Source organism: Atractosteus spatula, assembly GCF_055471065.1.
Source record: "Atractosteus spatula isolate fAtrSpa1 chromosome 10 unlocalized genomic scaffold, fAtrSpa1.hap1 SUPER_10_unloc_6, whole genome shotgun sequence".
Lineage (NCBI taxonomy): Eukaryota > Metazoa > Chordata > Actinopteri > Semionotiformes > Lepisosteidae > Atractosteus > Atractosteus spatula.
In genome coordinates, this window is record NW_028296626.1 from 18,092 (window position 1) to 90,180 (window position 72,089).

The 72,089-nt window shown below is 40.1% G+C and overlaps 13 non-coding genes across 13 annotated transcripts; 2 read left to right on the plus strand and 11 right to left on the minus strand.

Moving 5' to 3' along the window:
- Window positions 1–12,743: 12,743 nt before the first annotated feature.
- trnaw-cca (transfer RNA tryptophan (anticodon CCA)) lies at window positions 12,744–12,815 on the minus strand. Its single transcript has one exon. It is a non-coding gene; the product is annotated as a tRNA-Trp (tRNA).
- A 1,423-nt stretch (window positions 12,816–14,238) lies between these two features.
- Window positions 14,239–14,312, minus strand: trnan-guu (transfer RNA asparagine (anticodon GUU)). Its single transcript has one exon. It is a non-coding gene; the product is annotated as a tRNA-Asn (tRNA).
- Window positions 14,313–15,913: 1,601 nt separating this feature from the next.
- On the minus strand, window positions 15,914–15,985 carry trnal-caa (transfer RNA leucine (anticodon CAA)). Its single transcript has one exon. It is a non-coding gene; the product is annotated as a tRNA-Leu (tRNA).
- A 2,442-nt stretch (window positions 15,986–18,427) lies between these two features.
- trnal-uaa (transfer RNA leucine (anticodon UAA)) lies at window positions 18,428–18,510 on the minus strand. The gene has a single exon. It is a non-coding gene; the product is annotated as a tRNA-Leu (tRNA).
- A 3,527-nt stretch (window positions 18,511–22,037) lies between these two features.
- trnay-gua (transfer RNA tyrosine (anticodon GUA)) lies at window positions 22,038–22,125 on the minus strand. Its single transcript is given in 2 exon segments — window positions 22,038–22,073; window positions 22,089–22,125. It is a non-coding gene; the product is annotated as a tRNA-Tyr (tRNA).
- Window positions 22,126–27,961: 5,836 nt separating this feature from the next.
- Window positions 27,962–28,043, minus strand: trnas-gcu (transfer RNA serine (anticodon GCU)). The gene has a single exon. It is a non-coding gene; the product is annotated as a tRNA-Ser (tRNA).
- A 7,935-nt stretch (window positions 28,044–35,978) lies between these two features.
- Window positions 35,979–36,050, minus strand: trnaw-cca (transfer RNA tryptophan (anticodon CCA)). The gene has a single exon. It is a non-coding gene; the product is annotated as a tRNA-Trp (tRNA).
- A 2,469-nt stretch (window positions 36,051–38,519) lies between these two features.
- Window positions 38,520–38,602, minus strand: trnal-uaa (transfer RNA leucine (anticodon UAA)). The gene has a single exon. It is a non-coding gene; the product is annotated as a tRNA-Leu (tRNA).
- A 3,496-nt stretch (window positions 38,603–42,098) lies between these two features.
- Window positions 42,099–42,186, minus strand: trnay-gua (transfer RNA tyrosine (anticodon GUA)). Its single transcript is given in 2 exon segments — window positions 42,099–42,134; window positions 42,150–42,186. It is a non-coding gene; the product is annotated as a tRNA-Tyr (tRNA).
- A 10,480-nt stretch (window positions 42,187–52,666) lies between these two features.
- On the plus strand, window positions 52,667–52,740 carry trnat-agu (transfer RNA threonine (anticodon AGU)). Its single transcript has one exon. It is a non-coding gene; the product is annotated as a tRNA-Thr (tRNA).
- Window positions 52,741–56,509: 3,769 nt separating this feature from the next.
- On the minus strand, window positions 56,510–56,620 carry trnal-caa (transfer RNA leucine (anticodon CAA)). Its single transcript has 2 exons — window positions 56,583–56,620; window positions 56,510–56,555 (listed from the first exon to the last, which is right to left on the minus strand). It is a non-coding gene; the product is annotated as a tRNA-Leu (tRNA).
- A 1,294-nt stretch (window positions 56,621–57,914) lies between these two features.
- On the plus strand, window positions 57,915–57,997 carry trnal-uaa (transfer RNA leucine (anticodon UAA)). Its single transcript has one exon. It is a non-coding gene; the product is annotated as a tRNA-Leu (tRNA).
- A 10,033-nt stretch (window positions 57,998–68,030) lies between these two features.
- On the minus strand, window positions 68,031–68,102 carry trnaa-cgc (transfer RNA alanine (anticodon CGC)). Its single transcript has one exon. It is a non-coding gene; the product is annotated as a tRNA-Ala (tRNA).
- Between the last annotated feature and the right edge of the window lie 3,987 nt (window positions 68,103–72,089).

The window sequence follows — 72,089 nt, forward strand, 5'->3', positions numbered from 1 at the left end:
GTGCCGTTGAAAGTAGCATTTCTGCTACATTAATAATATTTTCTTGGAATAGAGAAGTTGTCAATTTTAAAACATATTTGAATCGAAATGTGGTTTTGAGTTAGATATTGGCGTGTTCATGTAATTAGTCTGTGTTTGTCATTACTATATATATATATTGCCATGTTACTAGAACTTGTAGCTGAAGTTTACTAGTTGTGTTTTTATGATGATTAGCCATATGTTGATAACAATATTGTATATAATGTATAATTTGAACTACATATTTTCCTGGTGTGAATAATTGTATATTTTCAGAATAAATTTCTAAACCAAATCATTGGCTTGATTTACTAGTTTCTACCCCTATAACATCTATCTTTGATGTATAATAGACCTTTAACCATATATGTATAATAGTCCTCTAAAGTTATCCGTATAATAGAACTCCAACCATTTATGTATAATGAACATATAATCATAGATGTCTAATTGACCTATAGCGAAATACGTATATTAGAATTTCATTCTAGAGGAATTATGGACCACATTTATACAGTACGTCTAAGATATGAGTTTCATAGACGTATATTCTACATCATTTGCCCATTGGGATGTCCCGATTTTAATTGAACAAAGCTAGATACACATTTTCTAATGCAGCCTTCATTACAAGACAGTTTATTTCTCGAAAGCATGTTATGTAAAAAAGAGAAAAACAAAAATATATGGATGACAATCTTTTAAAGCTGAAGATTTTACTTATGAGAAATTGTCATCTTATGTATCTAAACGCTTTTCAACCGCTGGTTTTAGAACTTTGCTGTGCTTCCTGCATCATTTTCAGTGTTATAAACTGGGTGTAGAGGGAGCCATCACTGTGTAGAGCAGTTGATAGGCTGGAGCTGTTCAGACTACTCTTGTTATTTCTCAAATGCTTCCATTGTTTTTCTTTCACGCTAGGACGCGAGTCTGTACATGTGTTTGGTTTTCGTTTCTCTGATTCTCATTGAAGATTTGGGAATTAACGACGAAAGAATCAGTTGCCTCGGAAGGCAGAAGCTTTGGTTCTCAATGATCTTGAAGAAACGCCCATGTAGAGTAGCATGTGATGATTTGTACTACAAAACACCAAGTGCTTAATGTGACGTCTGCGTTTACCATTGAAACTTTTCATCTCGGGTGAAAAAGCAGTTGTGTTGAATAGCTCCCCTCAGCAAAAGCATGCTGGAGTCGACGAATGGAAACCATCCTCTGCTATGAGCATTTTGCGCATGATTGATAAGTACACCATCAGTTTAATGAAGTGCATTGAAACTGATTTTTTCTCTCATGTGTGCAAACTTCACACTTATGGTGCTCTTTAATCTTTACAAATATGCAGATGCCCAAATGTATCTTTGGATGTTCTGAGATCCTTGATAGTTTCCTCAAATTCTTCAAATGAACATCCATATCAAAGCAATTATGTTTATATATATATATTCCAGATGTGGTACATATAAAAAATATCAACATACATTTGTACAGTGCTCATTTAATAAAAATTGTCAAGTTCTCTAACAAATCTGTTTTCTAATTTTAAAATATTTTTGCTAAGGATACAACAGGTGTATAAATAAATTATCCCGAAAGCCAGTTGAAGATAAAATTCCACACGTGAAAATGGTTTTCTTGGACATTGACGTAGGTACTTAACTCTTTACTTGTTGTAGTTCCACACGAGTAAAACACATTTCCTCCAAAGTTCAAAAGGGTTTGCAAAGAAATCCCATCAATTTTTAGCAGAGATTATGTTTACATCGTAACAATCTGAGCTTGAACCACTAGCCCTTTGTTTAACAGCTGCACAGGGACACATTTTTTCACCATTCATACGTTTGTAGTTAAAGAAAATAAAATACTAGCATATTCCTGCCAGCTGGCAGTATTTCTTCTGCACTGACGAAGAATAATCAAGAACTTTATTTAATCTTTCGCAGGCTATAATTTCCAGAAAAGGAAGTGAATACTTGTATTAAGCTAAATCAAGCCGACGGAGATGCACTGCTGTTGTTTTTCTGCACTTTTCGTTAAAAGGAGAAAGAATCACTGACATTTTTTTTGCAGTATTTTTTCTGTCCTCATAAGCAAGATTTGTATTTTATCTTCCAGAAGTTGTATGAATTTCTTGAAGTTTGGAAACAGCTTCTTCTAGAAAGGAAATGAACACTTGCTTCAAAGTAAATCAAGACATATCTCTCTCGCTGTGTGTGCTCTTATCTGTCCATCTCTCTCTTCTCTCACTCTGACAGTCTGTGCAGAGTCTCTGAAGGGGATGTAACACCACTTGGCAAAGAAGAAAAATTCTGAGGCAGAATAAAAAATCATTATTCTCTTCTCAGTCAGATTCACAGTTTAGACTCACACTCAGACTGAAGTTCAACTCCATACTGCTCTCTATCCTCACAATCCAGAACAAGAGTACATTCAGACAATCAGTGCTGCTACATGAATAATATCAGAACAGCCTGGACTCAGGTCACATCTCCCCCTTTTCTCCTTCCTCACAGCCTCTTAGAGACAGAGAAGAGCTCCTGGTTCTCCTCTTCGTGAACAGGGCTCAGGGGTCACTGATCTGGCAGCTGTGGGCTCTGTTCCAGGTCAGAAGCAACAAGTTTCTATTAACCCTTTCCAGGACTTCCAGCCCTTCAGTATTACTTTCTTTACTGTATTTCAGCCTCCAAAGATGTTTTTTATAAACGTTTTATAACACAAGTGAGTGTGGAATTATCTTAGTATTTATGTAATTAACACCAGTAGTGACACTGTGATCAGTATATTGATTATCAGTAGCCAATGGTCTGAAGGTCATGTCTACAATAGTGACCAGTTGACCAGTCTGTAGCTCTGAGCAGTGGGACTCAGATCAAACAGAAGACCTGTCTGTGTGTGATTCCACACCAGACCTGGGATTCAGCATCTCCCACACGTCTCTCAGAGTCTTATAAATATACAGTTAAACAGAGTCTAATAACATTTATACAGTTAATTAAATCATCAAACCCGCAGAGGAATTGAGAGATCAGGAGTCTGAAGATTACACTGAAGATTCGTGTAAAACCCTTAAAAGCGCTTATTTCAGGGACTCATGCTTGTTCTCTACTGCTCCACATGGGTACGCTTTGTAACGCATTAATCTGCGAAGTCAACTATTTTTTTCTGTTTAATGAATATCTTTCCTAGGTCCGTCACTCTCCTTTTCCAACTGTGATGATTCGCTTCTCTTCACAGCCCGGTGTTTTCTTTTTTTATTTGGAGATGTTATATCTTTAAGAAAAGCCCTCCGGGCTCCGGACAGGAGTCTCCTCCAGCGGAGACGCTCTGCTCTGTCAGAAACAGGGCTGTGATGTCACAGACACTAACAGGATCGCCGGGATCAGAGAGCAAGACCGCGGGAGGTGCGCGGAGAGCACGCAGGAGAGTTATTGATCACTTATCTATCGACAACCAATTAATTCAACTGAAGAACCGTAGAAAAATCGATTAACTTCACCGATTGGTGAGTATTGATTCTTTTCTCAACCCTGTTTGAATATCTAGAAAACACTCAATAAAGACTATATCAATCAATTACCATAATGCGTTTAGTGTTAATAATGTTCAATCCAAAATTAAACAATGATTATTCATATTATTATTTAGGCAACTGTATCCTAGAGCTAGAAAATTATATTCCAAGTTGATAAATGTATGTAACAGTTTAAATGAATTTTTCCAATGTTTATAAATCATAAGAATGGTAACCACGGCGACAGGCGCCCTGTTGCATTTGTCACAGAGAGCGGTGTGACGTCACAGGCAGCAACTAATACTAATACCAGTGTCTTCATGTTAATATTAATCAGAGTACAACTGGTAGTTTTAATGTTAGTGTTCAAGTGAGTATTAATGACAATAACGCTACTTTTAATGTTCATTTTCATGTTAATATTAATTATAACTAAAGTGTTACGGTTAGAGTATTAACACCAGTAGTAATGTTAATTTTAATAATATCATTCCTGTTATCATTAGTAGTTTGTGTCAGTGTTAGTGATAGTGTTACTGTTGTAATATTAGTAGAATCAATTTGTGCTAGTTATCATGTATATGTAGATAAGTGTGTTTGTGGTATCTGTGTGTGTGTTGTCTGTTCATGTGTGGGCTGTGTGTCTGTGAGTGTCTGTGAGCTTGTTGTGTCTGTTAGTGTGTGGGGTCTCTGAGTGTGTGGTGTCTATAAGTGTGTGTCTGTACGTATGTGTAATGTCTATTTGTTTCTGTGAATGCATGCCTGTGAATGTGTGTGTATGGTGTGTGTCTGTGAGTGTGTGGTGTCTCAGTATGTAGTTTTATATTTGTAAGTGTATGTGTGGGTATGTCTGTCAGTGTGTGTAGTGTCTATGTGTCTATGTGAGTATTAATGATGATAGGATTACTGATAGTTTTAGTATGAATGCTAGTATTCATGTTAATATTAGTGAGAGAATATCTGGTAGTTTTACTAATAATATAAGTAAACATGTAAGAGTTTGTGATGATAGATACTTTTAATTTTAGTTGTAATGGTAGTATTCATGTAAATATTAGTGATAATTATACTGTTAGTGTCAGAGTATCATCATCATGTTAGTTTTCATGACAGTATTACTGTAATTATAAGTATTATTAGTCTAGTAGTAGATTTTGTCAGTGTTAGTAACAATGATAGTGTAAGTTTTGGTGATGGTGTTATTGTTGTAATATTAGCAGTATCTGCATTAGTGTTAGTTATAGTGCATCTGTACCTAAGAGTGTATGCGGTGTCTATTTGTGTATATAGTGCTAATTTGTGTGTCTGTGAATGTGTGTGAGTAAGTGTGTGGGTGTGTATCTGTGAGTGTGTGAGTGTGTGTATAATGTGTGTTGTGTCTGTGAGAGTGTGTTGTGTCTGTGGGTGTAAATGTGTGTGAGTGTGTAGGTATATATCTGTCAGTGTGTGTAAATGAGTGTGGGCCCCACTGGTGTGTTTGACAGAAGTGACCCATCAACAGGTGTTGAGGTCCAGCGTAGCTTGTGAATTGAAACACGGTCTAGAGTCCAGACCAACATCCACTGTGCACAGCTGTGTATGTACCATACACTGATCGATTGCACCACTGGACCTCTGTAAGCCAGGCTCCTACACAGATTGTAAAACTGGCACAAACGTAGGGTGAAACACAGGGTTTTGGCTGTGGACATCTCAACATGGGGGAAAGGGACAGTAAAATAGTAAGGAAAATACAAAAGAAGAAACTGAAATATATGTGCTCACTGTAAAGTAGGAAGAGGTGGTCAGACAAGCAAAACAGCTTTGCAGATAATGCGTAGCGACATTATTTTGTGTCAATCAGCTCACAGATTTCACTTCATGTGCCTTAAGCTGTAATTTGTATGATTGTTGAATGAGATTCTTCACAAGCCTGCTCAATTGCCAGTGGAGAGCTTCACGACACACACCTTCATGAAGACTCTCTTTAAGATGATTACACCTTTCATTGTCATGTTGCCTTCTTTGCATACAGTAGTAGCACCAACACCAAGAGAAAGGATGAGAAATGGCTTTTATCAAGTGATTGCAGTGTTTGTTTGACTGAGGATCCTTGTGTGCTGAACTGTGTAGTGCAGTAAAAGAGAAGGTTTGTGTCATTCAAGACTGTAACAGAACAGAACAATACAATTACAATGCTTTTATGAGCGTAAATATTAGTGGTACATCACAGTTCACAGTATAATGCTGAAAACCTTCTCTACATTTTTGACTGATGTATTTAAAAGGCAAGAAATACTATCATTATTTAATTGAGCTCCTCTAAATGTTGTAGACTGATGATAAAATGTATAGAATTAGGTGACAATATTGGAATTCATTCAAATGCACAAGATTTGTCACTGGACACTGCGTCACAGAGGCTGATCTCTTCTCCCTCATTATGCAGGTTTACCCACTCATGAAGAACTGTCCTCCAGAGATAGTCAGCTGCCATTACTGACTCAGACATGATGTTCGTGTACATATTATACCTTAATTGTACCTGGCACTGCATTTCAATAATTTGATCAAAATGTCTAATGAACAAACAATAATCAAATATTTCTTTCCTTCTTTTAGTAGATAAAGTCTTTGTCCAAAAATGAAGCATTTGTTCCTTTCCTCTCCTACCAGCCTTTATAAGTCACCCAGTTTTCTCTGAGCCAACAGTGTGAAGTATGAGGCAGTCAAGGCTAACACAGCCGAGCGCTCTAAAGAGCTGGATTAAAGCTCCAGTCTCTTTGGGGGCGTTGAGTTGGATTCCCACTGCTGCCAAATATCTCCAACTATCTCTGTGTCAAGAAGAACTTGTTTTTTTCTTGTTACATCCCTGTGGTTTCAACCAATTTCAGACCAATTAATTTAAACAACCATGCTGTTCTTATGGCACGGCAAAAAAAAAATAACATGACACCGTCTTTAAAACACACATTTGCTGCAGGGGGAACAGGAGAACTCAGTCTTATAGTGTAATGTCATTTTCTCATGCTTGTTTTTAGATGATTGTGATCGAATCTATGATCAGATCTATGACCCTTTATAAAGGTAGCACACATATAACGTGCCACGTTTTCAGAGAATTGAGTTAAATACAGGTCAGAAGAAAGTGACAAAATGTCCGCTAGGCAGTTCAGCAATTTCATCGGTGTTCTCTGTTGTTTAGGTGTAGAGTGCCAGCCGTTACAACCAGGAACCACACAGTTTCAGGCGTCAAAAAGACTTCCCCAAAACGCTGATTCTCTCCTTGCTCCGATGATGGCATCCACACATTTCCTGCAACAAAGCCGGGATACGGTCTTCAACAACACAATTGAAAAGCTTGTTTAGAGAACCACACAGTGTCAGGAATCAAAAAGACTCCCCTAAACCCTGATCCTCTCCTTCCTACAATGATGGCATCCAGACAATTCCTGCAACAAAGCCAAAAAAACGAGTGAAAAGAATACTCCCTACTCCTGCAATCTTTCGCAACGAAGGACCGTGTGTGGTCTGTGTTAAATACACTGTTCATCATTTATAATAATCATAAACCTTATTTTATATAGCTCCTTTAAAGGTGGTTTCTCAAAGTACTTTACAGAATGATAACAACAATAAAATAAAAAAAAATACACAAGATAAGCAGGATGAGGATATACAGTTAGAGGAGACAGTAGATGGTGATACTAAGTACAGTAGAAGCAGAGGGGTAAGGAACAGTTAAATAAAGGTTCTTCTAAAGAAGAAGGTTTTGAGTCTGGATTTGAAGGAGCTTAGAGAAGGTGACTCTCTGATATGCTTGGGGAGAGAGTTCCAGAGCTATGGGGCATAACGGGAGAAGACCCTATCACCCAGGGAGTGTTGACGGGCTTGGGGGACATATAGGAGACCAAAATTAAAAGAGCAAAGATTGCAAGGTGGGGAGTTGGGCAATAACAGCTCAGAAAGGTACTGAGGTGCCAAGCCATGCGGAGCCTTATAGGTGAGCATGAGGATTTTGATGTCAACACAAAACTTGACAGGCAGCCAGTGCAAGGACTACAGGATAGGAATAATGTGATCACTGATCAGGCATAGTGCTAATTTCTCCATTGTGGCCGCTGGTTCATTTTCGACTGTCGGCTATTAATAAGTCCTCTATTTGACTTGATCAACACCAATCCCCAGAGATTAAATCAGTGAAAGATTTATTTGACAGTCTGTCCTGAGCTAAGTCTTTCAAGATAGTCTTTGTCAGCTGAACATCAAGGCAGAAAAAAGCTTTAATTTGTCTTCTCAACAGAAATGCTCATTGGTCCCTTCAGCTTTATGCTGGCAACAACAGCTGCCGAGAGTCAGTGCAAACCATAGTGTGCCATCAGTTCCACTTAATATTGCTTTTGGCTACACCACAGAGAAAATATAATATCATGCCAGCAGCAAGGACTCGCTCGTGTGTACAGAACTCTTCCATTGTGCTCAGCCTCTTGATGTGGAATTGGGAGTCCAACGGTTCTGTACACCTTCTCACATGCCTCAATTCATCTCTGATCTCTATAGGAGACTCAATACCCACTTCTGAAACTCTGAAATCATTCACATTTTGTATCAGCATTTGAAAGGAATTAGGTGAGGATTTTCTTACACTATTGTTATATTAGCATTACTGTAGTGTTGCTAATGTGCTACATGCAATTTATAATCCTAAAATTTTAAAATTCCCACATTTGTAGTTGATTTTGTGTGATCTTCACCTTCACACTATTTTATGTGCCATTTATTGCTTATTAACGTACTATTTTTAACCAAAATAATATTAAGTAAGACCTGTATGTATTCAAATAGTATTATTATTATTTATACTTACTTGTCAAAAGAGGACTTCTGAGATTTTTGCAGATTTCTTCTTCGTTGAAAAACGTGAAAGTATTTAACCAAAATGGCGACTAACGAATATCAGCAATGCATTGTGGTATATAACCGGAAAAGTTACTGTGTTTCCAATGTCAATTATATATGCGTTTATTAATGTTGTCGATATTACAGTTGCAATTTAACATTGATAATACATCGCAGCAATGTGCTCCCTGCTGTGTGCTGATGTGCAACTTTAACGCATGCAGTTAGTAAGGAAACGGTCACTGTTGTAAGGTATTATATATAATGACATTATGGAATAGGATGGGGACAGGCCTGGCGTCACGGGGGGAGGGAGGAGTGTCGCCCCCTCAGTTCTGGACAAAAGGATTTTTGAACACTTTCTCTCACTTAACCTGCACCCTAAAAAAAAGTTGTACTTTGTCAATGGTCAGATAACACTAATTGACACTAACAGTCACTCGGACTGTTTGATGTGAAGGAGGGCTATCCGTCCAGGAACGGCACATATCAGTGTCATTATTGGGTGTCAACATTACGATCCTGTTTGCTCAGCTGGACCGATTCCTTGCAGTAGTTTATCCTTATACTTAAAATTCTTATATAACTAGACTAGTTATAGCAGTCTGTGCTTTCTGTTGGTTTTACAACAGTGTTGACGGAACTGTTGTTCCGTCTTTATTACAGAGATGAAGACAAATTTCAGCGGCCAAGTTCGTTGCAATCGACCCATTGTAGATACTGATCAGCCTCAAGAAAAAAACATCACTTGTGCCTTTAAAAAAAAAAAAGAAAAACAGAGTTGTAGGTATTGAGGTTATTTCAGGTAGAATATAAGAACTAAAGTTAACTAATCCCACAGTAATGCGTGGGGTCCTATCAATAGAAAAAAAATAGTTGTAACCCGAAAACACAACAACCACAACACGAGAAGTCTTCCGGAAACCTAGGTAAATCCCTGTAGAAGTCTAACAGCTATAAAAACAAACAAATGAAACAACTTAAAAAGATCGCAGGGTCCAACCCCGTCCATTCCTATTTCGTTTGCCAAGATTTACTTTATCTATATCGTCAATTGTCTTGCAATGTAGAAATCTCTGTAATAAGAAGAAAAGAACTATCAGTAGTAGTTAATAATCCTTCGACAAAGAAACGGGTGCATTCAAAACACCAGCCTCCACTGCTTGTTAGGATGGCTGAGTGGTCTTAGGTGCCAGACTCAAGGACTCAATCATGTGTAGTGACAGTTTTATGTTATTCACAACACGGATTTCCATTCATGTTTATTAAGATCTGTAATTTGTATGTTGATTGTATGAGAACAGTTTCTTCAAAAGTCCTGTCAATTAACAGTGGAGACCTAGCCGACGTATGTCTTCATGAAAACGCTCTTTAAGGCGATTACAAATGTCTTGAACAAATCTGTGTCATATTTTTAAAATAGTTTAGCTCAAGATGCAACGGGAGTATAAATGAATTCTCCCGCCCTCCATTCCAAGATAAAACTGCATGTGTGAATCTTATTTTACGTGAAGTTGATGATGTTGGTCACTATTGGAAATTGCCCAGTGATATTGACTCAGGTACTCAGTTGTTACGTGCTGTAATTCGATACATGCAAAGCATTTGCATTCCCTCCAATTATCAATAAAGTCAATAATGTATTAAGCATTACATGCCACTTCTTCCCTAGATGATGTTCATGTTGGATCAGTGAGAAAGGCATGCCAGGTTGTACTTTAACCAGCACCTTACTATCATTTTAGTCCCAACCTGACTGCACTAAGCAATTGTACCACAGAGACTCAAATGGGTCGGTTTTCTCCATTTACGGTTTTTGGGAAAAAAATCATCTGCATTTTTAAGCAAGATTGTATTTCAAATTTCACAAATTGTAAGTATTTCTGGAAAAACGCTGTTGCAGAAAGAAACTGAGTAGACGGGAATAGCCCAGTCAGTAGAATATCGAACTTTTCTTCTCAGGGTCACTATTCAGGCGGCTGATATTCTTGCAACTACTTATTCCATGCTGAAATGAGCAGGAAACAACGTTTCAGCAGTGGAGCCTTCTTTGGGTGTGATATAGAATAAACCTTTACTTGTTTCTTTCAAATGAATTTAAACCTCATCTCCAGTACCTAAACTCGTCAGTTGCCTTCAGTAGCTAAAGACACAGTGCATACTGCTCCAGGTGAGGTTTGAACTCACAACCTCGGCATAGCTCCGCTGGGTACTGCCATACTGTATGTGGTGTACAGGTACAAGTTCACTACGTGTTGTAGATTCCAGGTTTGGTACCAGCAGAACCAGCAAACACATCAACTGATCTCAACGTGATTTGAACACACAAAGCTCTAATTTGAGTCAGAGTCGCTACCATTGCACTACGAAGTCACTCACAAGATTTGCTTTTAACTCCCCCAAAGAGAAAAATCAGTGTCCCTGAAAAATATTTTTTTCATTCTCTCCTGTGAGGAGCGCCGCTCTTCCAACGAGGGTCTCTTTCCATGGGTGAATATGGTTGTCTGGGGAGTTGCGGTGTTTATCACTATTGGACTTCCCCAGTCTTAAGTGCTGTTGTTGGACACGGGCAAAAGACTCGCATTTTCGGCAAATATAAAGAGGGTTAAGGTTTCGGCTTTAGCGGAGCCGGTGTTTACATTGACAATAATAAGAAGATCGTCCCTGGGTGGGCTCGAACCACCAACCTTTCAGTTAACAGCCGAACGCGCTCGCCGATTGCGTCACAGAGACTGACAAGAGAAGCTTTTCTCCATTCGCACCTTTCCGGTCAAAAAATAAACATTGCTTGCATTTTCTTGCCAGTCGGCAATATTCCTTCTGCTCTGATAGCCAAGAATTAAATTTCATTTTTCACAAGCTGTATGAATTTCTTGAAAAACAAGTTGTTGCAGAAAGGAAATGCATTCATGCATTAAACTAAATCAAGCCCTATGCGGTTGTCCAAAATGGTACTTTCTGCACAAAAAGACAGGAAGAAAGGCACAGCTGGGATGTGGAGCCAGGATCTCCAAATAAAGAGACAGGTACTTAAAGCAACTAAGCTACGGCGCCAGCAGAATTCTCCTCTTTTACAGCCGCTTGGACACACCGCTCTGAGCCATCTGCATTCAGTAAGCACTGAGTCTGCTGGCTGAGCAAGCTGCCTCCTTTACATGCAACAGAAGCCCCGACTGTAAGAGAAACGAAGAGACATGGCTTTTATTGGGCACTTTTCATGTCCAATGCGCTTGACATCTCCCAAGGGCGGCAGAGTTCATTTACGACACTTTTCCTTTCTTTCTTCTTTCTGCACTCTTTGATGAAACAAAGCGAGAAATCATGTAAGGGAAAATGACTTTTTTCATGGAGAAAACATGCACCAGGAAATGTTGTGTTTAGAAGACGTGAGTTAACATGAAAAGTGACCTAATTTACAGGAGCAAATGCTCGCCTAGCAAGATCTGCTTTACTACAAGAGAGAAGTAGAGTGAAAGACGTGATCATTTCACGCCGTTGTGGAACAAAACGCTTTTTTCTTGGAATTCTAAATCAATTAGAAATTCAGAGCGACACATAAAGGCTTTGTCTGCTTAAAAGTGATGATTTTTAAAAACTGATAAAAATGTAGAAAACACGTTTCTCACGTAGAAATTTAAGATGGGGGTGGGGTATTACTAGTAGCGGCGCTGAACTCACCATGAACATCACCAATTCATTTACGTGACGGGCTAGTGGTTTAATGGATAACGCGTCTGATTTCGGTTTATTAGATTGTCGATTCGACTTCTACCGGGGTTGTGTGATTTAAATCAGGCTCCTCAGAAATAGATGTCCGTTATGTAAAAGAACCGCACCTGAAAGCAAACGTTGGGTCTGGGTTCCTTTCTTTCCTGCATGAAATAGCAAATCGTTACAAAAAAACACCAACTAATGTCCAATAGCGTTAGTCATTTAAGTAAACATGAATATACTGTAAGGTCTTGGTACATGGGAGTGGATTTCAACTACAATTAAAAAAGAGCAAATTATAATTACAGGCTTCAGACACTTTTTCATACAACAGTGACCAAACACTCCCTACCTTTCAGGTTTGCTTGAACCTGTAACAAGAAGGAGGTCTGAAACTTCCATTCTCTGATGTTACTGTCTCTAAAACCGGACGTGATGTTTCGCGGATGTGCAGTGTGCCTTTTCTCTTGCCGTGTTCAAGATGCTTCGCTGCATAAGCTCCTGACTGGGTGTTCCGTACTGTGCTGTTACTTTGTTGAAATTACCCGTGCGGTGTACAGATAAAACCCGACTGCGTGGTGTAAGTTCCGGGTTTGGCACCAGCAGCACCTGCAGACTCATCAGCTGACCTCGATGTGATTTGAACACGCAACCTTCTGACCTGGAGTCAGACGCGCTACCGTTGCGCCACGAGGTCACGCACCTCTAGTGCTTTTAATTCCCCCAAAGAGAACAATCAGCGTCCCTGGAAAAGTTTTTTTTCATTCTCTCCTGTGAGGAGCGCCGCTCTTCCAATGAGGGTCTCTTCTTCCCAGACCACAGATTATTCTTTCCGCCCGGCTCTCTCACAGAGAGCAGGCACACCGTCTCCACTGATGTGTTTACTACATCTATAGATCTGACCCCCTACAGCCACGATATTCCTGGACAGGATATTTACCACCAGCCTCGTGAACTTCTCATCTTGACCTCTCCCAGGAGGAGCACAATTAACACAGAATCCACTCTCCATTTAGCAAATAACACAAAACACTGTTTACCTGTCAAGACAGAAAACCAGGCTGCTCCAGGTGTGGCTTGAACTCACAACCTCGGTATGACTCCACTGCTCATGTCATTGGACATGGCCTGAACCAGGAAAGAGATTGGAAATCGAGACGTCATGGCGTTGTTTTAAAACTTACCTACTCTTTCAATTTTTTCGGTCAAATCTTTTATCTGGGAGTACTTTCAGTTGATGTTAATCCTTGTCCCTATGCACGATTCTGGGCCATGGTGCATCTTGAATAATGTTCTTATAGGCTTCAGTTTGGAAAAGTGCGCTCTTCAGAAGCTACCGAAAACGCTAATGGTTACATAACACTTAAGCAAAAGCAACGTTCGGGTTTGAAAACTAATATTACTTGCTATGAATACAAACACTGTTACAGGAGGCGTGTTAGGGCTATTTTAGCTTAGATCATCAATTCATCTGACATTTCTTCTCCATCTATATCAACAGCGTAATCGCTACTGAGCTATAAAGGCAGCTCCTGGCAATACAATCTTCTTTAGAAAACATTTTTAAAACTGTTTCCACGACCACACGTAAAGTAAAAGATACCGATTGCACGCAACTAATAAATTCTCTTTTCCAGGGACGTTGTAGCTAGATGCAAATTACAATCGAAAATGTATCAGCTTTAAAATTTTCTTTTGGATCCACAGGACGATCAGCACGAGACTCAAAATATGCCTGTGTTTGATTGTACAGCATAGATTGTACAGCATTTATGTTAAAATGAAGGTAAATATATCAAAATATCAACATCCAACTTCACAGTGCTAACGTAACAATGCTTGTCAAATTCTCAAACAAATCCGCGTTGTATTTCTAAACTATTTTAGCAGAGGACGCATCAGGAGTATAAATGATATCTCCCGCCAGCCCTTCAAAGATACTTTTCCATGGGTGAATATGGTTGTCTGGGGAGTTGCGGTGTTGGTCACTATTGGACTTCCCCGGTCTCAAGTGTTGTTGTTGGACACGGGCAAAAGACTCGCATATCCGGCAAATATAAAGAGGGTTAAGGTTTCGGCTTTAGCGGAGCCAGTGTTCACATTGACAATAATAAGAAGACCGTCCCTGGGTGGGTTCGAACCACCAACCTTTCAGTTAACAGCCGAACGCGCTCGCCGATTGCGCCACAGAGACTGACGAGAGAGGCTTCTCTCCATTCGCACCTTTCCGGTCAAAAAATAAACATTGCTTGCATTTTCTTGCCAGTCGGCAATATTCCTTCTGCTCTGATAGCCAAGAATTAAATTTCATTTTTCACAAGCTGTATGAATTTCTTGAAAAACAAGTTGTTGCAGAAAGGAAATGCATTCATGCATTAAACTAAATCAAGCCCTATGCGGTTGTCCAAAATGGTACTTTCTGCACGAAAAGACAGGAAGAAAGGCACAGCCGGGATGTGGAGCCAGGATCTCCAGTTAAAGAGACAGGTACTTAAGCAACTGAGCTACGGCGCCAGCAGAATTCTCCTCTTTTACAGCCGCTTGGACACACCGCTCTGAGCCATCTGCGTTCAGTAAGCACTGAGTCTGCTGGCTGAGCAAGCTGCCTCCTTTACACGCAACAGGAGCCCCGACTGTAAGAGAAACGAAGAGAAATGGCTTTTATTGGGCACTTTTCATGTCCAATGCGCTTGACATCTCCCAAGGGCGGCAGAGTTCATTTACGACACTTTTCCTTTCTTTCTTCTTTCTGCACTCTTTGATGAAACAAAGCGAGAAATCATGTAAGGGAAAATGACTTTTTTTCATGGAGAAAACATGCACCAGGAAATGCTGTGTTTAGAAGACGTGAGTTAACATGAAAAGTGACCTAATTTACCGGAGCAAATGCTCGCCTAGCAAGATCTGCTTTACTACAAGAGAGAAGTAGAGTGAAAGACGTGAGCATTTCACGCCGTTGTGGAACAAAACGCTTTTTTCTTGGAATTCTAAATCAATTAGAAATTCAGAGCGACACATAAAGGCTTTGTCTGCTTAAAGTGATGATTTTTAAAAACTGATAAAAATGTAGAAAACACGTTTCTCACGTAGAAATTTAAGATGGGGGTGGGGTATTACTAGTAGCGGCGCTGAACTCACCATGGTGCAATTCATTTACGTGACGGGCTAGTGGTTTAATGGATAAGGCGTCTGATTTCGGTTTATTAGTTTGTCGATTCGACTTCTACCGGGGTTGTGTGATTTAAATCAGGCTCCTCAGAAATAGATGTCCGTAATGTAAATGAACCGCACCTGAAAGCAAACGTTGGGTCTGGGTTCCTTTCTTTCCTGCATGAAATAGCAAATCGTTACAAAAAAAAAAACACCAACTAATGTCCAATAGCGTTAGTCATTTAAGTAAACATGAATATACTGTAAGGTCTTGGTACATGGGAGAGGATTTCAACCACAATTAAAAAAGAGCAAATTATAATTACAGGCTTCAGACACATTTTCATACAAAAGAGACCAAACACTGCCTGACTTTCAGGTTTGCTTGAACCTGTAACAGAAAGGAGGTCTGAAACTTCCATTCTCTGATGTTACTGTCTCTAAAGCCGGACGTGATGTTTCGCGGATGTGCAGTGTGCCTTTTCTCTTGCCGTGTTCAAGATGCTTCGCTGCATAAGCTCCTGACTGGGTGTTCCGTACTGCGCTGTTACTTCGTTCAGATTACCCATGCGGTGTACAGATAAAACCCGACTGCGTGGTGTAAGTTCCGGGTTCGGCACCAGCAGCACCTGCAAACTCATCAGCTGACCTCGACGTGATTTGAACACACAACCGTCTGACCTTGAGTCAGACGCGCTACCGTTGCGCCACGAGGTCACTTGCCTCAAGTGCTTTTAATTCCCCCAAAGAGAACAATCAGCGTCCCTGGAAAAGTTTTTTTTCATTCTCTCCTGTGAGGAGCGCCGCTCTTCCAACGAGGGTCTCTTCTTCCCAGACCACAGATTATTCTTTCCGCCCGGCTCTCTCACAGAGAGCAGACACACCGTCTCCACTGATGTGTTTACTACATCTATAGATCTGACCCCCTACAGCCACGATATTCCTGGACAGGATATTTACCAGCAGCCTCGTGAACTTCTCATCTTGACCTCTCCCAGGAGGAGCACCATTAACACAGAATCCTCTCTCCATTTAGCAAATAACACAAAACACTGTTTACCTGTCAAGACAGAAAACCAGGCTGCTCCAGGTGAGGCTTGAACTCACAACCTCGGTATGACTCCACTGCTCATGTCATTGGACATGGCCTGAACCAGGAAAAAGATTGGAAATCGAGATGTCATGGCGTTGTTTTAAAACTTGCCTACTCTTTCAATTTTTTCGGTCAAATCTTTTATCTGGGAGTACTTTCAGTTGATGTTAATCCTTGTCCCGATGCACGATTCTGGGCCATGGTGCATCTTCAATAATGTTCTTATAGGCTTCAGTTTGGAAAAGTGCGCTCTTCAGAAGCTACCGAAACCGCTAATGGTTACATAACACTTAAGCAAAAGCAACGTTCGGGTTTGAAAACTAATATTACTTACTATGAATACAAACACTGTTACAGGAGGCGTGTTAGGGCTATTTTAGCTTAGATCATCAATTCATCTGACATTTCTTCTCCATCTATATCAACAGCGAAATCGCTACTGAGCGCTAAAGGCAAGTCCTGGCAATACAATCTTCTTTAGAAAACATTATTCAAACTATTTCTACTACCATACATCAAGTAAAAGATACCGATTGCACGCAACTAATACAATCTCTTTTCCAGGGACGTTGTAGCTAGATGCAAATTACAATCGAAAATGTATGAGTTTTAAAATTTTCTTTTGGATCCACAGGATGATCAGCATGAACCATCAAAGAGCCTGTAGCTGCAAGAAGGTTAAAAGCGCACAAGTGATCTGTCTTTGGTCAAAGGAATTGCTGGAGCAGTAGGACGCAGAGCAATATCTAGCAGCTGTAGACGATGTTCGGGGAAGAGATAATTCTGTTTTCAGCACAGGGAGTGAGAATGAGCTCAGTCCGGCTCCCAGCAGAATCCATTCTGGTTTGGTTACTGTCAGACTGTGCGTCTGAGGCTCTTTGGATCGCAACGTGAAAAAAAAAAAAAGTACAAAAAACATTTGCTCACATCTTGTGATTTCCACGAGAGGAAGAGAAGATATCACAAAAAAAAAATCAGAACTGAAGATTTGGATCCGGGACCTCATACTTGTCAAATGATTAAAATAATAATTATGAAAATATCAGGTTGTGTTTCTGCAACATATCGTGCACAGTACGCCATTTTTTCTAAAAATACAGTAGATTGTACTTAATAAAAATGTACAATTCATCGCTGGTATAAACAGATGTGTGCTGTGTTTGCCTTTGTAAGCATTTGTTTAAAAAAGAAGTTCACAATATGATAAAAACACAGAAAGCACAAACCTAATAATATAACGATACAAAATCAATACCAAATCATAAAGCCAATTAAGTACCTATCCTTTGAAAACAGTGACATTTGTATATACTTTTGAATTACAAATCAGACAGAGTAGTCCCTTAATTCAAAGATCAGATCTTGGCCAAAACAAGACAATTAGATGTTAGCTGAATTCGGAACAAGAGCCTCTGCTTCATCGTTTATTGAGCTTTTGATCAACGTCTGAGCGAAAAAGATTCGCTATTTTAACTCTTTGATTAAAGTTTACAAAAGCACCTTCCTTCGAGCAGGAGTGAAAACAGCGACTTGAGGATTCCTAACTGTTTTTAATACAGTCCGCCACGCTACCAACTGAGCTATCGAAGGGATTTAAAGTGCTCCTCTCTGGCACATATTGCCCAATGTAGTGAAATATTCCGGGTGATTAAATTCCAGTTCGACATCAAGTTTCCAACTCGTTTCCTTAGTCTTGTTTACCTTGAATTTAAGCCACAAACCAGGATTCTACTGTATAAACTTCCGGGGATGTTACAAAATGTTTGAGGGGGCATCAATCATTACAGGCGGAAATTCACTCCTTTTTTTTCTCGAGGCATCATATTAAACATTTCATTTGGATCGAGAAGAGGATCACCATGCGAGACAGAACAAACTGTTTGATTCCATCTTTATTGGGAGCTGCATCACAGCTAATGGATGTAAAGCCTTCAATATGCGATGGTGAGAGTTCAGTTATGCCAGGGAGTGGGAGTGAAGAGAACTGAACTGAAATTTAGTAAATTCATATTTAAATAGAGTGTAAATCATCAAAGTGTTCTGTCACTTCAAACTTAGTACGACACTACCAGGAGTGGGGATCGAACCCACGTGGACTTTCGTCCATTGGATCTTAAGTCCAACGCCTTAACCACTCGGCCATCCTGGTCTACAGCAATATGCTGCTCAGTTGTTTAACATTTGAATATGATTCATCTATTAAAAAAAATTAAACCAGCGCCCTGTCACAGAAACGTACCCCGGTCTCCCGCGCAACAAGCAGGGGTACTCAGCACTGTACTAACGAGGAGCGCTTGTCCGCAGCTCGGCGTGAGCTCTGTTTACTGTCAGCAGACATTTCCTCATTTCAAAAGACGTTTTCGCCTGCTCTCAGTAATTAATGTCGGTTTGAAGTCTGTTCCTGTTGTCTCCACTCTTGACGAAGAGCAGCCTTACGTAGGAGACTCCCTCTCTCAAGAATTTTGCCATCACCCTGCAAGAGAGAAGAGCCATCAACCACCAAGACACTTAACATTAAGCACATGAAATGGGAGATGTTTTTTACTTAAGGATGTTACCGTTTCCACTCTAACTTCTTTGTCAGAAGTGGGATATGAACAAACATCTCTAGGGGAAACTACAACCTGAACGCAACGCCTTGGACCACCAGCCATCCTGCCTGTGGCTCTTAAATGGAATGATATGTTTTATTTCTACTTGATGATAAGGGGAAAAAAAAGTTAAATGTAATTAGGGAAATGTCTTTTTTCATATGGAGAAAAAAAGTCTAAGCAAATGTAAAGTTTAGAGCAGCACTCAATAAAAACTATCTGAAACCGAAAGCGCTTCTTATGCGGATCAATATATTCCGATACCAGTGGTTCCGCAGAAGAAATAAGAAAAGCTGAACTCCAAGCACTGCGTTGCCATTACGGCTACTCTGGCTGTAGCTGCTTTAAGATCTACTCAGCGGGCACAGAATGTTGTATGAGGTCAGACTGGTTTGCGATGTCTAAATAACAGCATGCGAATTTAAGCTTATTTAAGAGTATTTAGAATATAATACATGCACCAAAAGCGTTAATCCTTCACTGGCTGCTATTTGAAACGCCTTCATAAATGACACGTAATAGAGATTTATGCAGCTAGATTTTATGCTTCACCATACATTGCAGTCGGGAAAATAAATCAACTTTCTTTAACACCTCTGGATAAAGTTCTTGGATAAAGTGGAGCAGGTTTTAGACCTCTGCGTACAGCGCCCTTGATGTCATTTTATTTTTACAGCAGCAAGCATCCTGAAAGTTTTTTTTTATATTTTTTTATTTGAACAACAAAAATACATATAATACAAAAAAGATCACATATGACGTATCAACAACATCGTCAGGGGCACGTGCCCCGTGTAATCCAATTACACTTTCTGAAAAATCTACTGTCCATGCAAATGTACATGCTGATCTACAGGGTTCTTTTCTGCACTGAGCTGCTCATTTGAAATCCAGAAGGCAACACAGACGCGCTCCTATACCAAGAGTCTTATCTGGACCACCTGGGTAAAAAAACAGGAAACCTAAGCACTATTCTATACTGACAGCTTTTGAAAAGGAGCTCTGTAATATGCACAAATACAAAGACAAGATATAAATACTCCATAGGTTTAAAATTCAGGAATATGAATGGTCAATTGTTTACAATTGGAGTTTTTATGTTTCGTATGATTTAGCGACTTTTTTTCAACATGTAAAAAAAAACAGCACACCTAAATGATAAAGCCTTAGAGCTACAGAGAAAAAAACAAATTGCGTTTAAAGTAATTTTAAAGGCTCGAGAAAACATTGCACTATGAACGCAAATGTTTGTCTTCTTTGTCGCACTTACGTTTTGTTGCTTTAGCAAATTTCATGCAGTTTATTTCTGACACAAGACATAACAAGCTTGTGTATTTATGACAAAAAAGCAGGGCAACAATTTTCATTGACCTTGAAACTAAAATTGTTAAAAAGTAAGTTAAATGCACATATAGTAAATATATTTTCTCATATAATGGTGTGTTTTTCTGTCTAAGAATCCTTCATGAATGGTTTAACAGAAACTTTGCATGATTAAAACAAATATTTACGAATTTTAACGTTTTATACAATAAAGTTTTATTGTGAACATGAGCCCTGTTTATCTATATCACCAATACAGTTCTGGATTTTATTCTGCCTTCCTACGCACATATGAATTTTCTTTCACACAACAGCTCGCATGTGTGGTAGGGTATTAGCGCCAGGGATAAAAAGAATGATGTTGGCTTTTAAATGATAAACCATTTGCGTTTATACAAAATCACAATGCGTTGTCGCAGACATTGGGACATACTCTGTTTAAACACCTGTCGTTTTCTCTTATATTGGCTTCTGTGCTTCGGTCCATTTGAGAGAGAAGACACTGAAAAAGTCGTGTGAAAGTGGATTTTGCACCTGCGCCAGTGCTGTAGTGGTATCATACAGACGCCCATACAAATCCATCACATGCTGAAAGCTCCGGAAGGCAACATAAAATGTTGCTCTGTCTGTTGGTGGATTAGGTATGCACGCTTTTTTCAATGTAAAATACAATGTAAAAAGATCAAATTTGATTCAAAATCGATTAATGTAAAAACCAATAAAGCTCATGTTTTTTATCTAGTTTTATCTATATCTATATTTATATCTAGTTTTTCAAAGTTCTTTTAAAAAAAAAGTTTATCGCGATTGTGAAAGTTAGAGAAGGTGTACCAGCGCGTGCCTTCATATCGCCAGCTTCAGTCTCGCCTGTAGCTGTGAGAAGGTTAAAAGCGCACAAGTAATCTGTCTTTCGTCAAAATAATTGCTGGAGCAGCAGGACGCAGAGTACCATCCAGCAGCTGTAGATGGTACTCTCAGTCCGGCTCCCAGCAGAATCCATTCTGGTTTGGTTACTGTCAGACTGGGCGTCTGAGGCTCTTTGGATCACAACGTGAAAAAAAAAAAGAACAAAAAACAATTGCTCACATCGTGTGATTTCCACGAGAGGAAGGGAAGATATCACTTAAAAAAAAACAGAACTGAATATTTGGATCCGGGGCCTCATACTTATCAAATTATTAAAATAATGATTATTAAAATATCAGATTGTGTTTCTGCAACATTTCGTGCACAGTACGCCGTATTTAACAATAAAACAACAGTCACAACGAGGGCTTTACACGCAGTCTGGGGTATTTTCCCTTTTTATATTTTTGCCACTTTATATCGAACCTGTTATACTCCCAAAAGTGCAGAGTAGCTTGTAAATAAAAATGTACAATTCACCGCTGGTATAAACAGATGTGTGCCTTGTTTGCCTTTGTACGTTAAAAACACAAAAAACACAAACTTAATAATATAACGATACAAAATCAATACCAAATCATAAAGCCAATTGAGTACATATCCTTTCCTTTGAAAACAGAGAACACCTTTATATCTACAAAAAAAAACGTGACATTTGTATATTCTTTTGAATTACGAAGCAGACAGAGTAGTCCCTTAATTCAAAGATCATATTTTGGCCAAAACAAGACATTCAGACGGGAGTTTAATTTGGAACAAGAGCCTCTGCTTCGTGGTTTATTGAGCTTTTGATCAACGTCTGAGTGAAAAAGATTTGCTATTTTAACTGTTTGATTAAAGTTCACAAAAAGCACCTTTCTTCGAGCTGGAGTCAAACCAGCAACCTAAGGATGCCTCACCATTTCCACTACAGTCCTCCGCTCTACCAACTGAGCTATCGAAGGGAAGGGGGAATACTGTTTACCTTGAATTTAAGCCACGAATCAGGTTTCTACAGTATGAACTTCCGGGGATATTACAAAATGTTTGATGGGGCATCAATCGTTCCAGGCGGATATTGACTCCTTTTTTTTCTCGAGGGATCATATTAAACATTTCATTCGTATCGAGAGGAGGATCACCATGAGACACAGAACAGTTTCATTCTGTCTTTATTAGAAAGTAGTGTTTGTGCTACATTAATAATATTTTCGTGGAAATATAGAAGTTGTAATTTTTAAAATTTTTAAAAGTTAAATATTAGCATGTTAATGTAATTAGTTTGTGTTTGTCATTACTATACATATTCCCATGTTACTATAATTTGTAGCTGAAGTTTACTAGTTGTGTTTTTTATGATGATTATCATGTTTATTACAATATTGTATAAAATGCATAATTTGAACTACATATTTTTCAGGTGTGAATAATTGTATATTTTCAGAATAAATTTCTAAACCAAATCATTTGCTTGATTTACTAGTTTCTACACCTATAAGACCTATCTTTGATGTATAATAGACCTTTAACTACATAGGTATAACAGTCCTCTACATGTATCCGTATAATAGAACTCCAACCATTTATGTATAATGGACATACTGTATAATCAGAGATGTCTAATTGACGTATAATGATATACGTATATTAGAATTTCATTCTAGACCCATTACGGACCACATTTATATGTCTAAGGTATGTGTTTAATCAACGTATATTCTACAGTACATCTTTTGCCCACTGGGGAGACACTACAACAGAGCATCTGTAAAAGCTCTCTACCTGCCCGCTCTTAACAGAGACGTGACGAGGGTCTAAAGGGACATTTTGAGCCGTAGAAACATTTTATCATTCTGTACTTTCCTGTGCAGTCAGGCCAATTCCACTTCAACTGCGCCCGACAACAGAGGTCGTTTTGAAAACAACGAGAGTAAAGGGACACTGCATATCTGCAGAACATCACCTCCGAGTTTCAGGACAGTAACATCAGAGATTGGAAGCTAGGGAGTTTCAGGTCTGTTTTTTTATTATAGGTTCATGAAAGTCATACCTTTGCAATAAATATTTCAGAATACCAGTCAAATTAAGTACAATTGCTGCACAGATCTGCATTCTACAATAAGAAAACTGTCCGTTTAATCAAACACGCCGCATAAAGCATTTTTAAAACAGGAGATATTGTTTTGGAATGCATCTTTCTATAAAAATAAAATGATTTGAAGGGCGCTATAAGCAGAGGTGTGAAAGCCTGCTCTACAGAAGAACTATATCCAGAGGTGCCAAATAAGTCGAGGTTTCACCTCGTGAGAGAAAGCATCTCAGAAAACGAAGTTGCAGTCGCTTCCATGCCTCATAACACCACTAGGTCAGACAACAAGAGCTGAAGAGCCGCTGTCGAGAGTAACGCAGCCGAGCTCTCTAAGGAGCTGGATTAAAGCTCCAGTCTCTTGTCAGGCCCCCCGGGTGATTCAGGGGCACGATCCGGCACACTTGCTCCCCGGCTTGCAGGCCCGGTCCGCTCCGGTGACTGCCACCGCCACTGCCTCTTTTTCCCCCGGCTCCGGCAAGCCCGTGTCCCTCGGCCTTCGCCGGGCCTGCCCTCCACCAGGTGAAGTCGCTCTCCCTGCCACACCAACTCCTGCCAGCCCAAGTACAAATTGGCCCCTGCCTGCTGCAGCAGGTCCAGCCCCAGGATGCAGTCCTCCTGGATGGGTGCGAGGTAGCAGGGGTGGCGCACCGTCACTGTACCCAGACGGAAGGCAAGCACCTGTTTCCCCTGGACTGCAGCAAGCTGTCCCATCATGGTCTTCAGCTGCAGGCTGGAGGCCTCCCATCCTGGGGGGTTGGTGCCCTCGGTGTCGGGGAGGACGCCAGGCCGGAGTAGGGTTACCGATGAACCGGTGTCGAGCAGGGCCAGGCAGGGTTGGTCCTCGATTCGGCAGTGGAGGTACAGGCCCTGGCTACAGCTGACTCGCCCCACAGTGGCGTGCAGGGCGCCGGTCTTCACAGCGCTCTCCGGAGCTGGGGTTGAGGTGTTCCAATGGCGGCCGTCCCCGCGCTGAGCCGCCCCGTTCCCGTTTTCCGATGCCGATGTAATTGTGTGAGGCTTTGGGGCCCGGCAGTCCCGGGCTCGGTGTCCCCTCTTCCCACAGCCTTGGTAAAACCAAAACCAAAACCAAAACCGTTGGTCAGCCGGCAGGGCGCACTGCATCTGCTGGTGCTTCCAGCCACCCCAAATACGGCCTCAGCCCATGTAGCAAGGGCCAAGGCCTGCCCCAGCGAGGCCGGCGCGGCCAGCTGTACGTGGCGCCGCTGCTCCTCAGGTGAGAGGGCCTTGAGAAAGGCCTGGAGAGCCATCTCCCGCTGCGCCTCCTGGGGGAAAGCTGGGTATCCTCGGCGGGCGAGGAATATGACATCAGCGGCGACCGAGCCCAGTCGCTCTCCTGGTCGGCGCCGCCGTAGGGCCAGCCTCTCCCGCATCAGGTCAGGCGCCTCCTCCACCTCCAGCCGGAGAGCTGCTGCCAGTGCCGCATATTCTCCTCGGTCCTCCTCCAGGACATCCAGGAGCACCTGGCAGGCTGCTCCTTCCAGCGCCACAGCCAGGTGGCTGGCCATCTCTGCCCAGTTCCAGCCATTCGTTTGGGCCGCGAGCTGGAACTGCCTTAGGTTTCCCAAGGTGCTTCCCAGTCGTAGAGACCGGGTCGCACCCGTGCCAATGAGTGTGGGAATCGCTGGTCGGCTCTGGCAGGGAGAGTATCTTCTCTCTGGGGTGTCTGCTGGCCAGGCGTAGCAGGCAGTTGCCCCAATTCTACCGGCAGAACCACTACTGAGTAGCCCTGGTAAGGGCTGTGGCCACCTGTCGCACCCAGGAGTTGCTCAGGCTCCATATGTGCGCTGCCGGTGGGTTCTGTCTCTTTTAGAGTCAGCCACCGCTTGAAAGAATCGGTTAATGTCTGCCACGGTTTGTCCATCCTGCCCGCTTCTGACACCAATGTAGCATTTACAGGTTCTTCTCAGGACAAAGGACCAATGGAGATGAGATAAATGAACCAAACGATAGCTTTATTCTTTATCAACCACACAAAACCAAACACAGAATATACACACACATGAGGAGACTGACAGAGCATGTAAACATCTTTAGGGTGGTAATTACTTAACAACAAGCTATACACTTATAAGACTACACAGGACACTAGAACTACTATGACATTATTTACACAGGTAGGGTCAGCTGCTGGTCATCGTGCTGACCCTCAGACTCTCCCCGGCTACAACTCCCAGCCTGCCCAGCGGTACTATGAGCGCCTAGGGGCGCTTCCTCTTCACAACCGGGAGAGGGCGTTACAATACGTATGTTTGACGAATCACTGCCCACTGGCGTTGCTTTCCAGACACCACAACTATTCACGATGAATCTTATGAATACACATCTTTATGAATAATAGTATTATTTATTAATAATTAACTTTAATGTATATCTTTATTAGTAGCTGTATTACAGGTAATGCATGTACAGCCTTTATTATGTGATAGTGAATTTGCAGGTATCCTGGGGAGGGAAGAGAACTGAAATGAAGGAAATACATATTTAAAGGGGGTGTAAGTCTTACATCCGTTCTGTCACATCTGGGTGTTAACTGAATAGATTTGTGGTATTATTTATTGTGTTTGAACTCTATACTTGTGTTTCTCAGGAGACAGCAGAAATATTGGCGATCTGTGGCTACAGAAAATAGTGTGAACTTTATAGGCAAATGTAAGGTTACGTTAATGAAAAAAACTTATTGTCACCTTTATCACCGTGATTATTTAAGACAGTTGTTCGGAACAGTATCTCTTCTCATATCTGTGGCTGTTGTCCTACAATAACGGTGGTGAAACAGGCAGAATGTGTGGAAAGAACTGGAGATGGAACAGGAGACTTATCCAGTCAATAGTAAGGTTGTGTAGGACCGCACACACTAGGGGACAGTGTTGAGTAGCGTGGTTTAAAAGCTTCACGAGCCAGGAAGGAATCTATCCTCCAATCTTCTAATCCGAAGTCAGACGCGTTATCTATTGCGCCTCTGGCCCTACTGTCACTTTAGTCAACTGCACTACAGTGAGCTCAGAGCCGCTACTAGTAATGCATTGCCCCTGTCCACATTTTCCCAATTAGATTCACGTGTTTTTTACGTGTGTCTAATTACTACGTCTTTCGTTTTGTCTGGTTTTAAAAAAATGTCTCTTTAAAACAGACAAAGGGTTTATGTGTCTCCCTGAAATTCACACACGAGGGAAGTCACACGAGGAAGGAAAGATATCGCGTTTAAAAGGAATCGGGAGTGGAGACGCCGGCGATTGAAAACGAAGCTTCATAGAGTACGTGCGCGCTACCACTGAACTAAACTCCCAATACCAAGTTTTTTCCGCAGGTCTTTAATAGTGTTAGGAACTCCCATGTCACATGGTCTGTGATTGAATCCAATGGACCGTCAACGGTGCACATTTTAAAGGTCAAAGCAAGACAATCAGACGTGACGATAGATCAGAACAGAAGTCTCTGCTTCTCTGTTTGCTGAGCGTTTGGTGAACGTAAAAGTGAAAGACAAATTCGCTGTTTTCACTTTTTAATTAAGGAACAAGAAAACACCATGCTTCGAGCCGGATTCAAAACAGCGACATAACAATCACCCGTTGTTTTTTAAAACAGTTTTACGCTCTAGCAACTGAGCTATGGAAAGGTCACCTCAAAACGCCCACGTTTTGTCATACGCGTAGCCCAATGTAGTGTACTGTTTCTGTTTATTTAAATTCCAGTTCGACATCAAAATACTCACTCCCATAGTCTCTTTTAGTAGAAGAAATAGACCACGATTCTACTGTATATTCTACCTGAGATCTTACAAATCGTTTGAAGGGATATCAGTGCAGGCAGAAATTGACTCTTTTTCTACTGGAATCAGGATCATACAAAACCTTTCTTTTGAATTGAGAAGAGGATCATGGTGACACTCAAAACATCCCTGCCATTGTTTCTTTCGAGGACTAATGGATTATTGAGGTGCAAACATCGGTTCAAATCAAAACTCCGCTACTGGAGTTGCTTCTTGGAGAGTTTCTTCAAATCTTTCAGCTCAACGTCGATATCTTGGGATATTAACGATGATATACAGAGTGGTTTTCTTTTGATCGAAAATTTTATTAAAATATGAGCCTCTTTTACCTTTGTCTTGGATGTTTCGCAAGGTATAATACTTTCCCTTGCATCCTCAGATAAACATTATAAATACCACAAAGTTACAATATATGGAATAGCATTTACTTTTACATATATTTTAAAATTTACTCTTATTTAAAGCTACATTTAGTGCTAGGTAAAGATAACGTTGCTAATACTGATGTAGTAGAAATGTAAGAAGAATTGATAGCTTTATCTGAGGTAAAAAAAAGTCCTAAAACGCCTCCTGTAACAGGTAAGGACTCATATCTAGATTCAACTCCAAACGTTGCTATTGCATTGCGCATTATGTAAACACGACCTGTTTCAGTTTCTGGTGAGTGCAGTTTTTCCAAATTGAAATTAACAAGAACATTTTTCAAGATGCACCATGTCCCAAAACCGTTCATCAGGACTACTATTAATATCAGGTGAAAGCAGTACAAAACATAAGTGTAACCTAAATATTAAGAGACTATTGTCTGTCAGCTACTGCTGTAAGCCATGTTTAGCCAGCGCTAGAAATATTACTGCTCTACTACAGTAGCACAAGTGCACAAACCCGACTTAGAAACGGATCACAAGTCAAAAGCTCAAGACGACAAGGATGGGATTCGAACCCACGCGTGCAGAGCACAATGGATTAGCAGTCCATCGCCTTAACCACTCGGCCACCTCGTCGAGAAAATCAGCCACTTCGGACATGAGTTGGCGCGCTCAAGATCATCTTTCTTCATTCTTGATGGTCATTTTCTTCTTCCACCTGCCATTTCACTATTTTGCTTGAGTGATGTCAATCCACCAGGCGTGTCCTGTGCTTCAGTGGCGAGTATAGAGGACACCCTGTTGTACACGGAAAGCACATCGATCTCCTTGGATATGAAAAGTGACAGATAAAAGCCATTTCTCTTCCTATCTCTTAGTATCGGGGCTGCTAGTGCATGAAAAGGAGGCAACTTGCTCGGCGAGCAGGCTCAGCGCACACCGAACGCAGATGTCTCAGAGCGGTGTGTCCACGCGGCTGTAAGCATAGCGCTTTGCTAGCGCCGTGGTTTAGCTGGTTAAAGCACCTGTTTAATAAAGAGGAAATTCTGCGTTCAAATTCTTAGCGAAACCTTTCTTCCTGTTTTGTTTTACAGAACAGATCATTTGGGACACTCACAGAAGGCTTGATTTGGTTTAATGCATGTATTCATTTCCTTTGTCGGACTTTTTTAAATCATATATCTTACGAAAGATGAAATGTGGGCGAATTTTGTGTTCACCAAAAGTATGTAAATGGCAAAAAGCGGCGGGTAAGCGTTTCTGTGGTGCATTTGGTTGGCGTGTTCGGATCTTAACCCAACGTTGGGTGTTTTGAGCCCACCCAGGGAAGCACTTCCTCCCATAGTAAACATCATCACCACAGATATTTAATTTGTCCGCAAAACCTTAACTATTTTGATATTTGCAGTAGTAAACAATTGAGGGTTGGTCAGAGGTAAAGACTGCGACAGAGTCAACATTACCGGGAATTTCCAATAATTACCGACAAGGGCAACTTCCAAGCAGATAGTATTCACCCATGGAAATTTATGTTCCAATGTGTGGCGGGAGAATTCACTTATACTCCTGTTGCATCCTCAGCTAAAATAATTAAAATTATCTGAGAACTTGACAAGCAAAAACGACAGATCGCCGGAGTTATATTTTAATATTTTCGTATATTTACCTTAATTTGAATTCTAAATGTTAACCTAGTGTAATTTTGTTGTTCTTTTAAAATATTTTAGCTGAAGATGCGAGGGAGGATATTACACCTTGCCAAACATCTAAAATAACTGTAAAAGAGGCTGGCATTTTAATAAAACAGGCGATCAAAAGAAAGCTACAGATAGTATGGTATTATCCACAATATCCCTCGATATTGAAAGTCAGATCAGGAATTTGAAGAAACTATCAAAGAAGCAACGGCAATAGCAGAGGATGTTGATTTTGAACCAATGTTTACACGTCAATAATCCAGCAGTCCTCGCTTGCCAGACTTCTTCAAGTTATTCTGTGTTCTATACAGAAAATCGAAAATTAAGCGCACATGCGGCAAGAGGGGTGGTCCGAAGCAAAGACTGCGGTAGAGGAGGAAAAAACTCCGCACGATGACTCGTGTCTAATATTCGGCCCCTGAAAGGCATCATATTCGTTGAATTGCTTGTGAGCGTGTGATTTCGCAATGCCTGTGTGCGGGCTTATACTTCCGGAATATCAATGGTCAGACGCTTGCGATGAGTGATTGTGTTTTGTATTGTAACGCCCTCGCCTGGTGGTGAGGAGGAAGCGCCCCTAGGCGCTCGTAGTACCGCGGGGCATGCTGGGAGTGGTAGCCGGGGAGAGTATGAGGGTCAGCACGATGACCAGCGGCTGACCCTACCTGTGTAAATAATGTCCTAGTAATTCGAGTGCCCTGTGTAGTCCTGTAAAAGTGTAGTGTGTTGTTAGGTAATTACCACCCTAAATATGTGTACGTGTTCCGTCAGTCTCCTCATGTGTGTGTAGATCCTGTGTTTGGTTTTGGTGTGGTTGTCAAATAAAGTCAGTGTTTTGGTTGGTTAATCGCGTCTCCACTGTTCTTTAGTTCTGAAAAGAACCTGCAACGCTACAGTATTATTTAGATAATTGAAAATAAAACATTTTCAAATTTACAGCTCGAATGAAATAAAAAAGTTAATTTGTCTCTTTTTTGTAACAACATTGCCATAACTATTCAGATACATCAGAATAGTACCTGGACGTGACAGGACTTTATTGGATTTTAGGGGATTTATTTTTGCGCATCTTCGCCTAGGAATTCGCGATCAGGAATACCTTCCTGTTTTCAGCGTGTCTATTGTTTCTGCCTGTGATCTCGGAAAGAAAGACCCAACAAATGTTCACCGAGTTTGCTGTGGTTTGAGAGGAGTGTATGAAGGTAATAAAGGAGGGAGGACGCGCGCATTCCGCATGGGGAGCGCAGAGTAATGAGCCGCACCTGCAGCTCGCTGAGTCTTTTCTCATATAACCGCTCAGCCTAGACACACAGCGCCTCCAGTCTGTGTTGGAGATTTGCAGTTCAGAAAACAGCTGTGTCGAGCAGAAACTGATCTTCCTGCTTTAGTTAAGGTTATTGGAATCGACGATTACTGTGGGGGTATAGCGCTTGTATCTCTCTTCTCTGGCTAAACACTATCTACTGTAAAGTATAGAAATAGACAGAAGCTGAAATACAGCTACAAATACTTCAGTAAGGCCAGGCACATAGGAAAGTTTAATACAAATGTTCTATGAATCACTTTGCCTAGATTTTCGAATTCTGTTCGAGCTCTGATATACTGTAATCGTCTCACTGGGAGAGTGACTGCATTCCGTAGGGCTACAGGTTGATTTCACAATGCCACATTTAGTGAAATACAGGAGAAACTGCAAGGAAAACAATGTTTTAATAAATCTTCTTCTGTTTTTTTTTTTATTGCGGTCTTTCACATTTGAATGCATACCTTGGAGTAAATCTTTCCAGATTACAGGCAGCCCAAACAGTTCTTAAGGCAGAATTCGAAGCCTATTTGACTTTCTGCTGATCACATTGAAGAGTTCACGAAGCATTTCCCTGCCTTTCATGTGCCCGCAAACTGGTTTCTCCATTTTTCCGTGTAAGCGAGCACAACAGTCGGGAAACATGCAAGATAGTAGCTGTAAGGAGCGGGATATGAACCCACGCGTCTATTCAGAGGACCGGGACACCCAAGCAAGGAAAGACAACAGTTCTTGAGTTTGGCACCTTAGACCACTCAGCCATCCTGACGAGCTAAATAATACTGTCTGTTAAAAGCACCAGTAAAGTAAATGCTTTGCAGGAGAAGCGCCAAGTTCCCTGTTGGAGCCTAAACGGTTCGCGGAAATCAAATTTTCGGATCGATTCAGAGTGTGCTTTACAGCCTTTGTGTAATATTTTGATCTGCTAGGATGCAGTTGTCTTCACAATCTGGATTATCTCATAAAGAGCGACGTCAGTGTAAAACAGCTATCATTTTTAAGAACAGACGTTGTTTTGCATTATTCTAATTGGTTTATTTTCCTGATTGCAATGTATTGTGAAGCATAAAAGCCAGCTGCATAAATCTCTAATTCGCGTCTTTCATGAAGGCGTTTCAAATAGCAGCCAGTGCAGGATTAACGCTTTTAGAGCATGTATTACATTGTATATAGTAATACATAAGCTTAAATTCGCACACTGTTATTTAGACAGTGCCAACCAGTCTGACCTCCTACAACTTTCTGTGCTGACGGATTAGGTCTTACAGCAGCTGCAGCCAGAGTAGCCGTAATGGCAACACAGTGCTTGGAGTTCGGCTATTCTTATTTCTTCTGCAGAACCAGCGGTATCGGAATATATTGATCCGCATAAGAAGCGCTTTCGGTTTCTGATCGTTTTTATTGAGCGCTGCTCTAAACTTTACATGTGCTCGTACTAGTTTTCCCTATGAACAAAAGACATTTCCCTAATTACATGATTTCACTTTTTTCTTTTCAACAAGTAGAAAGAAATAAAATATAATTCCATATAAAAGCCCCAGGCAGGATAATTGGTGGTCTAAGGCGTTGCATTCAGGTTGCAGTTTCTCCTTGAGGCGTTTGTTGAAATTCCACTTCTGACAAAGAAGTTAGAGTAGAAACGATAAAATCCCTAGGTAGAAAACATCTCTCATTTCACGTGTTTAATGTTAATTGTCTCAGTGGTTGCCTCGGTGATTGATGGATCTTCTCTCTTGCAGGGTGACGGCAAACGTCTTCAGAGAGGGAGTCTCACACGCCCGGCTTTTCTTCATCAGGCGCGGAGACAACAGAAACAGACTTCAAACTGAAATGAATTACTTCTTGAGCATTTATGACCGTCTATAAAATGCTGAGAGCAGGTGAAAACGTCTTTTGAAATGAGGAAATGTCTGTCGACAGTAAACAGAGCTCACGCTGAGCTGCAAACAAGTGCTCCTCGTTAGTACAGTGCTGAGTACCCCCGCTTGTTGCGCGGGAGACTGGGGTACGTTTCTGTGACAGGGCGCTGGTTTAATTTTTTAACAACCTGACTTCACTTAAAAAGTGTGTACTGTGTTCTAAGTTTCGGACTAGTTAGTGTGGTAGAATATGGAGATCATCCCCAGCTCTGAGCTCAAATGCAACAACATGTCATGCTGAACAAAGTCAGAGCCCAGCTGAACGTGTGCTCAGTGTAGTGCTCAGGACTCAGGAGCATTGTTGAGTTCTAATTAGTACGAACTGCAGGGGTTCTGAATCAGAACATTTCAATTTATCTGATCAGTACATTAAAATGCAGGACACTGTAAAATAGGATTATGACTGTGTCTCTGTCTCGTTTGTCCCTCACAGTTTAAAAGATACCAGTAAGGACACACAACTACTAATGTGATACTTATTGGAAATAGTCCCAAAACAAGCACGTCTGGCAGCTGGTAGACTCCTGTAATTTTGCAGTGAACACTTAGAAGATTTGCAATCTATTTAAATATGAATTTACTAAATTTCAGTTCTCTTCACTCCCCGGCATAACTGAACTTTCACTGTCGCATACTAAAGGCTTTACATGCATTAGCTGTGATAAAGCTTCTAATAAACACATAATGAAACTTAGTTTTGTTCCTCATGATCCTCTTCTCGATCCAAATGAAATGTTTAATATGATTCCCTGAGAAAAAAAATGAGTCCATTTCCGCCTGGAATGATTGATGCCTCATCAAACATTTTGTAATATCCCCGGAAGTTTATACAGTAGAATCCTGGTTCGTGGGTTAAATTCAAGGTAAGAAAGACTAAGGAAACGAGTGGGAAACGATGTCGATCTGTGATTTAAATCATCCGGAACACTGCACAACATCGGGCAGTATGTGACAGAGAGCAGCACCTGATATCCCTTCGATAGCTCAGCTAGTAGAGTGAAGGACTGTAGTAAAAAACAGCTGGGAATCCTTAGATGTCTGGTTTGACTCCAGCACGAAGGAAGGTACTTTAATCAAATAGTTAAAATAGCGAATCTGTTTCATTCAGACATTGTTCAAAAGCTCAATAAATGAAGCAGAGGCTCCTGTTCTGAATTCAGCTCACGTCTGATTGTCTTGTTTTGGCCAAGATCTGATCTTTCAATTAAGGGACTACACTGTCTGCTTTGTAATTCAAAAATACATACAAATGTCAAGTTTTTTGTAGATATAAAGGTTTTCTCTGTTTTCAAAGGATAGCTACTTAATTGGCTTTATGATTTGGTATTGATTTTGTATCGTTGTATTATTAAGTTTGTGCTTTCTGTGTTTTTATCGTATTGTGAACTTATTTTTTAAACAAATGCTTACAAAGGCAGACAAGGCACACATCTGTTTATACCAGTGCTGAATTGTACATTTTTATTAAGTACAATCTACTGTGCACTTTTGGGAGTATAACAGGTTCGATATAAAGTGGCAAAAATATAAAAGGGAAAAATACCCCAGACTGCGTGTAAAGGCCTCGTTGTGACTGTTTTATTTTTAGATAAAGGCGGCGTACTGTGCACAAAATGTTGCAGAAACACAATCTGATATTTTAATAACAATTATTTTAATAATTGGATAAGTATGAGGCCCCGGATCCAAATCATCAGTCCTGATATTTTTAAAAATGATATCTTCCCTTCCTCTCGTGGAAGTCACACGATGTGAACAATTGTTTTTTTTTCCACGTTGTGATCCAAAGAGCCTCAGACGCACAGTCAACAGTAACCAAACCAGGATGGATTCTGCTGGGAGCCGGACTGAGCTCATTCTCACTCCCTGTGCTGAAAACAGAATTATCTCTTCCCCGAACAACGTCTACAGCTGCTAGATATTGCTCTGCATCCTACTGCTCCAGCAATTCCTTTGACCAAAGACAGATCACTTGTGCGCTTTTAACCTTCTTGCAACTACAGGCGAGACTGAAGCTGGAGATGTGAAGGCACCCGCTGGTGCATGTTCTCCAAATTTCACAATCGTGACAGACTTCTCTTTTTTAAAAAAAGTAGATATAGCCCTGAAAAAAGCATTAGCTTTATCAGTTTTTACATTAATCAAACATGATATTTTTATTACATTTGTTTAAACTTATATAGCGCTTTTCTGGACACTCCACTCAAAGCGCTTTACAGGTAATGGGGACTCCCCTAGTGCGCCAGAACACTCACCACACATCAGCTATTAGTGGGGAGGAGAGCAGAGTGATGAAGCCAGTTCAGAGATGGGGATTATTAGGAGGCCATGAGTGGTAAGGGTCAATGGGTAATTTGGCCAGGATGCCGGGGTTACACCCCTACGCTTTCGAGAGACGACCTGGGATTTTTAATGACCACAGAGTCAGGACCTCGGTTTTACGTCTCAGCCAAAGGACGGCACCTGTTTACAGTCCAGTGTCCCCGTCATAATACTGGGGCATTAGAACCCACACAGACCCGCCCAGCGACAGAAACCAGACGGTACCGTGTGTCGGGCTCGGCTGCGAGCAGGACAATGACGTTATGGGGACAAAGTAGAGAAAATCAAAACGGTTCTATAAAAGAACTGTGTCAGCTGTCAGTTCTCAGTCTGTACTCTAAATCCACCGATCCGATTTCCAATCTAACACCTGAGCTGCGGCTTCTTTCGAGTAGTTATTCAGGAGAACATTATGTTAATCATATAGATGAAACGTTTAATATATTCAGGTGGGTAGCTACGTCAGCATTCGAATCTGCAAAGGAACAAGTAATACTGTAGGTTTATTCCATGCTGAAAAGAGAAGAGAGAAAACAAACCTGAAGAAGGTTTCACAGCTGAAACGTGATGTTTTCTCTCTTCTCTTTTCAGCATGGAATAAACCTATTCCCAGTGGGCGGTGATTCGTCGAATATAGGTATATTCACAGCGAAAATACGGCTTTACGTATATATACGTCGTTGCGACGTATAATCAACGTCGAATTGCAACCGTAAAATTGACGACATTAATAAACGCATATATAACGTCGAAAACACATCTAACACAGTGCCTGAGGCTTTTTACTGTATATATCGTGTGTGCCGCAACTAGGAGTATACGGCACTCTGCATAGTGTACGAAGTAAATTTATTTTATTATTTTATTAATAAATATAATAAATTAATTAATTACTGCGAAAATAATTTACTTCGTACACTGTGCAGAGTGCCGTATACTCCTAGTTTTAAAACTGACAAAAATGTAGAAAACACGTTTCTCACTTAGAATTTAAGATGGGGGTGGGGTATTACTAGTAGCGGCGCAGAACTCACCATGGTGCAATTCATTTATGTGACGGGCTAGTGGTTTAATGGATAACGCGTCTGATTTCGTTTTATAAGATTGTCGATTCGACTTCTACCGGGGTTTTGTGATTTAAATCAGGCTTTTTGGGCAGTGTACCTTTTCTCTTGTCGTGTTCAAGATGATTCGCTGCATAAGCTCCTGACTGGGTGTTCTGTACTGCTCTGTTATTTCATTCAGATTACTTAAGTGGTGTACAGATAAAACCCGACTGCGTGGTGTAATTTCCGGGTTCGGCACCAGCAGCACCTGCAAACATATCAGCTGACCTCGACGTGAGTTGAACACACAACTTTCTAATCTGGAGTCAGACACGCTACCGTTGCGCCACGAGGTCACTCGCCACAAGTGCTTTTAATTCCCCCAAAGAGAAAAATCAGCGTCCCTGGAAAAGATTTTTTTCATTCTCTCCTGTGAGGAGCGCCGCTCTTCCAACGAGGGTCTCTTCTTCCCAGACCACAGATTATTCTTCCCGCCAGGCTCTCTCACAGAGAGCACACACACCGTCTCCACTAATGTGTTTACTACATCTATAGATCTGACCCCCTACAGCCCCGATATACAGCCCGGATATTCGATATTCCCCGATAAAGAACAAAAAATATTCCTGGATAGGATATTTACCACCAGCCTCGTGAACATCTCATCTTGACCTCTTCCAGGAGGAGCACAATTAACACAGAATCCTCTCTCCATTTAGCAAATAACACAAAACACTGTTTACCTGTCAAGACAGAAAACCAGGCTGCTCCAGGTGAGGCTTAAGCTCACAACCTCGGCATGACTCCACTGATGATGTCATTTTACATGGCCTGAACCAGGAAAGAGTTTGGAAGTTATGGTGTTGTTTTAATACTTGCCTACTCTTTTAATTTTTCGGTCAAATCTTTTATTTGGGAGTACTTTCAATTGATGTTAATCCTTGTCCCGATGCACGATTCTGGGCCATGGTGCATCTTGAATAATGTTCTTATACAGTAGGCTTCAGTTTGGAAAAGTGCGCTCTTCAGAAGCTACCGAAACCGCTAATGGTTACATAACACTTAATGCAAAAGCAACGGTCGGGTTTGAAAAAGAATATTACTTGCTATGAATACAAACACTGCTACAGGAGGGGTGTTAGGGCTATTTTAGCTTAGATCATCCATTCATCTTACATTTCTTCTCCATCTATATCAACAGCGAAATCGCTACTGAGCGCTAAAGGCAGGTCCTGGCAATACAATCTTCTTTAGAAAACATTATTCAAACTATTTCTACTACCATACGTCAAGTAAAAGATACCGATTGCACGCAACTAATACAATCTCTTTTCCAGGGACGTTGTAGCTAGATGCAAATTACAATCGAAAATGTATCAGCTTTAAAATTTTCTTTTGGATCCACAATGATCAGCATGAACCATCAAAGAGCCTGTAGCTGCAAGAAGGTTAAAAGCGCACAAGTGATCTGTCTTTGGTCAAAGGAATTGCTGGAGCAGTAGGACGCAGAGCAATATCTAGCAGCTGTAGACGATGTTCGGGGAAGAGATAATTCTGTTTTCAGCACAGGGAGTGAGAATGAGCTCAGTCCGGCTCCCAGCAGAATCCATTCTGGTTTGGTTACTGTCAGACTGTGCGTCTGAGGCTCTTTGGATCGCAACGTGAAAAAAAAAGAACAAAAAACATTTGCTCACATCTTGTGATTTCCACGAGAGGAAGAGAAGATATCACAAAAAAAAATCAGCACTGAAGATTTGGATCCGGGACCTCATACTTGTCAAATGATTAAAATAATAATTATGAAAATATCAGGTTGTGTTTCTGCAACATATCGTGCACAGTACGCCATTTTTTCTAAAAATACAGTAGATTGTACTTAATAAAAATGTACAATTCATCGCTGGTATAAACAGATGTGTGCTGTGTTTGCCTTTGTAAGCATTTGTTTAAAAAAGAAGTTCACAATATGATAAAAACACAGAAAGCACAAACCTAATAATATAACGATACAAAATCAATACCAAATTATAAAGCCAATTAAGTACCTATCCTTTGAAAACAGTGACATTTGTATATACTTTTGAATTACAAATCAGACAGAGTAGTCCCTTAATTCAAAGATCAGATCTTGGCCAAAACAAGACAATTAGATGTTAGCTGAATTCGGAACAAGAGCCTCTGCTTCATCGTTTATTGAGCTTTTGATCAACGTCTGAGCGAAAAAGATTCGCTATTTTAACTCTTTGATTAAAGTTCACAAAAGCACCTTCCTTCGAGCTGGAGTGAAAACAGCGACTTGAGGATTCCTAACTGTTTTTAATACAGTCCGCCACGCTACCAACTGAGCTATCGAAGGGATCTAAAGTGCTCCTCTCTGGCACATATTGCCCAATGTAGTGAAATATTCCGGGTGATTAATTCGACATCAAGTTTCCAACTCGTTTCCTTAGTCTTGTTTACCTTGAATTTAAGCCACAAACCAGGATTCTACTGTATAAACTTCCGGGGATGTTACAAAATGTTTGAGGGGGCATCAATCATTACAGGCGGAAATTCACTCCTTTTTTTTCTCGAGGCATCATATTAAACATTTCATTTGGATCGAGAAGAGGATCACCATGCGAGACAGAACAAACTGTTTGATTCCATCTTTATTGGGAGCTGCATCACAGCTAATGGATGTAAAGCCTTCAATATGCGATAGTGAGAGTTCAGTTATGCCAGGGAGTGGGAGTGAAGAGAACTGAACTGAAATTTAGTAAATTCATATTTAAATAGAGTGTAAATCATCAAAGTGTTCTGTCACTTCAAACTTAGTACGACACTACCAGGAGTGGGGATCGAACCCACGTGGACTTTCGTCCATTGGATCTTAAGTCCAACGCCTTAACCACTCGGCCATCCTGGTCTACAGCAATATGCTGCTCAGTTGTTTAACATTTGAATATGATTCATCTATTAAAAAAAAAACAGCGCCCTGTCACAGAAACGTACCCCGGTCTCCCGCGCAACAAGCAGGGGTACTCAGCACTGTACTAACGAGGAGCGCTTGTCCGCAGCTCACCGTGAGCTCTGTTTACTGTCAGCAGACATTTCCTCATTTCAAAAGACGTTTTCGCCTGCTCTCAGTAATTAATGTCGGTTTGAAGTCTGTTCCTGTTGTCTCCACTCTTGACGAAGAGCAGCCTTACGTAGGAGACTCCCTCTCTCAAGAATTTTGCCATCACCCTGCAAGAGAGAAGAGCCATCAACCACCAAGACACTTAACATTAAACACATGAAATGTGAAATGTTTTTTACTTAAGGATGTTACCGTTTCCACTCTAACTTCTTTGTCAGAAGTGGGAAATGAACAAACATCTCTAGGGGAAGCTACAACCTGAACGCAACGCCTTGGACCACCAGCCATCCTGCCTGTGGCTCTTAAATGGAATGATATGTTTTATTTCTACTTGATGATAAGGGAAACAAAAGTTAAATGTAATTAGGGAAATGTCTTTTTTTCATGGGGAAAACAAGTCTAAGCAAATGTAAAGTTTAGAGCAGCACTCAATAAAAACTATCTGAAACCGGTAGCGCTTCTTATGCGGATCAGTATATTCCGATACCAGTGGTTCCGCAGAAGAAATAAGAAAAGCTGAACTCCAAGCACTGTGTTGCCATTACTGCTACTCTGGCTGTAGCTGCTTTAAGATCTACTCAGCGGGCACAGAATGTTGTATGAGGTCAGACTGGTTTGCGATGTCTAAATAACAGCATGCGAATTTAAGCTTATTTAAGTAAGAGTATTTAGAATATAATACATGCTCCAAAAACGTTAATCCTTCACTGGCTGCTATTTGAAACGCCTTCATAAATGACACGTAATAGAGATTTATGCAGCTAGATTTTATGCTTCACCATACATTGCAGTCAGGAAAATAAATCAATTTTCTTTAACACCTCTGGATAAAGTTCTTGGATAAAGTGGAGCAGGTTTCAGACCTCTGCGTACAGCGCCCTTGATGTCATTTTATTTTTACAGCAGCAAGCATCCTGAAAGTTTTTTTTTATATTTTTTTATTTGAACAACAAAAATACATATAATACAAAAAAGAGCACATATGATGTATCAACAACATCGTCAGGGGCACGTGCTATAATCCAATTACACTTTCTGAAAAATCTACTGTCCATGCAAATGTACATGCTGATCTACAGGGTTCTTTTCTGCACTGAGCTGCTCATTTGAAATCCAGAAGGCAACACAGACGCGCTCCTATACCAAGAGTCTTATCTGGACCACCTGGGTAAAAAAAACAGGAAACCTAAGCACTATTCTATACTGACAGCTTTTGAAAAGGAGCTCTGTAATATGCACAAATACAAAGACAAGGTATAAATACTCCATAGGTTTAAAATTCAGGAATATGAATGGTCAATTGTTTACAATTGGAGTTTTTATGTTTCGTATGATTTAGCGACTTTTTTTCAACATGTAAAAAAAAAAACAGCACACCTAAATGACAAAGCCTTAGAGCTACAGAGAAAAAACAAATTGCGTTTAAAGTAATTTTAAAGGCTCGAGAAAACATTGCACTATGAACGCAAATGTTTGTCTTCTTTGTCGCACTTACGTTTTGTTGCTTTAGCAAATTTCATGCAGTTTATTTCTGACACAAGACATAACAAGCTTGTGTATTTATGACAAAAAACCAGGGCAACAATTTTCATTGACCTTGAAACTAAAATTGTTAAAAAGTAAGTTAAATGCACATATAGTAAATATATTTTCTCATATAATGGTGTGTTTTTCTGTCTAAGAATCCTTCATGAATGGTTTAACAGACACTTTGCATGATTAAAACAAATATTTACGAATTTTAACGTTTTATACAATAAAGTTTTATTGTGAACATGAGCCCTGTTTATCTATATCACCAATACAGTTCTGGATTTTATTCTGCCTTCCTACGCACATATGAATTTTCTTTCACACAACAGCTCGCATGTGTGGTAGGGTATTAGCGCCAGGGATAAAAAGAATGATGTTGGCTTTTAAATGATAAACCATTTGCGTTTATACAAAATCACAATGCGTTGTCGCAGACATTGGGACATACTCTGTTTAAACACCTGTCGTTTTCTCTTATATTGGCTCCTGTGCTTCGGTCCATTCGGTCCATTCGGTCCAAAAAGTGGATTTTGCACCTGCGCCAGTGCTGTAGTGGTATCATACAGACGCCCATACAAATCCATCACACGCTGAAAGCTCCGGAAGGCAACATAAAATATTGCTCTGTCTGTTGGTGGATTAGGTATGCACGCTTTTTTCAATGTAAAATACAATGTAAAAAGATCAAATTTGATTTAAAATCGATTAATGTAAAAACCAAAAAAGCTCATGTTTTTTATCTAGTTTTATCTTTATCTATATCTATATCTAGTTTTTCAAAGGTCTTTTAAAAAGAAAGTTTATCGCGATTGTGAAAGTTAGAGAAGGTGTACCAGCACGTGCCTTCATATCTCGCCTGTAGCTGCGAGAAGGTTAAAAGCGCACAAGTAATCTGTCTTTCGTCAAAATAATTGCTGGAGCAGCAGGACGCAGAGTACCATCCAGTAGCTGTAGATGGTACTCTCAGTCCGGCTCCCAGCAGAATCCATTCTGGTTTGGTTACTGTCAGACTGGGCGTCTGAGGCTCTTCGGATCACAACGTGAAAAAAAAAAGAACAAAAAACAATTGCTCACATCGTGTGATTTCCACGAGAGGAAGGGAAGATATCACTTAAAAAAAACAGAACTGAATATTTGGATCCGGGGCCTCATACTTATCAAATTATTAAAATAATGATTATTAAAATATCAGATTGTGTTTCTGCAACATTTCGTGCACAGTACGCCGAATTTAACAATAAAACAACAGTCACAGTGAGGGCTTTACACGCAGACTGGGGTATTTTCCCTTTTTATATTTTTGCCACTTTATATCGAACCTGTTATACTCCCAAAAGTGCAGAGTAGCTTGTAAATAAAAACGTACAATTCACCGCTGGTATAAACAGATGTGTGCCTTGTTTGCCTTTGTACGTTAAAAACACAAAAAACACAAACTTAATAATATAACGATACAAAATCAATACCAAATCATAAAGCCAATTAAGTACATATCCTTTCCTTTGAAAACAGAGAACACCTTTATATCTACAAAAAAAAAACGTGACATTTGTATATACTTTTGAATTACAAAGCAGACAGAGTACTCCCTTAATTCAAAGATCAGATTTTGGCCAAAACAAGACATTCAGACGGGAGTTTAATTCGGAACAAGAGCCTCTGCTTCGTGGTTTATTGACCTTTTGATCAACGTCTGAGTGAAAAAGATTTGCTATTTTAACTGTTTGATTAAAGTTCACAAGAAGCACCTTTCTTCGAGCTGGAGTCAAACCAGCAACCTAAGGATGCCTCACCATTTCCACTACAGTCCTCCGCTCTACCAACTGAGCTATCGAAGGGAAGTGGGGAATACTGTTTACCTTGAATTTAAGCCACGAATCAGGTTTCTAAAGTATGAACTTCCGGGGATATTACAAAATGTTTGATGGGGCATCAATCGTTGATCAATCGTAGCAGGGGTGGCGCACCGTCACTGTACCCAGACGGAAGGCAAGCACCTGTTTCCCCTGGACTGCAGCAAGCTGTCCCATCACGGTCTTCAGCTGCAGGCCGGAGGCCTCCCATCCTGGGGGGTTGGTGCCCTCGGTGTCGGGGAGGACGCCAGGCCGGAGTAGGGTTACCGATGAACCGGTGTCGAGCAGGGCCAGGCAGGGTTGGTCCTCGATTCGGCAGTGGAGGTACAGGCCCTGGCTACAGCTGACTCGCCCCACAGTGGCGTGCAGGGCGCCGGTCTTCACAGCGCTCTCCGGAGCTGGGGTTGAGGTGTTCCAATGGCGGCCGTCCCCGCGCTGAGCCGCCCCGTTCCCGTTTTCCGATGCCGATGTAATTGTGCGAGGCTTTGGGGCCCGGCAGTCCCGGGCTCGGTGTCCCCTCTTCCCACAGCCTTGGTAAAACCAAAACCGTTGGTCAGCTGGCAGGGCGCACTGCATCTGCTGGTGCTTCCAGCCACCCCAAATACGGCCTCAGCCCATGTAGCAAGGGCCAAGGCCTGCCCCAGCGAGGCTGGCGCGGCCAGCTGTACGTGGCGCCGCAGCTCCTCAGGTGAGAGGGCCTTGAGAAAGGCCTGGAGAGCCATCTCCTGCTGCGCCTCCTGGGGGAAAGCTGGGTATCCTTGGCGGGCGAGGAACATGACATCAGCGGCGACCGAGCCCAGTCGCTCTCCTGGTCGGCGCCGCCGTAGGGCCGGCCTCTCCCGCATCAGGTCAGGCGCCTCCTCCACCTCCAGCCGGAGAGCTGCTGCCAGTGCTGCATATTCTCCTCTGTCCTCCTCCGGGACATCCAGGAGCAGCTGGCAGGCTGCTCCTTCCAGCGCCACAGCCAGGTGGCTGGCCATCTCTGCCCGGTTCCAGCCATTCGTTCGGGCCGCGAGCTGGAACTGCCTTAGGTTTCCCAAGGTGCTTCCCAGTCGTAGAGACCGGGTCGCACCTGCGCTGATGAGTGTGGGAATCGCTGGTCGGCTCCGGCAGGGAGGGTATCTTCTCTCTGGGGTATCCGCTGGCCAGGAGTAGCAGCCAGTTGCCCCAATTCTACCGGCAGAACCACTACTGAGTAGCCCTGGTAAGGGCTGTGGCCACCTGTCGCACCCAGGAGCTGCTCAGGCTCCATATGTGCGCTGCCGGTGGGTTCTGTCTCTTTTAGAGTCAGCCAGCGCTTGACAGAATCGGTTAATGTCTGCCACGGTTTGTTCATCCTGCCCGCTTCTGACACCAATGTAGCGTTTACAGGTTCTTCTCAGGACAAAGGACCAATGGAGATGAGATAAATGAACCAAGCGATAGCTTTATTCTTTATCAACCACACAAAACCAAACACAGAATATACACACACATGAGGAGACTGACGGAGCACGTAAACATCTTCAGGGTGGTAATTACTTAACAACAAGCTACAGATGCAGCCATTCAAAATGCGCGGGCAATACCGCATTATTTTCCGGTACGCTGTACGCAGTCTACCTCAAGTTACCGGTAAATACCGCGAGTTACCGGTAAATACCACTAGTTACCGTAAATTCTCCTATAATACGACAAGCAAAATAATAGTATCCGGAATTTCCGCAAGGTGGAGCTAATAAAGCTCAACCTCTCATGTTTGAGCTGTGGCCATCAAAGTCTTTAACGGAGATATTACTAATAGTATTAATAATGAATGACCTTGGACAAGCTGTAAGTGTAAACTCAAAGTATTGCCCTGGTCAACATTCTTTCTTTCATTGACCGTCTTTGTAAAAATAACACCACAGCATTTCACAATCACGCATTTGTTTCCAATCATGCAAAGTACAGTAATTTTTGAGAATCGATTCACCATGCCTTTCACATGCTCATAAAAGAGATTGATTTAGGAACATTAACATATTACCGTATAAAAACTGTACTGTATACTGTACAGTATGTATATGTATATTTAATGTCTTAACTGTGCCCGTTTAAGTATTGAATATTCATATCTAATTTTACCACTGAAGGGAAATCTTAGTAGCTGAGCATAAAAAGAATAGGAGCATACTGCAACGCGTGTGAAGGCCATAAACGATATTAATTTTGGAACATAAACATACAGTATATGGCTGGTCTCGGTACTTTAAAGAAAACATACACGAAACATGGTTTCATTATGACCAGAATCGGTCTTGAGATATTTTTAACTTGATTTACAGTATTTGAGAGGTATGTCTTAACACCGATACTACAGTACGTAAATACTGCTCACGTATATGTTTCTAGGTTTATATTATGCATTTCATACGGTCAAATTACTTTTGAGAAACTAATAAGAAGCGCGAAACGATATGCCCAGGGCGTTTTAGTTTCGTTTTGTGCTGGGACTCTGCTTTAACAATGTCGCCGTGGATTGATTAGAGATATCAAGTACATACAAGTCATTTTTTAAATGTTGTAGTTCGTCTTGTAAAAATGTTACGAGTACATCATCTATCAACAATTACACAGGTTCTGTTTCCATATTGCGGATTTTGGTTACATAATATTATTTTCTAAATTTCACGATGAGAATATATGATTTGGGCAAACAGAGCCGCAAAGAAGTACATTATGGGTTGTTGTTTTTTTTTTGGCAGTTTTATCTAGAACAAGCGATGCTTAAACCTTTGTCTGATTCTTGTGAAACTATCCACACGACAGTTACAGTACCTAGGAGTTGACTTCAGTGATGTCACTGATGGGATGTTTCTAAAAATCCATCCTCTGTAAAACATCTTCTCTAGTTCTGCATATGTATTCGCTAATGAAGCTGTGTGTTCTGAGCCTGGATCTCTACGTTTCTGTATGAACCAGCTTAGAGGGCTAAAGACAGCTTGTGTTTAAATTGAGTGTAAGGTAATTTATGCTTCTAAAGTCATGGTCAGCATTTATTATTGTACTGTGCTGTAAACTTGTTCTGTGCCTAGTCACATTATTTTATAGCGTTTTTATAGCGTTATCAAATCTGGTGGCGCTGTGTATTAGTTTCTTGACTCCCATGTCACATGGTCTGTGATTGAATCCCATGGAACTATGACTTTATTTTTTAACAAACATTTCTTTGAAAAAATGAAACGTTTCTCTTGGTCAGAGATTAAATAAAACCTCACTCGCACCAAACAAATTTATATTTCTACATATCACAACATGATCGGATTGAAGTCTTTTTAATAACAATGACTAGTCACCTATGCGTTACAAAATAAACATTTATATTGATTTGAATCGCGTTTTGATTTAAATCGTAAACGCGTGTTTAAATATATGTGTTTAAAGGCGATATACTGTATAAAAGCGCTGATTCTTATGGAGTGTGTTCCGCCGGGGATTCAAAAAATTTATTTTTTTAATCGCGTATCTAAGGAAAATTGCAGTATAACTTTGTTAATGCACAAACAGTGGTATGTTACATTATAATTTGGGTGTCTCCTCTTGCCAGAAAGCTCTAAATTGCATTTTGAGTGCGGTTTTTGACTTTTTCTAAATTGCAACCCATAAATAAAGCTGATAAAGCTTAGACTAACTGTATTCTAAACTGTATTACAACGTAAATTGCAAAAATGCACTTGGAATCTGTCCAAGCCCTCCTACGAAAATTATTTAAACTGCGACACTGATCATTCATCTCTAAATAAACTTTATTTTATATAGCGTTTTAGGCGAATAGGTAATTAGATTGCTCATAAACCTAATCGCTTTTTCTACATAAACACAGCGTGATTGCTCTCTGAAAATGCTTTTCCTTTATATTTAGGCTCAGATTTCAACTTTAGATCGCATTATTATAAACTTTCTTGGAAAACTGTATTTTATGTAAACCATGTTTGCTATTAATTCATTTAGGGCTAAAATACGTTCATTGTCTTCCAATCGAGTCGAGTTGACATTAGAAGCTTGCCACTCCCGGACTGTTACACCAACACATTAGCATGTTAAAGCGATTTCATTGAGGAGCCCAGCTACCAGTTAACACTGTACTTCCTACTTTGAAAATACCTGTGAAACCGGTTTAATTCGTCACAGCCAGCACTCCTGCAGAGAGGGGGTTGTAGTCGTAAAGTAGAAGCAGGCGAGATTTCCAGCGAAAGACACCTCCCCCCCCCCCACTCAAAAACCCAGTAAGCAGTAATGCTTTATGTTGAAAATTGAGGTGGATTTTGTTTATGATAAAGAGGAGAAACTGGGATGGGAGGAGGGTTTGGTTTTGCATAAGGGGCGGGACTATGATAATTGGAGGAATTTGCGAGAGTATAATGGTTTGATATATTTGATTTTGTATTGTGGTTGTTATCTATGTTTTTGGTTGGTATTATGTTTATATGGTTGTTTTTGTTGGTTGGTTGTTATTATGGTTATTAATAATACGATCTATAGTTGAAATCTGAGCCTAAATAAAAAGAGAAAGCAAGTGATTAGGTTTATGAGCAATCTAACTACTTATTCGTTTAAAAAGCTATATAAAATAAAGTTTATTATTAATTTGCTGGACAGAGCGGTGAACATTATTATGCAAGACAAAGATAACGATCCTGATCAGTTTAGAAATCTGTGTCAGGTTTTTTACTTCTTAAACTTTTAAAATACACGTTTCGAATAGAAAGAAATCCTCTTCCTGGTACAGTCGCATGAAGAGAGAGGCAAAACAGCCCTACACAGCCCTGTCGCAGTACACGAATATAATCATATCGTTATTAAATTCTTTAGATACGCGATTCCATATTATATTAGCAGAAAAGCTTAAACTACCACTTTTTCACATGCTATTTCAAATGTTAGTTAAATTTAATTTATTTATATATTATATATTTATATCTCTGACAAAGGGAAACGTCTCATTTTTCCAAAGAAATGTTTGTTCACAACGGCGACTGTCAGAAGATAGGACACAGCGGCTCAGGCACCCGCTGAATGGAAAAGGGGCACTTTAATGTTCTGTATGGCTAATACTAAAGCCAATACTAATATTCAATACTTTAATATCCTTTTCTGTATGTTTAACAATAGTGGGTACTGGCCTAATTCGTCCCTGCTCCCGTTGTTAGGTGTTAATGTGTTGTTAAGTGTGAATTTGTAGCTGTTTCCCTGGGGTCTGGCTTTTTTTCTGGAAAACCATAACTGGTCTTGTCCAGATTGACTGTCGGCGCCCAGGTCTGATCTTTGTCTTCTAAGATCTCTGTGTACAGTGGAACCTCCTGTCCAGCCAGCACATGTCCACAGACATTCACAACAGCGACATATCATAAAACGTTTGCACATATAGTGTGCAAAAATGCACTTTATTTACTAAAAATAAGACAGAGATACTGTATCAATTTATGTTGCATTAGCCTGATTATGATTAAAAAAACACATATAATTAAACACGCGTTTGCGATTTAAATCAAAACACGATTTAAATCAATATAAATGTTTATATTGTATCGCATACTGTCCAGCCTCCATTTCTCTATACAAATTTACTCTATTACACACACACACACAATAGAAGCAGGAAGCAGAAGCAGGGACCGTTTCCCGCAGAAGGGAAGAAGGTGACTATTCATTGTTATCAAAAATGACTTAGAATTGATCATGTTGCGATATTTTGAAATATAAAAGTCAATTGATTGTCCATAATATCGCTATTCTATTTTTTCGAAGAAATGTTTGTTAAAAGAAAAGTCCAGCACCAGCTGGAATTGAACACACAATCTGAAAATTGCTAATCAGGCACGTAGACCAGTAGGCTACAACACAACTCGCATGATAGGGAGGCGAAACAGCCCTACATAGCCCTGTCGCAGTACACGAATATAATCATATCGTTATTAAATTCTTTAGATACGCGATTCCATATTATATTAGCAGAAAAGCTTAAAACTACCACTTTTTCACACGCTATTTCACATGCTAGTTAAATACTTCGATGCTTGAAATGTTTAGGGAGAAATGGAATACCGGTGTGTATTTTTCTTTTAAAGTACCGATTCCTGGAATCTGACTGGCTGACACCCTTCTGAAGTGGTTCCATAAAATCTGGTATACGGAAAAGAAAGCGTTGATAAAAAAAAGCCTGGATTCTCATGTATCTCATACAAGTATCTTTTAATACAGTCTTTGCTGTGCTCTTGAGGATCCTTGTGATATTTTGAGCTCTAGTTGAATGATAAGTGTCACATTTTAAATCATTTTCGTAGTTAGAAATTATGAAATGCCCTGTTAAAAGCAAGGGAGTTTTTATGCCCGTTGAAGTAAAACAAAATGCCTGACAAAATATGGCTTGGACAGATTTCAAGTGCTTGTACAAATGTGCTAAAGAAATTATACTTTGAGTATACAGCTTGTCCAAAGTCATTCATTATCAATACTATTAGTAATATCTTCAGTAAAGGCTTTGATGCATAAATATTTCTGATAAAGGTAGGTTGTGTACTTTTGTCCAGCTGAGCAATCTTGCTTTCATAAAATATATACGCGATTCAAAATTATATTCCCTTTTAATCAAATTCTAAAAGTATGCCTGTTGACTCCAGTATCTCTTTAGTTAAAGACTTCGATGCTTAAAATGTTTAGGGAGAAATTAAATACTGGTGTGTATTTTTTCTTTAAAGTACCAAGACCAGCCATATACTGTATGTTTATGTTCCAAAATTAATATCGTTTATGGCCTTCACACGCGTTACAGTATGCTCCTATTCTTTTTATGCTCAGCTACTAAGATTTCCTTTCAGTGGTAAAATTCAATATCTACAACGGGCACAGCAAAGACGTTTACTGTAAGTCTTTCTACGACAGACCAACGGACCACGAGTGCCCCTGTCGGTCAACCAATCACGTACTGCGGTGCCTCGCGTCATCTTGCGTCACAATGCGCGACGCCACCTGCAGTACGTGTCTATAACACGCACTTTGAATGGCTGCGTCTGTATGTGATCAGCTGATATTAAATAGGACTAATACGAATCAATACAATTGATGTCTGGCAAAGGCAAATAACCTTTGTACATGATCTGGAATGTGACTGGTTAAATTTCAGCACAGTTGCTACCCCCTTTATAAAGGGTGTGCACACGTATACAACCAAGACATTGAAGGTTTTTTTTTTATTATTGTTCCAAAAAATGTTCCATTTGTTTTCTTTCTTAAATGTTGTTGATTAAAGGATCTTATTAAATGTGAAAAAATCTGATTGTGAAAAGGTCAAATTCTTTGTGAAAAAATCAGTAATGTGAGGAAAGATGAATTGTGGGAGTCCCTTGACTCCTCGTGTCGTACTGTATTTCTCTCTCATTCTACTGGGAGTGGCGCCGTCACTTCTGGATAAAGTCCGTCAGTGGTCATTCCAGACGGGTCAGGTACGACTGCGCTTCGGAACAAGAAGAGACGTGACTTGCAAGAATCCCGACAGTATCGCTTTTCTTGTGGGGCCTGGATAGCTCAGTTGGTAGAGCATCAGACTTTTAATCTGAGGGTCCAGGGTTCAAGTCCCTGTTTGAGCGGTTGTGCTTTTCTTCAATCTATTGTGAATGTCATTCTAAATCATCTTTTATCTTTCCCTCTGCTAGCTGTACTGTGGTTATTTTAAATGTTCATCACTTGTATTTTCTTTAGTGTTTCCTTTCACAAACCGAAAATGTTCAAGGTGATCTTCTCACCACACTCCACGTAGATAAATTAAAAGAAATCACAGTAGAGTAAAGGACACGCAGTGAGGAGCTCCCGCAGTGAGTACTCTTGAATACGACAAGAGGAAAGGCACACTGCACATCTGCGGAACATCGCAAAGTATTTTTTTTTTATTAAAGGTTCAAGGAAACCTGAATATGTTTGCTAGAAGTATTTCAGAATCACAGTCAAATCGAGTACGATTGCTGCACAGATCTGCCGTGTTGAAATTAGAATACTGTTTGTGCGCTGTTCAAAGCTTTTCTAAAACTACAGAGATACGTTTCGGAATGCGTCTTCCTGTAAAAATAAAATCTCTACACGGGCGCTATAAGCAGAGTCTGAAGCTTGCTTAACAGAAGAACTATATTCAGAGGGCCAAAGAAGTGAATATTTCACCAAGTGAGAGAAAGCATCTCGAAAAAAGGAGGTGCAGTCTCTTCCATGGAGCATAACACCACAAAGTCAGACTACAAGTGCTGAAAAGCTGCTATCAAGCGTAACCCTGGTCGAGCGCTCTAAGGAGCTGGATTAAAGCTCCATCTCTTCGAGGGCGTGAGCTGGAATCCCACTGCTGCCCAGTATCTCCTTGTTAAGAATCATGGTTTTGTTGTTGTAGATTCTGCGCGATTAAATCAGTTTCAATAGAATTCATTTGAACAGTCATATTTGTTTTATTCCTCCTACCATGGCAATTTGTGCTCAAAGATGGAACTTTTTTGTATTTTAAAAAACATGCTAGCCTTGATGGGAAAGTAAGTGGAACTGCAGGCGTGGTGGCCAAGTGGTAAGACATCGGTATCAATTAGGTCAATAATCTGTTAAATATTTTATGCCATTTTTTCCATAGATGTTCACATTGGAACAGTGAGAAAGGTGTGCCTGGATGCACTTGAACCATCACCTTACTATAATTTTAGTCCCAACCTGGCCGCACTAAGCAATTGTACCACAGAGACTCCAAAGAGTCTGTTTTCTCCATTTGCAGTTTTGCGTAAAAAATAATCTGCACTTTTAAGCAAGTATTGTATTTCAAATTTTGCAAATTTCTTGAAAAACGTTGTTTCAGAGAGAAACTGAGTAGACAGGAATAGCCCAGTCAGTAGAATATCGAACTTTTTATCTCTAGGTCACTAGTCAGGCGACTGGTTTTCTTGCAACTACTGTGAACCTGCAAAATAGATGGTCTTTTGTCCCTCAGTTTTCAAGTTGTTCTATGAATGTTTAAAATGTTCAATATTTTTTATGCTCTTAAGCACTTTCCGTCACAAAGTTTATGGTGTTCTTGGTGCTGTGCTGCACATCGATAATGCAGACGAGAGCACAGGTAACAATACAGGACAAGCAGTGAGGAGCTACTGTAGCTTTCAACTCAGTGCAGAGTCCAGAGGGAGGCCTAGGTCGCTAAACGATCAACAGATATCTAATAATGACGTTCACAAAGGTGACAATACATTTTTTTCAACATATCCTTACATTGACCTGTACAGCACAACATATTTTCTATACCCTCAAACCCCCAATGTAACGACTTTCTCCTGAGAAACACAACTATAGAGTGAAATCACAATAACTTATACAACAAATCTATTCAAACGCCCAGATATGACAGAACACACCCCTTTAAATATGTATTTCCTTCATTTCAGTTTTCTTCCCTCCCCAGGATACCTGAAAATTCACTATCACATATTAAAGGCTGTACATGTAATACATCTACTAATAAAGATGGACATTAAAGTTAATTATTAAAAAATTACACTTTTCATTAAGACATGTATTGATAAAATTATTGTGAATAGTTGTGGTGTCTGGAAAGCAATTTTTGTTAAATATAACAATTTTCAAGCGAGTGGTGCATAAGCTTGTTATTTAGTGACTAAATTATTTCCACTGCATTCACAACAGTTCGAAATGTGTTCACTTGTTCTGCATAGCCTGCTACTGAGTTGTTTTCGGAACTGAAATCTATAAGAACATTATTTAAGATGCACCATGGCCCAGAATCGTTCATTGGGACTAGGATTAATATCAATTGAAAGTACTCCCAAATAAAAGATTAAACCTGAATATTAAAAGAGCAGGAAAGTATTAAAACAACACCATAACGTCTTGACTTCCAATCTTCTTCCTGGTTCAGGCCATGTACAGTAAAATGACAATCAGTGGAGTTATGCCGAGGTTGAAAGTTTAAGCCTCACCTGGAGCACCCTGGTTTTCTGTCTTGACAAAAAAAGCGTTTTGTTCCACAACGGTGTGAAATGATCACGTCTTTACTCTACTTCTCTCTTGTAGCAAAGCAGCTCTTGCTAGGTGAGCATTTGCTCCGGTAAATTAGGTCACTTTTCATGTTAACTCACTTCTTCTAAACACAACATTTCCTGGTGCACGTTTTCTCTATGAAAAAATACATTGTCCCTTACATGATTGCTCGTTTTTTTTCATCAAAGAGTACAGAAAGAATAAAGAAAGGAAAAGTGTCGTAAATGAACTCTGCCGCCCGTGGGAGATGTCAAGCGCATTGGACATGAAAAGTGCCCGATAAAAGCCATTTCTGTACCTTTCTCTTAGTGTCGGGGCACCTATTGAATGTAAAGGAGGCAACGTGCTCAGCCAGCCGACTCAGCGCTTACTGAACGCAGGTGTCTCAGAGCGGTGTGTCCAAGTGGAAGTAAAAGAGGCGAATGCTGCCGGCGTCGTGGCTTAGTTGGTTAAAGCGCCTGTCTAGTAAACAGGAGATCCTGGGTTCAAATCCCAGCGGTGCCTGTCATCCTGTCTTCGCGCACCGTTTATTGTTACAGACAATATTCTTCAGCATTATGTTTAAATGAAATGTTCATTTCGTTTTTGGCACGACTTGTTTTTCAAGAAATCCACACATTGCGAAAGATAAATTGCTCATCTTTCTTATCAGTGCAAAAGAATTACTGCCAGCAGGCAAGAAAATGACAACGATTTTTTTTTTTTACTTTAGCCAAAAATCTGTGAATGTAGAAAAAATACGACGTGTGTCAGTTTCTATGGCACACTCAGTCAGGGTGTCCTTCAGTTAAACACAACGTTAGTAGATCAAACGCACCCAGAGACACACTTCGAATTAATCCGATCTAAACATTACCTTCTCTAAATGTGATTGAGTTTCTTTCCACGTCCTTAGCCATCTTGATGTTTGCAGAGATTTTCAACTTTTGACACGAGTCAAACTACAAGTAAATAGTTGAGTACCTAAGTCAATATCACCGGGAATGTGAATATAAATGTAAACATCAATATTTCTGCTGTCTCCTGAGAAACACAAGTATAGAGTCAAAACACAATAAATAATGCTAAAAAAACTGTTCAGTTAACACCCAGATGTGACAAAACACATTTAAGACTTGCATCCCCTTTAAATATGTATTTCCTTAATATCAGTTCTCTTCCCTCCCCAGGATACCTGCAAATTCACTATCGCACATTAAAGGCTGTGTGTAAGTCTTACATGTGTTCTGTCACATCTGGGTGTTAAATTAATAGATGTGTTGTGTTATTTAATATGATTTGACTCCACGCTTGTGTTTCTCGGGAGACAGCAGAAATATTGGGGATTTGCGGCTACAGAAAAGAATGTGAACTTTACAGGCAAAAGTAAGGTTACGTTAAAGAAACAAAAACTTATTGTCACCCTTTTCAACTTGATTATTTAAGACATTTGTTCGGAATAGTATATCTTCTCGTGTCTGTGGCTGTTGTCCTACAATAACGGTTGTGAAATAGCAGGAATGTGCGGAAAGAATCGGGATGGAACAGAAGACTCATCTAGTTGATAGTAAGGTTGTGTAGGACCGCACACACTACGATGTCAGTGTTGAGTAGCGTGGTTTAAAAGCTTCTTCACGAACCGGGAAGGAGTAGAAACCTAAAGTCTTCTTATCCGTAATCAGACACGTTATCCATTGTGCCACTGGCGTTTGCATCGCATTCCCATACAGCACCACATTGAGTTCAGAGCAGCTAGTAATACTGTACATCGCCACGGTCAACATTTTCTCAATTAGATTCATGTGTTTTGTACGTGTGTCTAATTACTCCGTCTTTCATTATGTCTGGTTTAAAATAATGTATCTTTAAAACAGACAAAGGGTTTATGAGTCTCCCTGAAATTCACACACGAAGAATAAAAGATATCGCGTTTAAAAAGAATACAAAGATGCCGGCGATAGAAAACGGAGAGTCTTAAGTGCGCGCTATCACTGAACTAAACTCCCGATCGGTAACTTGTCGGCGGGTTTTTAATTGTGTTAGGAAGCGCAAACAGTCAACAGTGTACATTTTAAAGGTCTAAGCAAAACAATCAGACTTGAGGATTAATCAGAACAGGAGCCTCTACTTCTTTGTATACTGAGGTTTCGGGTGAACATCAAAGTGAAAGACAAATTCGAAATTTTCACTTTTTGATTAAGGAACAAGAAAACACCATCATTTGAACTGGATTCAAACCAGGGACATAAGAAACGCCTGCTGTTGTTGTCTACAGTCTTAAGAGCTAGCAACTGAGCTATCGAGAGGTCGGAAAGTAAATGTTTTGTCACACGCGTAGCCCAATGCAGTGTAGTGTTCCTCTTTATTTAAATCCCAGTTCGATATCAAAATACTCACTCCCATAGTCTCGTTTAGTAGAAGAAATGGACCAGGCTTCTACTCTATAAACGTCCATAGTTCTTATAAAACATTTGAAGGGACATCGGTGCAGGCAGAAATCGACTCTTTTTCTAGTGGGAACAGGATCACATAAAAACTTTCTTTTGAATTGAGAAGAGGATCATGGTGACACTCAAAACATACTTGCCTTTGCTTCTTTCGAGGACGAATGGATTATTGAACTGCAAACATCGGAACATCGGATCAAATCTCTCCACTACTGCAGTTGCTTCTTTGAGAGTTTCTTCAAATATTTCAACTGAAGGTCAAATTCAATCTTACGGATTTTGGTTTTCTTTTGATCGAAATTGTATTAAAATCCGAGCCTCTTTCACAGTTGTATAATACTTTCCCCTGCATCCTCAGATAAAAATTCTAAATACCACAAAGTTACAATATATGGAATAGCATTTATTTTTAAATGTATTTTAAAATTTGCATTTATTTAGAGCTACATTTAGTGCTAGGTAAAGATAACATTGCTAATATTGATGGAGTACAAATGGAAGATGGATTTATGAGCTAAAAGTGCTAAAACGCCTCTTGTAACAACTAAGGACTCGTAGCAAGATTTATTTTCAAATCCAATCTTTGCTATTGCATTGCGTATTATGTAAACACGACCAGTTCCGGTTTCTGGTGCGTGCATTTTTTTCAAACTGAAATTCACAAGAACATTTTTCAAGATGCGCCATGTCCCAAAACCGTTTATCAGGACTACTATTAATATCAGGTGAAAGCAGTACAAAACATAAATTTAGCCGAAATATTAAGAGACTATTGTCTGTCAGCTACTAAGCCATGTTCAGCCAACGCTAGAAATATTGCTGCTCTCCTAAAGTAGCAAAAGACCGCCAACCCAACTTAGAAACAGAACACAAAGGCTCAAACCGACGGGAGTGGGATTCGAGCCCACGCGTGCAGAGCCCAATAGATTAGCATTGCAAATTCGTGCCAAAACTATTGAGATACATCAGAATCGTACCTGTATTTCTTTGGATTTTAGGAAATTTATTTCAGCGTGTTTATTTTTTCTGCCTGTGATCTCGGAAAGAAAGACCCACTACCTGTTCACCGAAATATTCCGGGAGTTTGCTGTGGTTTAAGAGGAGTGTATGAAGGTAATAAAGGAGGGAGGACACGTGAATTGTATAGCTGCTGAACCCGGACACACACCGTCTCCAGCTACTGTTGGAGATTTACAGTTCAGAAAACTGCTGTCTCGAGCAGAAACTGATCTTCCTGCTTTAGTCAAGGTTATTGGAATCGGAGGTTACCGTGGGGTATAGCGCTTATATCTCTCTTCTCTGGCTAAACGGACAAGTTTAAGTTTACAACTGTAAAGTATAGAAATAGACAAAAAAAAAAGCTAAAATACTTCAGTAAGGCCGAGCAGATAGGAAAGTTTAATAAAATGTTCTGTAAATCAATTTCCCTCGATTTCCGAACTCTCTGTTCGAGCTCTGATATAATCTCTCTGCTCCTGCCGCTGTCACTGGGAGAGTGACTACATTCGGTAGGGCTACAGGTTGATTTCACAATGCCACATTTAATTAAATAAAGGATAAACCACAAGGAAAACAGATATGTTTTAATAAATCTTCTTCTGGCTTTATATTTCGGTCTTTCACATTGGAATACATACTTTGCAGTAAATCTTTACTCGATTACAGGCAGCCCGAACGTAAGGGAGAATCGAAGCCTATTTGACTTTCTGCTAATCACATTGAAGTGTTCACGAAGCATTTCCCTGCCCATCATGTGCCCGCAAACCGGTTTATCCGTTTTCCTCTTCCTGTCATTGTCAGCGAGCGCAACAAGAAGGGAAAATGCAGGACAGAGAAAAGGTATTATTTGTCAGGAGTGGGATTTGAACCCACGCCTCTATTCAGAGACTAGAACACCCAAGCAATGGAAAGACAGGAGCCCTTGAGTCTGGCGCCTTAGACCGCTCGGCCATCCTGACGAACTACGTTCAGATCTCTTAAAAGCACCAGTAGTTCACTAAACTGAGAAATGCTTTGCTGGATAAACGTAAAATTGCCTGTTGTAGCCTAAACGGACCGGGAAATTAAATATTCGGATCGATTCAGAGTGTGCTTTACAGCCTTCTTGTAATATTTTGATCTGCTAGGGCGCAGTCGTTTTTACAATCTGGATTATTTCAAAAAGACCGACATCAGTGTAATACAGCTTTCACGTTTGGGAACAGACCTTGTATTGTACATTTCTTATAGGTTTATTTTCCTGATTGCAACATACTGTGAAGCATAGAAGCCAGCTGCATAAATCTCTATTACACGTCATTTATGAAGGCGTTTCAAATAGCAGCCACTGCAGGATTAACGCTTTTGGAGCATGTATTATATTGTAAATAATCTTATTTAAATAAGCTTAAATTCGCATACTGTTTTTCAGACAGCGCAAACCAGTCTGACCTCCTACAACTTTCTGTGCCGCTGAGTAGATCTTAAAACAGCTGCAGCCAGAGTAGCCGTAATGGCAACCCACTGCTTTGAGATCGGCTTTTCTTATTCTGCAGAACCACCGGCATCGGAATATACTGATCCGCATAAGAAGCGCTTTCGGTTTCTGATCGTTTTTATTGAGCGCTGCTCTAACTTTACATTTGCTCGTACTAGTTTTTCCCATGAAAAAAGACATTTCCCTCATTACATGATTTCACTTTTTTATTTTCAACAAGTAGAAAGAAATAAAATATAATTCCATATAAGAGACACAGGTTGGATGGTTGGTGGTCTAAGGTGTTGCGTTTAGGTTGCAGCTTTTCCTGGAGACCTTTGTTTAAATCCTACTTCTGACAAAGTAGAAACGAAAAAATCCCTAAGTAGAAAGCATCTCGCATTTCACGTGTTTAATGTTAATTGTCTCAGCGGTTGCCTCGGTGAATGATGGATCTTCTCTCTTGCAGGGTGACGGCAAACTTCTTCAGAGAGGGGATCTCCCACGCACGGCTTTTCTTCATCAAAAGCGGAGACAAAAGAAACAGACTTCAAACTGAAATTAATTACTTCTTGATCGTTTATGACCGTCTTTAAAAAGCTGAGAGAAGGCGAAAACGTCTTTCGAAATGAGGAAATGTCTGCTGACAGTAAACACAGCTCCTCTTTAGTACTGTGCTAAGTACCCGTTTGTTGCGCGGCAGAACGGGGTACGTTTCTGTGACAGGGCCCTGGTTTATTTTTTTAAATAGTTGAATCATATTGAAATGTTAAACAACGGAGATAAAGTCGCTGTTGACCAGGATGGCCGAGTGGTTAAGGCGTTGGATTTAAGACTTAATGGACAAATGTCCATGTGGGTTCAAACCCCACTCCTGGTAGAGTCTTGTAAATATTTTGAAGTGAGAGGTAACTTTTAAGACTTACACTCTATTTAAATGTCATTTTACTTAATTTCAGTTCTCTTCACTCCCTGGGATAACTGAACTCACAATCGCATACTGAAGGCTTTATATGCATTATCTGTGATACAGCTTCTAATAAAGACGGAATGAAACTGTATTAATAATAAATGACATTGTTTTAAATAAACGTGTATTGATAAACTTCATAATTAATAAAAGTGGTGTGACAGGAAAGCAAATTAAATATTACAATGATATTCCAAGCAACTGATGCGTAAATTCATTATGTCGTGACAGTTTTATTCCCACTATAAAGGGTAATATTCTAATGTGATCCAGTGTTCCGCTTAGTCTGCTTCTGAATTTCTTCATTTCAATCAGTCCTCTATTTCAGTAACCTCTAGAGGGCTCAGGATTGGGTTCCTTGAAGTTAAGAACAGGTTAATTGAGGAGCTGCAGGCTGAGTTCGTTGTAGTCTTAAATTCAAGAATTCTTCGATTTTAAGAAAAAAGACAGGTATGTTTTGTGTCTCATGGTGATCCTCTTCTCGATCCAAATGAAAGGTTTAATATGATCCCTCTAGAAAAAAAATAAGTCAATTTCCGCCTGGAGTGATTGATGCCCCATCAAACATTGTGTAATATTCCTGGACGTTTATACAGTAGAATCCTGGTTCGTGTCTTAAATTCAAGGTAAACAAGACTAAGGAAACGAGTTGGAAACTTGATGTTAAACTGGGATTTAAATCACCCGGAACATGACACTACATTGGGCAGTATGTGTAAAGAAACAACTCCTGTCATCCCTTCGATAGCTCAGTTGATAAAGCGGAGGACTGTTGTGGAAACAGCGTTGAATCCTTAGGTCGCTGGTTTGACTCCGGCTCGTAGGAAGGTCCCTTTTGTGTACTTTAATCAAAGACAATAAATAATTTTCACTCAGACGTTGATCAGAAGCTCAATAAACGACGAAGCAGAGGCTCCTGTTCCGAATTCCCCTCACGTCTGATGGTCTTGTTCTAACCGAGATCAATCTAAAGTGGTACAAGGGATTTTAACAAATCTGTTCTTTGAATTCAGGGACTGCTCTGTCTGCTTTGTGCTGACCACATTTATATGTCTAAGGTATGTGTTTAATAGAAGTATATTCTACATCTTTTGCCCACTGGGCCAATTGCTGTTCACGAGCTCCTAGCCCCACTTGTTCCCAGTGGAACCAGCCTGAAGCAGCAGAACAGAGGTTTTGTTTCATTATATTGTCTGCTGTTGTAAAACAAGTCATCCCTTAGGGATAAAAACTCTCCCTCGAGTAACGCGTCTCCCGTATTTGCCCCATACGCCCAGGGCTCATCTCTCAGCTGAGTGATCAAAAGCTGAGCTCCAAGATTCTGAATTTCATGTTGGGGTACAACAGACCCTGCTGTGAGATTGGGCAGGGGAGAGCTGGTTGTGCTCCTGAACTAGTCCCTCCTCTCTTAGTTATTCCTGTATTTGCATCACAGTCTATAAACTCCATCAGTGCCCTATTGCTTTTCTTCCAGTTCCCATATTTTGTTATAAAAACAGCTCTGGTGAGTTAGGTATCTAACTCAAATTTCACAAACCTATCCAAAACGAGTTCTGGTACAATTCCTTTTTTACTTGAAGGTCTTTAGCTTAGTTGGCAAGACCTGGGTTCGAGCCTATACAGTGAGGCATGAACTAGGGCGGGAGCGACAAGGACAGAAACCCTAGAACCCGTTACAATAACAAAAGGACAGAAATATATGGGGATAATTTCGAAATCGCAAATATGAGATACCATAGCGCGGTTTTTTCTCACTCCCTGGCGGAAATGGGCTTCATTATTATGTGTATTCTTGATACATCACAAGGAGGTACTGTTCTCTTTATCGTAGCCCCGAACACCTCGTATGGAGTTTGCGTGAGTGAGGTCAGTAACGAGCTCGACCCAATCTACTGCTTTCATCCAAAACAGCCCTTTATTTGGCTTTAAACTCCACCTGTTACCCCTCACACTCAATGTTTCAGAAAAAGGTTTTAATTTAAGCTTTGCCCAGCAGAGTATTTGAGCAGAGAAAATGAATAGAAGCGCTATTCGCGCCAGTCTAGCACAGTAACCACTAACTCCAATAATAAAATAATAATAATAATAATAGCAGCGAAAAAATCCCGGCTCCTGCTTAAAAAAACAACTATTGAAATTGTACATCTCCAACACTGGCTGGAGACTTTGGGTACCCGGGCTCAGCGGTTATATAGGACAGGACTCGGCGAGTTGCAGGTGAAACTCATTGCTCTGCGCTCTCCATGCGGAATGTGCGTCTCCTCCCTCCAGACTCGTCACACCGCCTTCATACTCTACAGCGGGGGAAAAAAAACTCCCCTTTACTGTCTTCATACATCCCTCTTAAATCCCAGAAACACCGAAACTCCGGGGCGTTTCTGTGAGTCAGTACTGGGTTTTTCTGTTCGAGGTTACAAGCAGAAACAATAAAAGCGCTGAAAGCAGGAAGTTATTTCTGCTCTTAGGCATAAACGTGTAAAAATACATTTTCTGATTCCTAAAACCTAATAAAATCCATGTAAGTTTCCCTTTTGTTCCCAATGCACATAACTGAATATAAACCAGTCACTAGTTATGGCGCAGTTCTTACAACAAAGATACTTACATTACGAACTTTTTTTTCATACGAGCTCTTGCCGTTTTTAAATTGAATATTTTGTTTCAATTCGCTAAATCACACGAAACACCAGCAACACTCATCGTAAGCATCTGACCAATCACATTCCTGAATTTTAAAAGTATTAAGTATTTATTTTAAACTTTTTTTAATTTTATACACTTGTTTTACATATTCTTGCCATTTTTGGCATATTGTAAGTGGATTGTAACTTCAAAGTGATCATTCCTGAGCTTTATAACTGTGTATCATTTCTTTTAACCTTATTTTAATATTTTTTAATTATTTTTGCATTTTACAGAACGTTTTAAATATATTGTGAGCATTTTAGCATAATTTTAAAATAGGACTATCAATGCTCCTGACTTTTAAACCTGTATTTCTTCTGACATTAATCTCTCCACCTGCAGATGAGGAGGGAGGTATTTGATTTTAAATTTGTTGATTTGGGGGGGGAATGTACATGAATTTCCTTGTGTGTATCACCAGTGGGAAACTTGGCATTTTTGGATGAATTGCAATCTATACTGCAAGGCCTTAAGACTGATATAGTAATGACTGGAGATTTAAATAACACATTTGATACATCACACAGGAACAGCATAACATCTAAAATGGCAGAACCCTCTAAATCACTGAAAAAATTCAGGCACATTCATAATCTATAAGATGTTTGGTGGTTACTGTGTCCTGCTTCCCTTTCATATTTTTTAGTGTGCACGAATCTGTCCCTCTTCTTTTACTAGTTTTTAAGGAATATTCTGATATCTCTGATTACAAGATCAAGCCAGAAAAAAAATGATGACAATTAGTAGGAAGAATGATTCAGTACAATGTATTGAAAATGTATCAGGATGGTCAGGAGGCGCGCTGCGAGAATGTCCTGCCCTTAGGAGCCTTTCTGCTCCTGGGCCGTCCTTCCCTGGAATTCTTTAGAATAGTCTCGCACCCCTGGAATTCTCCTTAGAAATTCTCCTTCTGGGAGCTCTGTGTTGCCTGTTTTTACCTGGAGGAACTTCAGCTCGTTCATTGGCTGAAAGTTCCATGGGCATCAGAATTCCACGTAGGTTACTCGGCCCTACCAGTCCCTGATTGGTTGATCAAGGTGAGATGTGAGTCACTTACTCCTGACACTTAGGAATGCAGTCCAGATGTCCATCTGGCACTCCCTAGACAGATAGGCGCCAATGGATGACCATTGATCATGATAGCCAGGCTTAGCTAAATGCATCCCCATTTGGGAGCTGTCCCTTATCAAAAGAAAACATCTTTAAATCAGCCTGCATGAATAGTTTCTCTGTGGCTGCACCACAGAGATGAAGAGAGAGATGGGGCCTTATTTGGGAAAGCACCGCAATACTTAATTCTGTCTTATTAACAAGCATTGCCGCTACAATTAGTAGGAAGAAAGATACAATGTATTGAAAATGTAATATGTTTTAAAGGATTAAAGGGAAAAGAAATACTTTATCTACGCAAACTAATTCAACTGAGCTCCTCTAAACAATATAGCCTGAAGAATTGCCAAAGCACAATGTATCAATTTGGGTGACACTGGGGGAAAAGGATCACAACATTGAGAACCACAAGGCTTATTTTCAACAGCAAACTTTGTGCTTGAAAATATTTGACAAAAAAAGGAATATTACACGCACGGAAACCAATATTTACCACTAGGGTAGAATGCAGCATAGAACAGTTGAGGTTGACTTGTTCACAGTGAACTGTCCTCCAGCGATAGTCAGCTGTAATCACCGACGCAGACATGATGTTAATACTCTGACAGCACCTTGGCTGATTTGGTTAAAGTGTTTTCCCCCTGGTTATAAAAACGTCTCAAAATTGTGACACTGAGGTGTGAGACACAATGTAACAGGCTCTCATAATCCCGAAGTACAAGAAATTTTACTGTATTGTTTTTTAAATTTGATCCTGTGAACATTGCATGTCCCTCCTTCCTCATTACCAAAACATCTCAATGTCACCAACAGTATGTACATTTGTTATTACAACACTTCACTGTTGCATTTCTGAGTTGTGACGTTGTGAACATGGCATGTTAAAGTATATAGAATATCTAGATCAGAACAGGCTAAATGCAATTCATAGTGATTTATCATTTTCTTATTTTCTAAATGAAAAAAAATATTTTTTCAGTGATTATGACACTTTGGTATGATATAAAATATGCTTCAATGACAGAATAAATAATTATGGAAAAAATACCCACAGTGGTATTCATATTTGTGATTATGGGAATGTTAAATATCAGGTGAGTAGCTGTGTCAGCAAGCGTAGGCTGCAAAGGAACAAGTAAAGGACTATTCCTGCTGAAAAGAGAAGAAAAGAATCACAACGTTTCGGCTGTGGAGCCTTCTTCAGGTGTGAGAAAGACAGGGCAGTAAGCAAAGATAATTTTCTTTTTATCTTTGCTGACTACAGTTTATCTTTGATGACAACATCAAAGACATTAAGTAATTTTTACTGCTAACAGCTCCACATCAACTTCCTTTTATATCTAACCTCATCAGATCTCTCAACTCCCAACTCTTCCAGTTTCTCACTTCAGAGAAGGATAAAACATTCAATCATCCTCTACAGAGAGAAACCATCAACACCCCTACCACCTCCACAAATCCTAACCTTGTTGTTACTATACCCTCTGACCTTTCCCTTTCAACCCTTTACATCCTCAGCTGACATATTTTAAAATTACAATAGACTGTATAGTATTTATGTTTAAATTTAAGGTAAATATGTCAAAATATCAAAATCCAACTGCACAGTGCTATCGTAACAATGCTTGTCAAGTTCTCAAACAAACCTGCATTGTATTTTTAATATATTTCAGCAGAGGATTCAACTGGAGTATAAATGACGATTCGACGATCATTTTTCTTGGGTGAATATGGTTTTCTGGGGAGTTACGATGTTGGGCATTATTGGACATTTCCTGGTGATCCTGACACGTGTAAAACACTCGCATTTGTTGCAAATATTAAAATGGCTATGGTTTCGCTGAGAAATCCAATCGAACGAAGACAATATTTACATCGCCAAAGAAACTCGTCCCTGGGTGGAATCGAACCACCAACTTTTTGGTTAACAGCCGAACGCGCTAACCGATTGCGCCACAGAAACTGACATGTAGGTTTTTCTCTCGAATCACAAATTCCCGATTAAAAAAAAAAAATCTCTAACCGTTTATTTTGCCAGCCGGTAATATTTCTTCTGCAGTGATAACCAAGAATTGGATTTCATTTTCCGCAAGCTGTGTGAATTTAATCAAAAATAAGTTTTCCAGAAAGGAAATGAACACATGCATTTAACGAAAACAAGCCCTTTGTGAGTGCCCAAAATGGTACGTTCTGTACTACAAGAAAGGAAGAAAGACACGGCTGGGATTTGAATTTGGTTTTTTTGTTTCATAAAGAGGCGCTTTAACCAACCAAGCTACGGTGACAGGACAACCGTCACCTTTTACAGCCACTTGGACACACCGCTCTGAGACATCTGCGTTTAGTAAGCGCTGAACCTGCTCTCAGAGCAAATTGCCTCTTTTACATAGCAGCCCCGACACTGAGAAACGAAGAGAACTGGCTTTAATCTGGCATTTTTCATGTCCAATGCGTTTGACATCTCCCAAGGGCGACAGAGTTCTTTTGCGACACTATTTCTTCTTCTTTTTTCTTTCTGTACGCTTTGATAAAAACGAAAAATCGTGAAAAGGGAAAAATGTACTTTTTTTCATAGAGAAAACGTGCACCAGGAAATGTGTTGAGAAGAAATGATTTAACATGATACGTGACCTAATTTATCGGAGCAATTGCTCACCTAGCAAGGTCTGGAGAGGTTGGAGAGTCTGGTGGATGTGATAATTATACGGTGTTGTGGAAGAAAACAGTCTTTCTCTGAATTCTCAATCAATCGGAATTTCAGTGCGAAACATAAAACCCTTGTCATATTTAAAGAGATTATATTTTAAAACTCATAAAAATCAGAAAACACATGTTTTTCACTTTGAAATTTTAGACGGAGCGGTGCATTACTAGTAGCGGCGCTGAGCACACTATGGGGGAATTCAGGTTATGTGAAATGTCAGCGGTTTAATAAATAACGCGTCTGATTTCGGATCATAAGATTGTAGGTTCGACTTCTACCTGGCTCGTGTAAATTATATTCAAGCTCCTCAGTAATAGATGTCTATTATGTAATGAACCGCACCTGAAAGCAAACGTTGGGTCTGTTTCCTTTGTTTTCCAGCATGAAATAGCAAATCGTTACAAAAAGCACCTGCAAATGTACAATAGCGTTTTTTTTTCAAATTACATTTTCAGGCTTCAGACACTTTTTTAATAAAACAAAAGTGTCCGGAAACTCATTAACTTTCAGGTTTGATTGAACCTGAATTAAAAGAAGTTATCTGAAACTTCCGGGATTCCATTCTCTGATGCAGCTGTCTCTAAAGTTGGACGTGATGTTTAGCAGATGTGAACGGTGCCTTTTCTCTTGTGTTCAAGGCTATTCGCTGTGTGAGCTCCACACTGCGTGTCCTGTACTGCTCTATTTTGTTTAGATTATCTATGTGGTGTACAGATAGAACTCAACTGCATGGTGTGAATTCCGTGTTCAGGACCAGCAGAACCTGAAAAACCAATAGCTGACACGCAGCTTCCTGATCTGGAATCAGACGCGCTACCGTTGCGCCACGAGTTCACATCTGTCAGCGCCTTTGAATTCCCCAAAGGAGACAAAAAAAAAATCCGTTAAGAGCGCCGCTCTTCCGAAGAGAGTCTCTTCTTCCCAGACCACATTTTATTCTTCCTGCGCAGCTCTTGTGCAGGTGTTGTTCTCAATTACAGATCCAGGAACACTGATTTTTTTTCCTATTTTTTTAAATTAAGTACCCCATGGTGCAACGGTAGCACGTCTGACTCTAAATCCCCAAGTTCATTTTCAAAGTATATCGGAGTCAACTGATACTGATCAGGTTCTGCTGCTACTGAACCCGCAGTCTTCACCTTAAAGTTCAATTCCCCAAGCCTTTTGACCTTATATGTCCATCCCTTCTCGTCAAAACTCGTATTTCCACAGGGTACCCTCCAGAAATCGCAGTATAGAATGAAAAAACTCCAGTAGATCTCGGCCGCTGTTGGTGATTTTCATTTAAAAATAAATGAATCTCTGGAAATTTTACGGATTGTATCACTTTCACCGAGACCGAGAAGTGTTAGCTGTACATGAGTCTTTGTGGTTCGGTTGTTAACCAAAAGGGTGGTGGGTTGAGCCCTCCCAGGGACGCTATGAGCCTTTTAATGTACACACCCGTCTCACTTTAACTCCACGGCCGGTCTTGTACCGCAATCAAATACAGAGCCCGTAGGAGGCAGTAAGCCCGCGTATATAGCTCACTGTGTGTATAATGAAGAAGCAGAGGTTAGTTTCTCATCTGCGCGTAACAGAGCCTTACGCAACTCGTACTGTACGAACAGCTAGAGTTTGATCCCCGCACGGGCTATTAGTTGAAAGGCCATTGTAAATGACGTGTAAGAGATTTATAGATAGATACTTTATTGATCCCGTGAGGGAAATTAATAAAGCTTATCCAGCTGGCGTTTATGTTTCACACTAAATTGCGATCTTGAAACCAAAATAATTAGAAATATGGAACACAACCGTTGTTCCCCAAGAAGGAAAGCTGTTTAACACTGTCGTCACTCCTTTTTATTTAACCCAGATTGTGAAGACAACTCTGCCCTATCAAAGGAAAATGTTGCACAAAAGTTGGAAAGCACACTCTGAATCCATCTGTACTGTATACTTGATTTCCGCGATCCGTTCAAGGCTGCTTGGTGCTTCGCTAGCGAGTCATTTCAGGGAAGAAACTCAGTTTAGAGAACTACTGGTGCATTTTCACTCATTGAATTTGATCTTTGTACTCTCTTTTCATTCTCAGCTATAATATTTCAAAATTACAGTTCGGATTTGTTGGAGAACTTCACAGGCATTATTAAGTTAGAACTGTACAATTGTATTTTAATATCTTGGTATATTTACCTTCATTTTAATATGGATGTAACCATAAATGTTGTACTTTTGTCGTACTTTTTAAAACATTTTAACTGAGGACGCACGACGACTATTATACCATGTGATACATGCAAGACATCTGTAAACGAAGATGTAATTACAGTCAAATTGGCAATTAACAGAAAACCACAAGTTGTATAATATTATTTCTCTATGTCGATGATTAGTTGAAGGATTTGAAGAAACTATATATTATTCCTCGATATCGATGATCAGTTGAAGGATTTGAAGAAACAGCAGCGATAGCAGCTGATTTTGGTTTTGAACCCATCTTTACACCTCAATAATCCATTTGTCCTCGAAAAAAGAAAAGACAGGCATGTTTTGAGTCTCATAATGATCATATTCTCGATCCAAAGAAACGTATAAATTTGATTCCTTCCGTAGTATTTTGGATTTTCTTACAATGATCTCACGAAGTATTGCCAGGATCTATATCTAGCGTTCGGTACCGATAAAACTGCTGATATTGATTGAGTAGAAATCTATGATGTATTGACAACTTTATCTGAAGCGAGAAGTCCTAGAACACTGCCTATGATGTGTTAGGATTCATACCAAGATATACTTTTTGTTTTCAACCCAAAATGCTGCTATTGCATTACACATTATATGAACATTACCAGGTTTGGTAGCTTCTCTGCGCGATTTTTCAAAACTGAAACTAATTACAAAATTACTTAAGATCAACCATGACAAAAACATATAAATCAGGACTAATATTAATATCAACTGATGTTACTACAGAAAAAAACTACAGTTAAAATTTAACTGAAATATTAATAAGACTATGCAAGCCTAAAAAGTAGAACAATTAAATTTATATAACTTTTTTTTGAGAAATGGGCTCACACACCGGAAGACACTAACGTTTCTCTTCGTTAGAGTATGTGAATAACAGTTTAACTAAAAATATTTGGAGTCCAGAGGGAGGACTCGCTCGCTGAATGATCTCTCAAGAAATCCCTGGTAAGATTCAACAGGTGTTTTCTTCAACAGCCACTAAAAGTCTGATGACCTTCTCTGGATTTTCTGAATATGACGTTAAATTAGTTCAAATCATTTGGTAGTTAACAGAACGAAATGCTTTGGAGGTACATTTAAAACAGCAGAGCAACACTGTAGCACTTCGTGTGTGACTGAAATTAATTGTGTAAACCTGGCTCTCTATGAACACGAGCAAAGAGTTCTCACTCAACAGAAGATTGCGATGTGAGCACAGTAACATAAGACACCTGGAGATGCCGGGGATTAAACCCGGGACCTCATACATGCGAAGGATGCGCTCTACCACTGAGCTACATCCCCTAGCCTACCGATGATGGAACTGACGTAAAGATGTTCATATGTTTACTGAACACAATCCACCCTTCACGAAGAATGCTTGCAGTTTCCCACTTTCGCGTTTCTTCTACTACAAAGTAAATTAATGGGAATGAAGAAATAAGGAAGGGAAAATAATCGCATCGAAGCTTCCAGAGACTGGGCAAAATGAATAATTTATTTTTATATCCAGTCACATGGGCGACGGTGGTTGATTCTTCAACGGGGGGGGGGGGGGGGGGTGCGTTTTTCTACCTCCTTACTCGATTGTCTTTCAATTATGTTTTCCTTGAAACCTTTTTGCATCTTTTAAGTGCTTGCGATTAAATTACGCATAGAAAAACACCAGTACAGTTGATGTTCATGGACCGATGCACACAACTCCAGTGATAAAGCCCTGTCTGTAAATATTGTAGAAGAACGTTAAAGGGCGAAACAACGCTCCAACCACGTGAATGGTAACAAGAAGGATCGTGTTCTTATTTAATATGTGCTTTTGAATTGCCTTGTCAATACACACAGGCTTTAGAGATGGACAAATAATTTACAGTGGTGTTTGTAAACAAAGATGGAACATGTTATTTCTATACCAGGAAGAAAGGAGCAGACTCTTAAACTTTAAGAGGCGGAAACAACACCTCATCACAGCTAACACTAATTAAAACGACATCACAACAGAAGAGTGAAGCCTTGAGTGAATCAAATCAGTTTTTGTTGGTCGTCTGTGTCTTCATAACTTTGTAGGTGAGAGAGAGGATTGCGAAAATGTGCAGGTGCTTCTCAGAAGTGCGTTGGTGGTATAGGTTCCTTCAAATAACTGAGCCAGTGCATCCCAAATCTTTTCAAGATGATCTGTGATCTGGTAACACATCTCCTGAAACAAACATTCGAGGTAGGAAGCATGCTCTTAAACACCAAAACACTCAAAAAGGAAGAAGCAGATCTCTGTACACAAGACGGCAGTGCGATATTAGAATTTCTGAGTTCTTGATGGATTCAGGCTCCTTCTCAGAGGTCCTTGCTCGCCAAATAACTTTGCATCTGAGGAAGAGCACCACGGAATAAAACCCAACTCAACAAGCGAGCGCGTTGGTTGCTCTTGCTCTTAATGCAAGGAGCTGTTTTTTTTTTCCTCGCAATAATCATTATTAACCAGAAACAGCAGCACAGGTAGGTCGCATTTGTGATTATGTCACTTCTCTGCTTCAGCAAGGTCAATAAAAGACTCTGAAAGTAGTAAAGCAAAACTGAACTCAAAATCATATTAGGAATTCTGAGCGATATCTCCATACAGGTAATCCAATAAGAACGTTGAAATATTTGAATATCATCTCTCTGTATATTGCGCTGCTTTTTACCCAGAGTAAAACTATTGGATTGAAGGAATGCTAACTGCTGGGTTAAAATGTATAGTTGTTATTTGGAGAAATCTATAAACTCGTGATCTTTTATGTTTTAAAAGACAGCACAGGAAAAAACGACAGTGCTTATTATTTTCCGGAGATGGAGCACTGATGACCTATCCGAGCTAATTGATAAAGCCCACCCAGTGGATACACTAGCAGAACGTCAAAGAACATTCACCTTTGTATCCAAAGAAACCACAGGAACAACATCAGGAAGCACAATCAATTCCCCTTTTAAATCTTTCCTGTAAATTATGCTATGTGAATTCATGAAGTTAATCCTCTGATCTCTTTTGATCATGAACAAAGTATTTCTGATGGAGCGCTTTGTTAAAAGGTTTAATAAGCTTTTCCCCTGCCAACGATTCGGCGCTAAGAATTAAAAGTTTCACAGACAAAAGCAGCTCACCGCCACAGCCAATATTAAATGTGCTTGCCGGAACACTATCATGTGCACTGCCTCAAAAGTGATCTCGGCAGACGTTGTTCCCTACATAAAGCTGAACATGCCAAAGAGAATTTCTGTTGAGAAAACAAAATATTTCTTCTGCCTTGATGTTAAGCTGACAGCCTGTCTTTTAGAAAGTCTATCTCTAAGCACCTCCCGCAGCCTAACAAAAAGCGCTTTTACTGATCGTATTGCAGGTCTTAAAATACTAACATTTGGCAGCAGTGGGATTCAAACCCACACCCCAAGAGAGACTGGAACCTAAAATCCAGCACCTTAGACCACTCGGCCACACTACTGTCCTCCATCCTCATCTTTCTCACATTGCTGGCTTGGACTGGGGGGCATCAGCTCTTGTCGTCCGATCTAATGATATCATGACATGTGGAAGTGACTGCACCTTCATCTTCCGAAATGCTTTCAATAGCACAAACGCTACTTTCACCGGCACAAACGTAGCAATAACAAAGGAGGTGGGATTCATCCTTTGTGCTGTTTGTAGGGGTGCAACTCTACGGTGATGCAAGAACAAAAATCAAAATCCTTTGCTACTACTGTTGCTTTTTTCATAGTTTCTTCAAATCCTTCATTTGAACGTCGATTTTGAAGGATATTGATGATAATACCACATAAATTGTGGTTTTCTTGTGATCGCCAATTTTATTCACCAGCCTTTTTTACAGTTCCTTCTGTGTTTCACAAGGTGTAATAGCCCCCCTCGCATCCTCAGCTAACATATTTTAAAATTACAATAGATTATACAGCATGCATGTTTACATTTATATTAAAATTAAAGTTAATAAACCAGAATACATACAGTGCTATCCCAATAATTCTTGTCAGGTTCTCCAACAAATCTGCTGAGGGTGCAACAGGAGTATAAATGAATTTTCCCGCCAGCCATTCAAAGACCAAATTCCATGAGTGAACATTATTTTCTCAGACGTTGCCGGCATTGGACTTTGCCGGTGGTATTGAATTATGTCCACAACTGTTGTAGTAGTTCCTTCTTGAAGTTCGACATGTGCAAAGCACTCGTAATATCATAGGTGTTAAAGTTTCGCTGAGTCTAATCGACGTAATTGAAGCCGTTTTGTTATTCTGTTGTAAAAGCCGAAACCCGAAACAATAGTAGTGTTAAGAGGAAATGCCTCCTAACAGCTGACAAGCGCTCCTAGTTAGTGTCATGGTGTGTATCCCTGCCTATCATTGGGAGACGGGTAGCTTTTTTACACTCAAGATTCCAATCTTCAATGCTTTGTGTGAGAGCTTACATAACTTTCCTTTTCTCACATTTTCTGACGACTATTCCAAAGGTGCACCCTGTCAATTCCGAATACTTTTCAAAAATCTGCCTGCATGTTTGATTATTGTCATTTCATTTCGAAAAAGTTCAATATTGATCATAACTAAAGAATATAATGATCACGAACAAAAAAGGGATAAAGATGCGAGTCGATCTTGAATCACAGCTGGGTGACACGGGCTTCTGTTCTGATATGGTTGTACGAGAAACGGGAGGAATCGCCAATCTCCTATAGAACATGAGTTGAATCAGGAGTGAGCCATTTCGTATACTCGTGCATATGTCAACGCCTGACCTACATCGTAAAACTAACATTAAGTTGTCAGAGACATTCATTTATATACAAACAAGAGACAGACCAAGTAATAATTCTACATTAGTTCAGGTGGGTAAACCTGAACTAACTAATAAACGTATTAATAATTCTACATTAACGTGTCCTACACTGATCAGACTAATTGACATGGTCTGATTCAGAGCCTGTGCAGCTCGTGCTAATTACAGCAATGACAGTTCTGAACCCTCATCACCGAACTGAGCACAAGTTCAGCTGTTCTCCAGTTTTGTTACACATGTTTTTTTCATTGCAATTGAGTTCAGAGCTGGAGCTGATCTCCAGACAGTACAGTGTTTTGGGTAAGTTGTCGAAATTCGCATGAGACTGTAGACAACTTACCCAAAGTGTTTTCTATAGCTTTCAGGTGCAGTTCATTTATATAAAAGAATGTAAGTGGTATAAACTCAACAAGCCAGACGGCAGTCCAACCTATAATTTTCTGACGCGAGGCCTGACGCGTTATTCATTACACCAC